The sequence below is a fragment of the Nuphar pumila genome, chromosome 7, assembly GCF_984573655.1.
Source record: "Nuphar pumila chromosome 7, dmNupPumi1.hap1.1, whole genome shotgun sequence".
Classification (NCBI taxonomy): domain Eukaryota; kingdom Viridiplantae; phylum Streptophyta; class Magnoliopsida; order Nymphaeales; family Nymphaeaceae; genus Nuphar; species Nuphar pumila.
The window spans coordinates 90,313,144-90,385,232 of record NC_143255.1 but is presented as its reverse complement, the minus strand read 5'-3'; the positions used below and the strand labels follow the sequence as shown (position 1 = coordinate 90,385,232).

Below are 72,089 nucleotides of genomic sequence, written 5' to 3'. Positions count from 1 at the left end.
CCTATGAAATGGGCTTTGGAATTTAAAAAAATCTTGGGGGGGGGGGGGGGGGGCTGCCCCCCTATAACCCCCCGCCAGGGGAGGCCCCCCTGGACCCCCGCCCGCGGTCAGCGCAACGGGACCCGTGCCGGGGGGAACTCCTAGACTCCCCTTCTATCTATCTATCTATCTATATATATATATATATATATATATATATATATATATATATATATATTATTTTTTGCCGCACCTCCGCACCCAAGGTTTTTGAAAGTGCCGCACCCCCGCACCCGCACCCATGTGACATAGTTTATATTGCATGTTACACTATGGAATTGACAAAAAGGGGGGTTCCCATTTTTTCCTGAGACCCTATTTTCCTATTCATGGAATCTAAGGACTCTTCTAGAAGAGAACCTGCAAAACTAAGAGAATAATAGTTGATTGTATGGTGATAGCATTTGAAGTGGCAGACAATGATGATGATAGTGAAATTGGGGGTTATTGCTGATGTTAGTGGTGGTTGTGCATGATGATGGTTTTCTTGTCATTTTGAAATCAGAATGACTAAAACACAAATATTTAAGCTGTTAAAACCTGAAGTTATGGCACTTGGGCATAATTGTATGTTGTACCTTTAAAATAGGTTTAGCCGTTTAGGTCTCTCACAAATTAAAAAATAATTTGGAAAATAATGAAGCAAAGATCTAGATGCCTCTTATGATTCGTCATATTATTTAGATTGTTTATTTCTATTGTTTTTATTACAAACAAATTTATGTTGTTGAATTAAAAAATTTCATCTTGATATATTTCCATTATGCTTTATCAATTGTTTATCATTTAAGACTATTTTTGTATACTCTTCATCATTTTAATTTTTCGCTTTCTTAGAACTTAAGCAGTGTCTATTTGCCTTTGTGGTTGTAGATTGTGATGTGGTTGTTCAAAAGGATAGAACAATTTCACGCGTTCATGCAGAGGTGGTAATTGATTGGGATCCTTTACAGAAAAACCTAAATGGTCTCTCAAAAGTCTTTTTGAAAGACCAGTCAAAATTTGGCACATTTGTAAACAAGGAAAGTGGGTCCAAGCCAATTTTTTCATTACCAGACAAGCAGGTACCTTTAAAAGATGGAGACTTGGTCTCTTTTGGAACTGGTAATGCAACATTCAGGTGATTGTCATCTTTTACCTTAACAAAGTTTTGTTGCTTATTGAATGGTGATTAACTCAACATGCATTCCTTGAGCATAATTTCTAATGCTGAAAGTTCTTTTCTTGGTACCCTTTCTTGGAACTTGGAACATTTTTATTTCATTCCACCTTTTTCATAAAGTTGTGCTCACATTATTTTTATATGTTATTCAAAATTTTCTTTCTTTGCAGGTTTTGCTTCATTCCACTCTTGATATTTATTCATCAAACAGAGGCCTCAAAAGCGATGCACACTCTTCAAGATCTTGTCTTATTCATTGGTTAGTGTTGACATCAAGGACTTTGTGCTTTTGCTAACCTGAATGTCAGTGCCTTGTTTAAGCAATTAGTTATGTAAAAAGATTTGAAATTATTTGTTGCTAAAGATGCTATGAATCTTAAGATACTGTGAGTTTGCAAATCCAATCTTAATTTTAAAAGCTATTGATTGTTATGTCATGTAAAGTCATGTTACTGAGCAAAATGTCAGATAGGTTAGATTGATCTTTATGATTCACCTCCTCTCACACAAATGGTTAGTTTAATTTCTCTTATCTGTTTAAAAAGGCATATTGAAGATGCTGCGTTAGTGTTTGTACATTTATCTAAGACCTATGTCTTTCCATGATTCTTTCTTTGCCATATAGTTTTTACGAAGTGAACAAAATCAAGGATGATTAATGAAGTTAGAAGGGAGGGAAGGATATGAAATAGCTTAGCAAATGTATGGAAAAACAAAACATTTGATCCTAATTGTATGCACATAGAAGTATGAAGTTTTTGACAACAAGTGGCGTAATTGGTCTTTTGGAATGATAATATGATTTTAACTACAAAATTAGCTTAATTGGCCTAAGGCTAACAGCAGCATTTTTTTATGAGCTATAAATGAATCAGCTTTTAAGTTGTGTATCTACCAACCTTTTTGTTTACTAATTGACAGTTTGTGTTGTTCTTCGTCTTGTTTCCCTGAATAGTTTCTTTGATTAATTGATAGCCCACAACTGTTTGTGTTTATGTTGGATAGGTGGATGTGCTCTCCACAAATGGAGCCCAGAGTGCACACATGTGGTTGTTGATGAACTTTCACCTGTAACAGAAGATGTTATTGAGGCCGTAGTGGCACAAAAACATGTTGTTCTTAGTGACTGGATTAAGGTACATTTCAAATCCTTGCTTTGCTTGGCATATTTTCATGATTCAACTTTTTGCTAGAGAAGTGCTTCTGAGAACATGATTAATCTTAGAGAGGAAATTTTAATATGTCAATGTAAAGTTCCCTGTTAATCTATGACTTGTAAATTAAGATTTCATGTATCATGTAGGAAACATGCCTTGTAGCATTGTGAAACTGCACCCATATATTTGTCTGATAAAAATTGGACAACATATTGTTAAAATGAGCTGTACATACATAGATACATAGGATCCAATGTCACTATTTGTTGGATGAAGAGGTGCAATATATATATATATATATATATATATATATATATATATATATATATATATATACACACACACACACACACTTATTGTTAGTTCATTGTAGACCATTCCAGTTTTTAACAATTTTTTGAATGTTTTATAGATCAAGCGGGTGGCAATCGGGTCGGGTCGGCGGGTTGGCGGGTCAGAATACCTCAACACAAACACGACCCGTTTATTAAACGGGTCGGATGTGGCAAACACGAACACGACCCATTTATTAAACGGGTAACCCGGCACGAGACGGTTAACCCGTTTAATAAACGGGTCGGGTCGACACGACACAATGACCCGTTTATTAAATGGGTTGACACGATAACCGACCTGAGTAACACGGTAAGTTAATATATATATATATATATATATATATATATATATATATATATATATATATATATATATATATATATATATATATAAACAGGTTGACGGGTTCGTGTAAACGGGTTGGCGGGTTGGCATACCCCTAACACGAACACGACCCGTTTAATAAACGGGTTAGGCGGGTCGACCCGTTTACGACACAAACCCGTTTAAGCCAAACCCTAACCCGGCTAAGAAGCGGGTTGGCGGGTCGGGTCAGATTTTGCCACCCCTATGTTGGATCATGTAATTGTGATGCGTAAACAAGTTTCTCAAGAGCTCCAAAAAAACTAAGATGCACGAAAACTTTGTCTTGAAACATGAGGACTTTATGTTTAAAGGACTTGATCCAAGGTGTGTTTCCTAATAAATGAACCATTGGATCAGACTGAGCAGATGAAGCTCAGAACTGTGATTTCCCACCAGATAATATGATACTAAAGATGGTAGCATATCTGTGTGTGCATGCACACACACACATACACACTTAGGATATCCAGTGAAAGAATTGCATTCTGTTTGTGAAACCTACGGAAAGTAATGGACCAAAAGTTTAAGACTTCCTTGTACTTGGGGGTGGAGTTGGCTGAACTGAGCTGATATCTGTTAGAACCTGATGGCCCAGGGACAGCCTCTGACCTGATCTTTATCGGGCTGAGGCTGGGCTGGGTCTTATAGGACTTGGATTCATACTCCCATTTACATGTATCCCAGCTGTTCTCAGGTCAAGTCAATCTGGGTTCACTGTCCACAAGTTTCTGGATTTACTTGTTGATGCCAATTAAATGACCACTCTACATAGTTCATCTATGCATATGACGAGTAGAGCTGCTCACAGTTAGATATGGATGAACTTGGTCTTGGTTGTGCCATCTTTTCTATTTTGAGCCTTCAATATTCTTATGTAATTTAAACATAAATTTAATTGTAGAATGAAAGGCCTTTAGATGATGATTTTATATGTTACATCTAAATTCTAACATTTGGGTGCAAAATTGTCAGCTGCTCAAAGACAACTGCTGAACATGCACTTTATATTATGGATTTTGATTCTGATTCATCTTGTATCCAACTTCATGTTTGTCCCTGAGATACTTGTACCTATTGCGGTACATTTGAGGCCTCATATAATTGTTCTTTGCCCAGCATGCTGTTTCTTAGTCCTTTGTGGCTTTTATTCCATCACATGAGTTGCACTAGGTATCTAATTTTTTTTTTTTGTGATTTGTAACTTAATGGATTCTAGGATATCAAGCTATGCCTTATATATTATTCCTTGCTTCATGCCTGTTCTTAGTCCTATGTGGCTTAGCCCATCACATCTGCATTTGTTTCAATTTTTGTGATTTTGTAACTTCATGGATTCTAGCATCTCAAGATATTTATCGTTCTTTTTTTTGGGATTTTCTGGTTGTTTTGTTGATCTATGTTTATCAATATTTAGAAATGGTCTACAAATATCGTCATCAAATGCAAAAAATCTATCTTCCTCTGACTCATGCGTATTGTATTGTATGTGCATGATTGATGCTATACTGTTTTCAGGCTATTGCAGTGGAAAAAGTTTCAACAGAAATCCCAAGATGCTCTTTGTAAGTGTTGCTTTTGGTTCTATCTCAACCACCTGAAGCATCTTTATTGCTGTTCTTTTTTCTGGAATCATATTCTTTTTTGAAGCTAACCAACCAAGTTTTCTTCTTTGCTCAGCTATTCTCCTACCCTAACATTGGGAGAAGGAGAATTTTCTGCACGAGTCAAAATTGTGGTCCCAAAAGTCCGAGAAAACTGTTTAGCAGAACATATTTTTTTATTGGGATCTCCACATATGGTAACTTCTTCTTTCATTTTGATCTTGTAGTAAGTCATGTTGGTTTTTCTAATGAAATTATGTTTATGCAGTATACATTTGGTAAAAAGTTAAAGTTGTTGCTCGAAGGTTCTGGTGCCAAGGTTTCCTCAATTGATACCTTCAGTTCAAGTAACCCAGTAAGTCAGTCTTCCTGAATCTCCTTCTTCCTTGATTTCATGGTTGTTAAGTATGTGGTTGTTAAAGGTTCATTTTTCTAGCACGTACCAAATTTAGTGCAATTTGGTGTCATGTTGACTATATCTTTATTGAATACAATTGGCCTTAATGCTTACATTGTCAGTAGTGCAAACATTTTTTTTAATTAAAAAATTTCACCGATGCTCTAATAGCACATGCACATTGATCTTTGTTCCTAAGTGCTTATAGTATTGTTGATATGTGGTGTCATCTGCTTTTACAGGTCAAGAATTCTGAATGTTGTGGCATGTCTGTGGCTATATTTTTTTAAATTATTTGATTGAATACTAAAATGAGTGGGTTTTACATAGTCTTTAATTTTCCAAATGATCTGAAAATTTTAGTATGTTTTCTGTTGCCTATAATTTCCTATGGCTCAAATTCTAAAAACAGGTAGATTTTATGTTATTTTAATTTTCATTTTTAATTGCTTGTTTCAATAAAGTTCTAGGAAAACCCTGATGAGTCTGACTGGTTGATATATTTTTCTTTTACTTTTGGATGCCAGGTTCCTGCAGATGGAAGAAACAAAGTTATTCTTGTTATCCCTGTTGAGTCTACTAATGCATTTGACAAACGCTGTTCCGTCAATTCATTGCCTAGAATCAATGATATTAATTTGATTCGTGCAGTTTTATCTGGACACCTGGACGAGGCTCTTGTTGAATTGCCCTCTAGTAAGCGTTTTAGTCACTTTCTAGGGAAATGTCTGTTTTTAGTTCCATCATAGTTGCCCATGATGAATTGATGAAATTATCTATGCTATGTTGTCTGAGGTTTCCAGCGTGTGTGTACAAGAATGTTCTGTTTCTTGAAAAGCTGTTATTGCCGTTGCTTTTAATCATAGGGTGCATCTGTGTTGACCCGAATTCTGAACTCCATGCATGGAACCTGAAGCTTGAATGATTCAGTTTTCTTTCTAATTCCATGGTGGTGGTTGCATTTGAGATCAACAAAAGCAGCTCTCTCTGCAACATAATGCAGCCATAAAATGCTTGTTGGCTTTTCGGAAAACTGCAAATTGGTTTCTAATTTTTCTTGTTAATCAACCCATTTCCTAAATAACTCTTTTTTTTACTATATTTGAAAATAGTGCACCTTTCTTAGATGCTTTGGGATTTGCATCAAATTGATGATTTGATTCCTCTTTTGGGATGGCATACATGTGGGATTGGCTCAACCTGGTCAATAGGAAATTCTTCAAAGAGAATTGGGTTCAGGCTGAATTGCCTGTGGATCAGTTGAGCCAACTGAAGCTGCCTTTTCAATTTATGGTTCCAAGTAACTTGAAATCCATTTAGCTTTGGCATGGACTGAGTCCTGAGTTCGGATCACTGTTTCAAGCTGGAGTACTTGGTCATTTCAACTTGTTTCTCTTGTCTGTGGTCTGGAACTTATGTGCACACCTTGTTGGCTTTGTAGTTACTATCTCTTCGTCACACTCCACTGATGAGACTATTGTAGAGGATTCTGATGTTGAGGTGGATAGTGTGGTCTCTCATGGAAATGCTGGTGTAGCTCAATCAGAAGTCCGAAAATATGAGAACAAAGTGATCCCACAATACAATGTCACGTCCCAGAATGAAAAATTGCAGCACTTTACTAAAGGTGGTCGTGCCATAGAGAGGAATGGTAGAGGGGCAGATGCAGAGGAGCCAGAATATCAGAATTCTGAGATCATATATAGCCAAGACCTTATTGTGAGAAATGATGCTAGACCAAAATTAGACCATTCATCAACCCCAAAGGTGGTTAACTTTAAATGCTTTAATAAGGTAACTTTTATTTCATTGACAAGAGATAAAAACATGTATGCTTGTCTGCAATTATATTTTCCTAGTTAGATGCATCCACCAGCAACTTTTATAATTATACTCTAATTCTGTTGCAACTGCTGCTTGTGCTGGGATTTTCTTGTAAATTCAGAGAGTGTGTGTATCTGGTAACAGCTTCAAGGATCTGATTCCATTCTCGAAGGATCCATACATGTAAATGTTGGACCTCTTTACCTTGTCTCTTTTGAAAAATTTTACTCAAGTAAATAGTTCTCACCTTCCATTCATCATGTGTTTCTGCTCTTTCTAGTGAATCAGAAGGTCAATCAGAACGAGAAAAGTTTGTGAGAGAAGAGAAGAAGCGGAAGCAAGCCGAAGCCATTGCAGAAGACTTATTCAATGCTGAAAGGGTGTGGCTAACATTCTTTACCTGATTCAACTAATCTAATAGCCTGGTGAATGTTGAAAATAGTGTTTGTTAAACTACTGCAGATCATTCAGGGTGATTTGAATTGGTTACATTGTTTTTTGTTTATTTACGTGCCACTGGATTGAGCGTGAGCCATATTTGATCTGTCTCCATTCACAACTTGTCTTAACATGGGCTACTATGAGTATTGAGATGAAATTCTAGTTTCAAACCTTTGGTAGAATGGCGAAGGTTCTAATTGAAATTTCTGTTACTGGTATTTGGTTCAGGTTAAGAGACAAAAAGGAATAGCCGGTTCTTCATTGCAAGGCCTTCTTGTTCATCGCCGATGAGTGGTAAATCGTTTCAGTTGCAAAGTTGGTTGAACCTGCATTATCATAACTAGAGAAACTGCATTTGTCCAAGATTTGATCACATGGATGGATTTGATTGCTTCAGATGGCTGCAGGTCCAAATCTATTTGGATCTTGTATGTTTGTCTGCAAATCAGTCTCCAGGCTTCACTCCACAGAGTTTTCGCCCAACTAAAGGGCAGAATTGTGATTAAAAAAATTATGTTGACTACATGTTGCACGATCTGGATGAGATATGCTTTGCCTGTTTTTTTTTTTCAGGATTTAGCCAGATCCAGTTGAGGAGACCCTAGATCTGGGTCCATAGGACCAGCCAATATTGGTGTAATGTTGGTGGTCTGTTTTCATAGTGCACCGGGATAACACCCTGAGCTGAGATCCTGTGCTGTACTTTTTACTAGTGTTATTTCATCACATATCGATATCATCCTGTTTCTATAACGAGATTTCCATTTACTTGATTTTTACATGACTGTAAAATAAGGGGAGAGATGTTTATTATTATTTTTAATGGTTAGAAGCATGTGCAACTTAGAAAAGCTGACTGACAGTGTATTGTTCTATAATGCATTAAAGTTTTTGTTCTTGTGGTGTTTGTCCAATGACAGCCTATTTGAAGGACAAGCATTATGGAAATTAGTCTTAAAGAACACGAGATCATGAAGCCTTTTTCTACTTGAAAGTGTTGGATTCAGCCCAGTAGGAAGAAACCGGGGATTGACACAAAGTGGGGGTGCATTTGCAATGAGAGGAATTTGACACTGATGGGAAATAATTGGTCCTTATTTCACCCAGTTAATGATGATGATTATGCAATCTAGCAATTTGTGTGATGTCAAAGAAAAGTGGCCAGCAGAAGCCCTTCCTGGATTAATGAAAGCTGAATCAGTATGGGACAAGCTTCTACATTATGGCAGGAACTGTAAGGTGTTGGCTGGTTTCTGTTTTTTGCCGTCTTTGTTCCCAGTCTTTTGTTGCTTTGGAACATCCTTTTGTAAATGAGAGAGAGAGAGATCTGAATGCCTTTCGTAGTCCCTAGTGTCCAAGTACTGCACCAGTTACACTTTATCGCCACTTTTGTACTCTATCTCGTTCTTGTTTTTGTCTTGTCTCTTAGATGGTCAGAGAATGGAAATTGTTAGTATTGATCTTTGGTAAGATTAGTTTTGTTTCTTAATTAAAAACTTGAATAAAATTTAGTCGATGATGGCGTATATTCATTTGGTTTTCTAGTTTCTTTCAACTGACTACCTTGTTTGACGAGTTTGATAGTTCAATTTTCAATACATCAATTTGCATCTTTTGCTGCCGTTTTTTTTTTTTGGATAATACAAGGGAAAGCCATATTAAAATCTTATTAACGCCCCAATATGATTGCAATACTTGAAAAAAAATGATAACCCGATTTTTTTTTAGAATTTTGTTGTGATTTTGCCTTTTATGACTTGATCGTGATAAAATTGTTGTATAGATTGGGGCCACATTGTGAACGTCCCCAAGTGGGGAGGGTTGTAGTCTAAAACTCGTAATCATATAGGCATATTTTTTGTTCACTCTTGAATTTATCTCGATAGAAACTACCAACGGGGATCCGACCATCTGGTAGGAGCAGTTTCTGCAAGTCACCGTGTAATGGGATGTTGCAAGTTCGAACCCCACTGGCATATGGGTGGTTGAATAACCTGGTAATATTAACAGGCACTGGCCCGTCTGGGTTGGCTAAAGGTTTTTTTGTAAAAGAGATTTTTTCAAATACCCCTCCAAACGTTTGAGAGTTTGTAAATGCTTACCAAAGTTTTTTTATTGTTTAATGAAATTACCCCAATCATAAACTAACATTGGATTTGGGTTAACACTGACTCATGTTTTGAAGTTATCATTTTACCCTTATAACTGGTAAAATAAATTTAATAATTTGCCCCTATTCAAGAAGCATAAAAAGTAAGTTGGGCGGTAGGACTAAAAATGAAATATAATTAATGTACAAAATTTACTCTTGACCTCCCCAGTAAAAAACCATAAATTAACCACTACACCACCCATCTTTTTATGATTTTAACTCTGAGAAACCACTCCAGGATCATTGACCTAGTCCGCTGTCTGCCATACTTATGGTCACTGTCCTGGCAGCATAAAACTCCAAGGGAGTCACCACGCTTTGTGTCTTGCGCAGGGGGTGACGCTCATTGGATTTGAACCTAGACCACCGGCCTAGCGACCTAAGCTCCATCCCATTACACCAAACCCCTTGGGGATACTATACCTAATTTGTTGTTGACAAATTTTAGAAAATTTTTATATAATTAAGTTTAAATTGCAAAAACCCAATCAACCAAACAATGACCCAACCCACTAATAGCACAACTGGGCATAGTATCTATACTCGTCTTCAGCATTTACTTGAAAAAACATGATTAATTAGATAGAAAATTGGACAATTGTGATCGTTGCAAAAAAATTCTTTTTCTTTTTAGGGAAAGTGAAAACTCTTGCAAAGTCCATTTGACCTTTTGAAAAGATTTTGAAATATTACTCGCTTCCGTTTTTAGAAAATGCGAGAAAATGGAGAGACAGGGCTCGTTCGTCGGTACAAGGTTCAACCGCTCTTGGCGCCTTTACCAGGGATAATTGAACCAAAGATCGAATTTATGCATTTAACTTGTCTAAATTTGTCTAAGAAATTATTCTAAGTCCTAAATTCATAGATAATCATGCTTGTCCTGTGATTTTGAACTTGAAAAATATGTATGTTTTGAAAAGGTTTTAGAGATCTATTTTTTCTAAGTGATTTTGAAATGGTTTTGAAAATATTCTTTAGGAAATGGAAGAATTTTGAACTTGAATTGGAAAATCAAAATTGAGTTTGAATTGAAAATTTGAAGTTGGATTTGATTTGAATTGAAAACTTGAAGTTGAATTGAATTTGAGTTTGAAACTTGAATTCGATTTTGAAATGGAATTCTAAGTTGAATTGAAAATGACAAAATAAAATTGAAAGTTATAAAATTGAATTCAGAGTCAAGTTTCGAAATTTGAAATCTGAATTGATTGAAAATTGAATTTCGAGTTTATTTTTTAATTGAGAATTGAATTTAGAATTTAAAATTGAAATTGAAAATCAGAATTTAGAATTGAAATTGAAAATTAAAATCGAACTTTGAATTTAAAATTGAGGAATTTGAAATTTGAAATTGAAAATGTAATTGAATTTAAAAATTAAAAATTGAAATTTTGGAAATGAAATTGGAATTTAGAATTGGAAATTTAAATGGAATTCAAATTTTAATTTGGAATAAAAATTGAGAATTGAAATGAAATTCAAAATTAAGAATTGAAGTTTGAAAATGGAGAATTTTGAAAATGATATTTGAATTTGGAATGAAAATAAAACTCGAAATTTGGAATTTGAATAAAATAGAAAATTGATATTTGAAATTGAAATGAAATTCAAAGTTGAAATTTGAAATTCGAAAATAGAAAGTTTGAAATTAAAATAAAAATCGAAATTTTGAAATAGAAAATTGAATTTAATACTTGAGATTGAAATGAAATTCAAAGTTGAAATTTGAAAATGGAAAGTTAGAATCAAAAATAAAAATCGAAAATTGGAATTCAAAAATAAATATTTAAAATTGAATGAAATCGAAAATGACTTTGAAAAATTGCCTTTAAAATCTTGGAAATTTAAAAATGACTTGAAAAAATTTGATGCAAATTCTATCTTGAAAAAATGAAAATGTTATTTTCTTGAAAAAGCATTTGAATTTTAGGGAGAATTTTATACTTTATAGAATGAAAACAAGATTAATTTCTATATATTCATGACTAGGGCCACAAATATACTTTAAATAAATCTTTATTTAAAATTCTAATAAAAAGAAAGAAAGAAAAGATTTTGTACCTTTATAGAATTAAAACAAGATTAATTTTTAATATATTCATAACTAGGGCCACAAATATATTTTGAATTAATATTTATTCTAATTCAAATAAAGGAAGAAAAGAGAATTACTTATGAAAGAGATGATTTTCTAAAATGACCTAAAAGTACAGGTCAAATTTTTATTTAATAAAGAATAAATACTTTAAGTATTATTCGTATTCGAACTAAGGCCAAAAATATAAATTTTACTTAGTTTTATTTATCCTTTATTAAATGTTGCATATGCCATTCGTGTTTTCTATAGTGTGTTTAAAAATAAAGAAAAAAAAAGAAAATATAATAAAATTATGGAATTAATCTATATGTTCATTCATTTTAAACTAAGCATAAAATAAAAATTCTCATTAATGGAATTATTATAACCTTTGAATTAATTATAATAATTAAAAAAATAAAGAAAAAATAGAGAAAGAAATTCCTGAAAAATGAGTAAGCATGTTAAAAATGTGAGTATTTATGGATTTTCTTTAATTATTGAGAAATTAAAGAAAATCCAAAGTTAGCCTTTTATGCCTCCTAAAAATAAGGAAAAATAAAAAAAATGCAAATGATGCATGAAATTTGCAAAAGCATTTTGAAAATATGTTTTTGGAGCTTTGAATTTTTGAAAATGGAGTTTAAAACATATAAATCCATTTTAAAACTTGAATTCAAAATGAATTTAACCTTGAAATTGAGGTTTTAATGAAAATACATTGAAAATGATTAAAATAAAAAGCAAATAAACTCTAAAATTTGTTCAAAATGAAGTTAAGGCATTCTAAGTTGATAAAAGATCTTTTCAATTCATGAAATACACAAATTATATTTGAGAATTGAATTTAAAATTGTTAAAATGCCTAATTTAACTTTTTTTAACAAAATAATGCCTTTACAAATATGGTTTTGGAAAATGCAATGGAAGAAGAGTCAAATACCATAGAAATTTATAAAATTTTATATGGATAAACTAGGCTTAAAATAAAAGAAAACCTTTTTTATATATTTTAAATTGGGTTTTAATTAAAGAGGACACATCTAAACAAGTTGATATGAAATTTAAGAAATGCTTAATGAGGCAAAATGATAGGGTTTCGATTTTTTATCCAAATCAGATATGAAAACTTCATAAAAGTTGCTGAAAATTTACAAAGATAAACTATACATTATAAGAAAAAAAATCTAATTTACAGATTTAAAAAATGATCTCCCATTGGGGAGATTCAATTTAAACCATTTAGGTTAAAACCTGTGAAAGAAAATCGATAGGGTTTTGATTTTTTATCTAAATGACAGATGAAAAGTAAATAAAAGTTTATGAAAATTGGCATGCATAAACCCGATATTCTAAGAAAGAAACTCCTTTATACAGATTTGTAAAATAATCTCCCATTAAGGAGATATGATTGCAACAAGTTGGTTTTGGGTCTGAGCAACGCCTAAGATTGCAAAGAGACAGGGTCTTAACTTAAAATTCAAAATAAATAAAAATACTTCATATAAATTTATAGAAATGAAATAAACATTTAGATAAAGAATGACATATTTATAGATCTAAAAAATGATCTTTCATTAGAAAGATATGACTCTAACAAAATGGGCTAAAAACCAGACCATAAAAGTGACATAGTATAACAGGGTTGTAGTTTTTAACCAAAATCAGGTATTAAAACATCATGGAAATCAATGAAAATTGGCATGAAGAAACTAGATTCAATGTTGAAGACATCCCGTTTTACATATTTGAAAAATGATCTTTTGTTAGGGAGAAATCACTCCAACAAGTTGATCTAATTTTAGAAAAAATCCGAACGACCTAAAATGATAGGGTCTGAATCCTGATTTTTTTGAGGGACAAACCAACTCAAAATTTTTGGTGGAGATCTTGAAAACATTTGCATGAAGATGCAGTAAAAAATTTAGATCAAAATAACATCTAATTATATGAGAATTAATGAGATAAAAAATAGACTAGAATTAAAAATATCATCTAAACATGATTGAGTAGAGTAGCATCTCATTAATGAAGTGATCCAAGGATCAAACATGAGATCTATCATTTCAAATAATGAAAGATGATGCAAAAATAAAATTAAAATATCTAAAAATAAAATTAAAAGTATTGGGGCATAAATTGATTTATCCAATTGAATATGAAATTTGATCTATTGAAGATCAAATCTCAATTCTAAATAGTTAGAATGAAAATGCACAAAGTAAATATCAAATTGAATGAATCAAAAGCATAAAATAGAAATTAGCATGAAATTAAGATAGATCTACATTGTTATCTTTTGAAATTAGCAAGAAAGTGTGAAAAGATCTAATTTACAAAAAGTAAAAATTAAAAAAAAAAAAAAAAGAAAAAAATCAAAAGAGGGAAGAAGAAGGCCTACCTTGGGCTGAAGAGGACTTGAATCTTCTCCAAAAATGGCATCAACTTCAAGAAGGAAAGAAGGAGAGAGAGGAGAAAAGAATAGAAAGAAAAAATTCTTTGATTCTCACAATTTCTCAAATTTTCAACTTATGAAAGGAGAGACCCCAAGGGGTCTATTTATAGCTTGAAATAGGGGAATTTTTGGTATCAAATTTTAAAATATTTTCTCAAAGTTTATGCCACCCCCATGTGGGTATTTTCTCTTTTTGTAAATGGGCAAAAGAGTAATTTTGGCAAAAAAATGCACATGTGACACCCTTTTTGCAAGTGGGTGCCCATGTGGGTCTTTTTGAAAATTCTCAAATGGGTAAAAGGGGTAGTTTCGCAAAATTTTGACACATGGCATTACCTTTCAAGTGATGCCCAGGTGTGTTTTTAAAAGTAAAAGGGTTTTTAAAAGTGGATTTTAAAAGCAACTTTGGTTTGTTTTTTTTAAATGCCAAGTGACGCCCTTATTTGAAAATGCATTTTTTATTTTTTTGATTATAAAATCAAAATGAAAAGTAAAATAAAATATGAGAAATAAAAAGGAGAATTTGAAAATAATTGGATTCAAAAATCCAATTTTGATTTTCAAAAATCCAATTTTGATTTTCAAAAATCCAAATTGGGTTAAAACCTGATCAAGATTGAATTTTTAAAATTTTTGCAAAAATATTGAATTTGAGTTTGAAATTCAAAGATTATTTTGAAATTGGGATAAAAATTGGATTTTGAATTTGAATTTAAAATCCCCAAATTGATTTTGAATAAAAAATGGATTTTGACTTTGAATTTTAAATCCCCAAATTGATTAAAAATTGGATTTTGACTTTGAATTTGAAATCCCCAAATTGATTTTAAATAAAAATTAGATTTTAAAATTGGATGTGGATCCATTTTGATATTTCAAAATCCAAATTGAATTATGATCTGAATCGAGGGTATTTTTCAAAGGATTTTTGCAAAAAGATGGATTTTGAATTTGAAATTCAAGAATTGATTTTGAAATTAGAATAAAAATTGAATTTTGAAAAAGGACCTAGATCCGAGGTTTTGAAAAAGATTGGATCTGGATCTTGATTTGAAGGATATTGGTTCAAAATGGGAATCGAACCCTGAGTATGGATTTTTGAAGAATTGAAAATGGAAAAACCTTAAATTCTTTAATGAAAATTAGGATTTTTATTTTGGATCTAGGATCTAGTTCAGTGAATGGAATTGAATCTTGAATCTGGATCATAATCTAAGAGGTGAAATTGGATCTCAGATGTTAGATGAATCTGAGTTCAGAAATTAATTTGATTAACCTTTTAAACAGATCAGAAGGTGGATCCAGACTAAAATGGATTCAAAATTTTAATTGAATCCTGGATATCTGATGGGATAGTCTAGGTTCAAAGAATGAATTGGACTCTAGATATGGATTTTTAAATGAATCAGATGAAAAATCTAGGGCCAGAATGAAATTTGAACACCAGATCCAGCATTGGATCCGCTATCCGAATTGAAATGGATTGGATCTTGGATATTGATGAAATATCTGATGAAAGAATTGATCTGAGTCTAAATTTGGGACTTGTCTCAGTTCAAAACTTGTTAGAAATGTTGTTTTAAAGGAATTTGTATTTTTTTTTGTTTTCACCCTACAGGGGCAGAAACACGGTATAGAACTGGTTTGAACTAATTTGAACTAGACTGGGTTAGAATGGACTAAATTTGAAGCCAGTTATACTTAGATGAACTAAATTCAGAGTTAGAACACTAGCTCAACCAAGCTGAGGTTAGCTAAATTTGGACTGAATTTGAGCTCGAATGAGTTAAAATGAGCTGAAATGAGTTAAAACGAAGGTCCGAGCATGTAAAAAGTGATTTTGAACTGAAACTGGACCATTCAAACTCTTGATGCACTTATGTTAGACTTCTGGAGATAGGATCTACCGGATTTGGCTGACTTGTGGACAACCTTGCTAAAATTTGAGCTAAAATGAGCTCATTTTGCCTGAGATGAGCTAAATTTAGCCAGAATGGGCTGACACTGCTCATCATGAACTCAAAGAAGCAAAAAATGACTGACATTCTAACTCTTCTGAACTTAGCATGAGCTTGGTTAAGTCTGACACATGAAGGGCTAAGGGTGACTCGAGGGTAAGATGATAATTTTATTAATAAAATGAGATAAACTGACCTCTAAACTGGGGTAAACCTAGGGGTGAGACTCGATACCGCCCTGCAGGGGTTTGGCATCTGCGAAGAAAATGTCCAGAGTGTTCTTGAAAATTTTAGGGTGTTTACAACCTTTTGACAACTCATGACTAATTGGAAAATCAAGATAACTCGTAATAAATGGTTTTGTCATATTTTAGATTTTTATGTTAAATTTTTATATTTGTTTTCATGCTTAATTTTAAAAATGTCAACAAATAGTGATTCAATTCAAATAAATTCTTATAATTTTAAAAAGCATCTAATTTTTAATTTTGCAATACACAATAAAGAACAATTTCCAACTACTTGTAAATGCTTGTGAAGATTTTATATATATATATATATATATATATATATATATATATATATATATATATATATATATATATATATATATATATATATATATATATATGAGGGGAGGAGGCAGTCGGATAAAGCATTTTTGTATTTTACATGGTATTAAATGAAATTGTACTGGTAGTAATACGTTGCAGGAAATTTTTTATGAGGCGCATCATCTATAAAACAATATATCATTAATTGGATGGCAATATCTCTCTCACCGAAGTGCAGAGAGAGAGGTATGGGAAAGGCATATGGGTAGATGGTCATTTAAATAAATTTATAACAGAAGTTATTAGAGGTAACTAAACTTGGGGGTCAATTGATTAACCCAAGTAAAAACTTTGGTGGGCTCTCAAATGTTTGGTGTGCTCATGAATTAGACTGAAACGTTTAGGGGTATTTGAAAATTTCCCTTTGTAGAAGGGGCCCTAATTCCCTGTCATGGAAAAAAAATCTCGATAGAAGCTAAAATGAGTGGCACTAAGATCCCGAAATGGATTGTAGGTGGGGTCTAACAATTAACACCGTAGTAAGTATTATATAATATATGCCCATAAAACACTGGATTAGATGGGTCTATGTAAGAGTTCAAGTTTAGGATGTATCAGGTCAGATGAACAGCAACCCAAACACCGCCAACTTTTTTGTTTTTCAGCCGTTCATTTTTTGTGCTTTAGATGCTGTTCCTCTACAAGATGAATAGCTATGAAAATTTGAGACACATCTGAGAGGTAAACTATCCAATCATGGTGCTTGGGTCACCGTTCATCACAAGGATGAAGAGCATCCAACGCACCTCTGACGGTGATCAGTCAAAGGAGCCTCTAACCTTATCCTGCAGGGAAAAGCACAAAGTTTTTACATCCCGTGCACCAAAAGAGCCGCCGTCATCATAACTCTTGGTCCGTAACAAGCTGTCCAAGCTAAAGCAAAACAAAACAAAACAAAACCAGAGTGAATCCACTAAGTGGGTCTGGTATGGGTTTCTCGTAATCGAGTTCACATTCAAGTCAGTGTTCGTTAAAAACTGATCCTGAAGTAGGATCTGGATTACTATCATCTGTGAAATATAGTTCGATAGGGGGCAATAAAATATATTGGCTCACATTTAGTTAGAGGTCTCAAGTCTTAGCCAAAGTCACACACCACTTAAGGGTAGCTCTGATTAGCCATCTACTACTGAGCCAACCCTGACATTTTTTTTTTGCTTTGGATAAACAGATCATCAAACTTGGGCTACAATGAAGAATCCCCAATAGCATTTTAACACCACCACCCAAGTACTATGAAGAAACTACAACACAGTGATCAAGTGCTGTGGGATTGCTCATCATCGTCAATTATCCCAAGGTATAGAAGCCAGGATTTCAAACCTCTGAAAGATCACCGACCAAGTCACTCTGTGCAATGGCAACGTGATCAGACATCTCCACAACAATGCAATTAGCCTGGCAGAACTGATAACATCATTCTTGATTTCCTCATTGGTCCACGAGGCACTCGATAAATTCACACTACCTCCACTTGTCCCTAAATGTGGTACTGGATTGCATGCATGCACATGCACATCCCAATGCGGACATGCACATGACCTAGCTAGGATTCCAATTTTTCATCAGCATTCAACCACTTCTCAATCAAAAAATAAATACAGTTTTAGTTGAAATAGGGAGAAAAGAGTATACATCTTGACAAGAGTGTGGGGTTACATACTCGTACAAGCCCCCGACTTTGCTCTAGCAAACCAACTAAAATGGAAAACAGCTGCTCAGAAGGAATGCAGAAGTAATAGATTCACCTGCAAGTCGACAGTCTCCAGAAATTCTTGCATGGTGGACCTGACATTCATTCTGGACGAATCTAGACGTTCTGCAACTGTGAGAATGAAATTCGAATAATGCATCTGTCCAAGGTGCTGGCATGCTTACAAACGAGTGCCTCAGTGGCCTGTTCCTCTGTTTCAAACACCACGAGAGCCTGTTTCTTGCCATTCACATCAAATAACTTGGTGTTCAGTATAGTGCCATGTTCCTCTAGATGGGCAATGATATCCTCCTCTGTGATGTCTTGAGGGAGGGTGGATATATGAATAGTCTTGGTAGGTGCACAACAGTAACGATAATTCTTCACTGCATTTCGGTGGTACCGATTCAGATTTGACCCAGAGTAATCATGGGTATCTTGGGCTGGTGTGATGTTTGGATGCTTGGAAAAGTTCACCTCAAGGCGTTTATCAAAGAGCATGGCTCCCTGAAACCATTAAACAATGTCAGTAGATGAACTTGCATAAACGTACCACAAAGTTTTCTAACTTAGAACTAAATTACATTAATATTTCAGCCAATACTGTCCTTTGTTTATCTTAATGATGGCGTGGTGGTACCTGCATGTGCAGATCCTACCATATACACTGCCACTGGGCCACCACTTACCATGTTGAGAACAGAGAATCAACAAGGTTATATGCAATTAGCTGCTTTACCAAAAAAATTCACAGAAAATTTTCTATAATAGAAAGATGGCATCACCATGTGCAGTGATTTATTGGCAGCCCCTCCATGCATCTGTTTGGAGCATCTTCATGAAATTCATGAAGTTGTGTGACTCCAAATGATCGGCTGAGGTAGAATGACAACCATATTATCAAGACTCGAGCCATTTGGTTGGTTGTGCAAAATAAATAAAAAAAACAGAGCTAGATTCAAACAAGTAACCCACAGAACCTTCAAAAAATGAACAGCCATCTCAGCCTGGAACCCATCTGCCATTTGTATCAGTGCATGATCTGGTTTGTTCCGTAGCAGTTTAATTCGGATGATGTTACCATAGATGGAAAATAGATTGAAAAGCTTATCTTCATCAACTTTCTAAAACACAGGAAAAAAAGAGCAAGTCAAGATTCTCAACTGGTTCCCTACTTTGTGTGTGTGTGCGTGCGTGTGCATGTGCAAGTGGCAATGACATTTCAGGAGTTTTTTTCCAGTGGTAACACAACTCGAAGCATTGCCAAATCCTGCCAAAAGCTATGCAAATAATTACAAATACAATCTGGATGGTTTCACTGCAGTCAGAGTCCTGCAGACAACTTTCAACCTGGGGCCCAGAGAAAAAAATTGGGAACATATTCCTTGGAGTCATTCATGCTGGATGGTTTTATAGAGCACGAGGCATCCCAGAGGTCCTTTCTGGCCAGAAGTGACTCTTGTCCGAGACAAACAACTGGAATATCGCCATTTGGAAATTACTTTCTGTTGTTTTTCATCCTATAATTTTGGCCAGCTTGCATCTAATTTGTGTATAGAGCATGAAAAAATAGACTAGAATACATACATCAGAATTTAGATTGGATATCAAAATTGTGCATCGATCATTGGTGCCCGTTATGCCAGGAGGCAGACCTCCACCAAAGGCAGCTGCAACAGCAGCAGAAGTACCAATCTACGAAGGAAACATGCAGTTAAATGTGCTAAGCAGTCTTAATTTTGGCATTTAAGAACAGATGAAAAAAAAAGTCACAATGTCAAGAATCATCATGATTACATGGAACCTGGAAAAGCTTCTGATCAAAACTCCAGCAAACTCACCTGTGGGAATGCTACTGGAGAAGAAATTAAGCACAGTTAGTTACAGAAAGACGGGAAATGAAAAGACAAAAAGTTGAAACAGGCAGAGAAGAAGATGATACCAGCAGGCTGAAGTCCGTACAGACCTCCAGCATCACCATATCCACTCTGTTTCACCAAATGAAAGTAAGAAATGCAGATTAGCAATATAAATCTCCAGGTAACCCCGTAAGGGCTTCACGTTTTGGAATACAATAGTCCAGCTACCAGTGTCATAATAGACTTCTGTGACCAAGTCAACTGATAAGATACTAACAGCTGGCATCCGCACCAGACATACCAAGGCCAAATCCTACAGGACCTGGAGCCACAAAAATGCTCAACCCAGAAAAAGAGAACTAAGAAACAGCAAATGCATGACCGACCAGGACTAGAATCAAATGTATACTTAAATAAGCAGTCATTGCATTTAGGCAGCCTGGTCAGTGGCATAAGAATCTAGACAAGCTGACCGGCTCAAATTAGACATGACAACCAGACTTTTAAAACCTGGTGAGCCGAGCTAGCGATTTTCCCTAGTTAACCCTCAGCACCTAACCTGGTTGATGCAGTAGCAACCAGGTTTCTCCCAAGACTCGACTTAAAATCATTCAATTCAGCTGATACAGGGTCAAAGCATAGGGTAGTTGAGCCCCAAGTCTTTGGGTGTTTGAACCTTGATGGCAACAAATGTCAGATCTAGATCAAAAAACCTTTTAAAATGTAATTCACCAAGTTTCACTAAATCAATCCCATTTAACTAATTTGCCCATTTGACTGACATGGTAGAAACCTTGGACCATTCCAAAAATATTTGAACAGGATCATCTCCAATCTAAGTAACCAAACCAGTTGTATAAAGTGGCCCGATTTATTATAAAATAAAGCCCAATACATTCATACTTTCCAAAAGGAACACTAGCACTATAATCAAGGAGGGTCCCATGATTGAAACTTACTTGAGAGGATCTGCCCTTCTGTTCAGTAGGCAAAGATGTATTTGTGAAATCTCTGCAGAATGACGAATGCTTTAGACTTTAGAAACAAATTACAGCTAAATAGAGTAAGTTTGGAAACATTAACATTACAAACAAGGAAAGATCAAAAGTATAAATATATCAATTTACCTAGATCTCTCATTATTGTAGTTCACTTGCAACTCAGGCAGGCTAACCATCAGAAAACAACAAATGGATAAGGAAATAGCTAAAAAGGGACAGAACCAATATAAACTATCAGATAAGAACTATATTATGTTGATAAAGACATACTTGGAGAACTGAATATCAAGCTGACAGCAGCCATCATATACATTCCGCCCCTGGGTAACCAGATGCACATATAGATTATGTTGAACTTGTTGACTTCAAACTATGCATTAGTCTAACCATTGAAAAGAAAAGGAATTTCTTACCTGCAAAGCATTTCTGGCTTGGAGAGCACTTTGGCGACTCTGATACTGTATGAGAGCTTGATAACCTAAAATCATGAAGAAAAACCATGTGAAAGGTTAGCCAGTGTATGATTCCAACATATCAGGGAAGGTGGCAGAGAAATATCTGATCCAAAATTTCCCATTTCTATTCTATAATTGTGTCAAAAGTACTTTGTCAAAACTTTAAACAAAAGAAAAAAGAGACACAAAATAGAAAAGCTTCAATGAAGTCAGAAGCATTAAGCAAGAAAATACAGTCAATTTCTTTTATTAAAATACAAATAAAGATTTGAAGTTGACCGGCTGTCTTCTGAAATGTGACGATCTTCTCCACAAATCCATGCGGAGAGAAAACCTGATGCAGCACTTCTACAGTTATAGGGTATAGCAGCTGGTGAATTGTAACTAAGAGAATTCGGTTGGGCTGAGAATCCTGGGTGTGGTCAACAACATAACAACAGAAATAAGACAGAGAGAGAGAGAGAGTACCAGAGATACAAACATTCAACAAAAGACTAATAAAAAATATGAAAAGAGGATATAAAAAGAAACAATCAAGTGAAATAACTTCACTGCAATCCATTTATCATAACATGGTCAAAAGATGAAGCATATTGAATGCTACTAACTAAATGGTCAGGTATCACCATTCAACAGAGGAAAGTAACTAAAAATCTTTTAACCTTTAATCATTATCCAAAATTCAAGGATGTCCATGCCCACAAAATTAAGAGCATATCTTACGCATTTCAAAATGTGGAGATAAGGAAAGCAAATTTTTCTGAACAGTAAAACCAGAAGGCCCCAAAAATTTCCAGACAAATTTCCACAAAATTCCATAAAAGAACTTACAACCAAACACTGACCTGGTCACCATTTTTACGTTGAGAATTAGGATCCACTGTTGTCAGTTCTTGATGTGAAGAGAATTGAATGTAGACATTCCTTCCCCTGACAGGAGAGATTCCTTGGAGCATAAGAAAACAGAAACCAGCAACAAAGACTAGCAAGAGATAGTCAACCCAATTTTAACTAATGACCAACTGTTGGGGAAAAAACAAAGAATTAGCTTGTATAAGAAAAGTGTTGAAAACCTAGATTAAAATTAAGAATAATTAGTGAGATTTAACTAAATTTATGGTTTCTCCAAACTCAAAATGGCATAAACATACCTGATGCTTGGCTGAATAGTTGCATAGTATTGTAGTGCACTGATAGCAGAAGCAACATCATGCATTTGAAGTAGAGCCTACATAGAACAGCCATCAATAAGGCCTTGACTTGAAATCCCAAGAAAAGTCAAATACACACTAGAAGGGCCTCATAAAACCTGGTTTTTTGCTCGAAGCATCACAAGCTTAGTGACAACACCAAATGGTTGCACTAGTTGAAGTAGATCATGCTGCAAAGTTCCAAATTATAAGGGTAATGTAACAAAAATGAGTACTAGATTCAGATTGCAATAAAGACATCACATTACTACCTCAGATATTTCATGCCCCACATTTCGGACATGAAGAACTTTTGAAGGTTCAGTCATCCTACAAAACCTTCATCAGATAACAGTGGGCACGTAATGAAATTTGTCAATAAAGAATAAATATATCCTTCAACAAGAGCCCTGGAAATTCTAAATACACAGATTTTGACAATTCTTCTGTAACCAATATGAATAGAAGTTTGATCAAAAAACTCATTAAAGACAGATTACGATGGAAAATGATAAGACACTTGAAAAAAAAATGCATAAAAGTAGGCCAAGCTTCCATTTTTTGTTTGCATTTTCAGTTCATATAGCTCCCTCTATTTCACAGCAGATTTTACAACATAACCCACAAACACTGTTGCTATCAACTTGGATATGCAATGAACGTGAATCAGATTTTCAACAAATTCATCAGAGACAACCAAGTTGAGTAAACTACACTAATCCTCCACTTTGAACATTGAGCCTAAAACATGGTCACTGCTTTATGCCACTATGTTTAAAGTTAGTGGACAGAGACAACCATCTCTCTCTCTCTCTCTCTCTCTCTCTCTCTCTCTCTCTCTCTCTCTCTCTCTCTCTCTCTCTCTCTCTCTCTCTCCTGCGTGTCGCCTCACCTTTCTGAGTTTTTCACAGAAGGGGATGTCACCTCTATGATCTCATCTGATCATGTTTGAGATCGCCTCGCCTCTCGTCTCACCTCATTTTCCCTAATTCATGGAAACCCCTTGTTATCTCTCACTCTGAGGAGGCGATCGATTATGGATCATCTTCTTTGTTGATTGTTCTCTCACTGATCCTTAGCAGCTCGTGTTCTCTCTACAATCGATTCCTCAAAGCAACTAAATGATCCGCACTTTGATCATCCTCAGCTCATGTTGTCTCTGCGATCATCCTCAAGCAAGCTGAACTTCTCATGGCTGATCATCATCAGCTCATACTCTCTCTGCTATCTCTCTATATCAACTATCTCTCTAGATCAACTTTCATAGAGGGGGTTCCGTTAGGTTTTTTGCATTCAAAATCTTTGTGGATTATATTGAAAGTGTGGAAGAAGAGGAGAGAAAATGTCGCTCTGTTTCTGTGCTCCAATCAGATCAACTTGACTTTTCTCGACTATTTGTGTGATGCCCTCCCATTTTTCATTGTTTGCCAGACGTAAGACTCCCATTTTCTCTTCCTCACCATCTCCAACCCAACGTCAGTCTCTTGTTTTCCATCCACATTGCCGCTCTTCCTCTTCCGTCGAGCTTTCTCCTGCTTGTGGTGTTCATTGTCATGACCACACATACACACCAGGCCTCCTCCTAGATGGGTGTTGTTGGAAAACACACTCTATTTCTCTGTTTTCCTTGATTCACCTGACCTCTGATGTTTCCCCTTTTTCCTTCGGTGTTCTGCCTAAGACCGAGACGAGCTCTCATTTCCCCTAATTATGTTTTTTTTTCTGTTTTCTAATGAATTTCTATTTCCCTTCACCGTTGAATTGATATCGGGTTGATCTATGATGCTACATTTTGTCTTTCTGCTACACGATCTTTTCTGGCATGGTTTGCGGTGTTATGAAAGATCCTTTGTGGGTGATAGAAGAAGGCACCCTCCTGTTCAACCAGAAACTCTAGGATTTGAGAAGTATTTCTAGCTTTTACCACTTTCATGTTGCTTTTGTATGGAACATTGTTCAGTGTTACAAATAATGTCTTCGTCGAGTTCGGTGAGTCCCGTATCACTGCCTCGCTACTCCAGACACCTCATATTGGGTGTAGTTATCGTAGAGAGTCCCGTCAGCATGCAAACCGCCCCTGCCAATCCATTGTGTACTTACGATTTTAGAGCTTTTGACATTTTTGACCGCACACCAAGTATTCGGTGCATTGTCAGCGTGAGTGGTCATTGCGAATTTGAAAACCCTTATCTTTTGGGTTTCGATTCGTTGTTCTTCACATTATTAGTGGTAAGTTTCTTTAACTGAACTTGTAGAGAGCATGTTTAGGCACTAATTGCATAAGCATGATGTTGTTGTGCTAAATACTTAACTGAATTGCAAATACAAGTTATGCGTGCACACCACACATAGTTGTAAATATCTAAGGCTATTATGTATGCTTAACTGCATATATTTTGTTTCAACCTCATTATGTGCATACACAAACATAGTTGTACATATCTAGGGGTGCTATGGTTGCCTATATGTTTAACTGATTTGAGAGAATAATATACCAAAAATGCAATACTTATGCTAAGTATCAAAACCACTATAAGTCAGTGTGCATTGAATGCAATGCAATGCGAAATGCAAATCGGGTAAATGCTCGTGGTAAGTATGTGGTGCAAATGCATCACCCAATAAATTTATTATATTGCATGCAACACCTTAATGCTCACACACTTCACTTAGTTGTAGATATCTAAGACTCTTGTGATTGTAGTTCGAAGATCATCTTGTCATGTGTTTGCGGCAGGTACACCTGTGTGTGAGTTTGAATGCCCGTGCACTTATGAATGTATAATATGTATGCAATGTGTGCCATCATACTTTGGTTTGGGTATACTATATTGTTTTGTGTGTTTGTATTAATTTTATACATGATGCATATATAACTACTATGAATACGTGTAATTCATGTTTAATGTATATTGTGAATGTTATATATTGTCTTGTCTTATGATGGACTTGTTCATTTTTGTATGGAAGAATGCATGCAAATGTTATAAATTGTTTTGGACTTATGTCTTGTTTGCTTGAGAAACATGTGCGTATGATGTACAGTGAGATTTTGATGTACCTTTTTTACGAAGTTATTATTGAGAATGAAGTGTACGGGTTTGGTTCTAGACCCAAAATGTTTTCTTTGTATTATATTTATAGGTTGATGTTATCGGATCTGGGCCGACAAACCCGATCCAACTTGTATCAAATATAACACTGAACATGATCTCTTATTGAGAATCGTGCCAATCATTGTCGCCTCTCCTTGCAAATCTCTTTATCCTCTGCAGCGGATGAAGATTTGGTCGAAGGTGCGTGACTTCTAACATGCTATCAGAGTAGGTCGAGATTCTCTTCTTCCTTTCTTCGATTCTAAATCTGATCTCGTCTTATCAGATTTCATTCTTCTTATGTCCTGAAAATCGATTTCATCGTATTGGGTTAAAACTTCTTTCTTTCTTAAATCCTTAGACATCTTCCTTCCTTTCTCAAGATTTCACTCTCAATATTGAATCTGGTCACGTCAAACCAGATTTGTTTCCTTTTAAAACTTAAAACTCGGTTATTATTTTATTCTCTAACGCAGGATCGGATTGTTCTAGATCTAGTGCTTTCATTTCAAGCCAGAATAAATTAAATTTGGTCGTGACAGATTGATTTTTCTCTTCAACAGGGTTAAATCGAATATGATCATCTCATATCAGATTTGTGTTTCCTTTTGAATCTAAATTTCTCGTCTTTCAAGTCAAATCTTTTTCTTCAAAATCTTTTATTTAATTATTCCTTCTTGTTCAGATCATTGAATCTGAATAAGATTTCAATGCCTCAAAGTGAAATCTGACCTGATCTAGTTCTTTGTCCTAACGTGAAATTTCTTTTTTCATCTTCACGTTTGTTACTCCTAAAACCTAATCAAAGTTTCAATCCAACGAAAATTTCAGATCATTACTTCTGACTATTTGCAGCAATATAATTTTTCGAAAAAAAAAAATTTACATTGCTGAAAAATCAAACTGCTGGTCAGGGTGTTCTCTTGTTATCTTTCCACGTGGATTCTCCTTCCCTTCCTTCCAGTTTTCTTGGACAGCTAAAACTACTTGACCTGAAAGCGGCAAATTTTGCCTTTTATTAAGAGTTTGGATCGCTCTAGATATCTTGATGGAACGATTCATGCACCACCAGAATTTGTCCTGCAAGAAGAGAGATGATAAATGAGAGGTTTTCAATAAATTAGTTTGTAATTAAAAGTTTGCAACATGGAGAAGAAAAGATCAGGCAGTTGTGGCTTACATTACCTCTACGCTTTCCCAAGAGGTATTAGTGCCATTCCAGATGAATGTTCAGCCAGAGAGTTGTGGTAGATATTGGCTCAGACTTATTCACAGATTTCAGAAGCCAGGAATTTGCATTTAAAGAGAGAATTTCAGCTTTTGAAGAAAGAGAGTTTATTAGTTACAGGGTACATGAACAAAGTCAAGAGTATTACCGATCAACTAGCCATGGTGGTTTGGAATTTGACTTCCACATGTTAGTCACCTCTCTTCTATGCCTCACTTCATTGGCCAGTTTTGAAGATCTACGGGCTAAGCTACTACAATATGAAGTTACCATTAGAGGTGAGGAGATGGCCCTGAATTCTAACAATTATGAGGTACTTGTCACAGGAATAGTGTCAGGGCAAGGACATGTGGGTTTTTTAGGCGAACGTGGACACGAAAGAGGTAACCAAGGAGGTCGTGGGTTACTTCCCACACCCAACATGTCACCTAACTCGTATTTAGGGAACCAATACTCTAGAAATATACCGACATGTTTCAGTGTAATAAACGACGGCATATTAAAGCAAATTGCTGGCATAATCCATAAAACAAAGGCAAATTTAATGGTGTTGGGCCTTCTACTAGAGGACAAGCAGGAGATGACCCTAAAGGTAGGGGTGGCAATCGGGCCGGGTCGGCGGGTCAGCATACCTCAACACGAACCCGACCCATTTATTAAACGGGTAACCCGACACGACACGGTTAACCCGTTTAATAAACGGGTCGGGTCGGGTCGGGTAAACGGGTTGGCGGGCGGGTTGGCAGGTCGGGTTCGGGTAAACGGGTTGGCGGGCGGGTCGGGGTCGGGTAAATGGGTTGGCGGGTCAGGTTCGGGTAAACGGGTTGACCCGCCCGCCTAACCCATTTATTAAACGGGTTAGCCGGGTTGGCGGGTTGGCATACCCCTAACACGAACTCGACCCGTTTAATAAACTGGTTAGGCGGGTCGACCCGTTTACGACACGAACCCGTTTAAGCCACACTCGAACTCGGCTAAGAAGCGGGTTGGTGGGTCGTGTCAGATTTTGCCACCCCTACCTAAAGGTGATGAAAAGAAAAATGTGAAGAATCTCCTGATTTCTGCTCTTTCAGAGTTGAGCTTCAAACAAACCGAGCAGGAGACTTGGTACATTGACTCCGGAGCTGCTGCACATGTGACAGGTGATGTTGGTAAGATTTCGAAACTCATACCTTATCGTGGTAAATTTAGTATTAAAACTAGAGATAGTGCCCTTCATCCTATCTCTCATGTTGAAAATATTTCCCTTCCACTCGTCGATTCCTCATTACCTTTATCTAATGTTTACCATTCTCCTAGCATTGTTAAAAACATTGTTTCTGTTTCTAAACTTGTCGATGATACTAATTCTTCTGTCAAATTTACTCCTATATGTATCAAGGATCTTCTCACGAATAAGACGCTCGTTGAAGGAGAACGACAAGGAAACATGTATGTCTTCAAGGAGTCTCTTTCAGTTCGTGATGCATCAATAAATTCACAGCCAGTTCATCCAGTGTCATTCAAAAATTGTTTTAATATATCTCAATGTAATAAGCCAGAGATTTTGCATCGTCGTCTTGGTCATTGTAATCATTCATTTATTGAGAAGCTTGTGTCCAGAGGACTTGTTCCACAATCTAGTTAGAATGTTGAGGTTGATTCTCATCTTTGTTCCAATTGTCAATTATGTAAGAGTCATGTTTTTTCATTTCATTCAATAAATCAAAGAGCTTATATGCCTTTTGAAATTGTTTATTTTGATGTCTTGGAACCTGCCCCGCAGCCTTCTTTATCGGGCAGTCGTTATTACGTTACTTTCATTGATAGTTACTCTAAATACACCTGGATTTATTTTATAAAACATAAATCTGAAGTTTTCAAGCTTTTCTGCTCGTTCTGTGCTTTAGTTGGTAATCAATTTTCAACTAAAATTCAATATTTTCATTATGACGGTGGAGGAGAGTACTTATCAAAGGAATTTACTGAATTTCTCCAAGATAATAGAATGAGTCATCGAATACATTGTCCACACACACTACAACAAAATGGTGTGGCGGAAAGAAAACACCATCACATTGTAGAAAGTGCGTTGAATATGTTACATGACACTCGCATTCCTTTAAATTTGTGGATGGAAGCTTTTTATTCAATTGTCTATGTCATAAATCAACTCTCAATGAAATTGCTAGCAGATCAATCCCCTTATTTTACACTCTTTGGGGTTCATCCTAACTATAATGAGTTGTGAGTGTTTGGCTGCATATTCTATGCTCACATTGACAGTTCTCAACGTGATAAGTTTCAGAACAAGGCATGCAGGTCTGTTGGATATTCTGATCAGTATAGAGGATATCGATGCTATGACCCTACTACCAGTCGCATCAGAGTTTCACGAAAATTCGTGTTTGACGAGACTCATACTGATGATTTAGGAAGTACAGAGGGACATAATAAGGATGCTGAAAGTTATCAGCCATGGCTTGTTGCTGAGGTGCTTGATCAAATGGTGACGCATGACGTACCCTCATGTCACACACTATCTGCAGAACGACATAGTACAAATGTACACCCAAAAAATGAAAGGTCGACAAACACACAAGATATTACTATGTCAGTCATTTCAAATGTTACAAAGTTTTAAGAGATTACCTATATGCGGTGAAATAAAGACAATGTTCAACGACCTATTGTGCAACCCAGGAGGCCTAAGAGGATTCGTCATCCTATTAAAAGATGGGTAAGTTATGACAACTTCTTTTTAGACTTACACCTGTTTATCTCCCAGATTGAAAAGCATGATGAACCTATCAATTTCTCACAAGCATCTATGTCAATCAAATGGGTTGAGGAAATGAAAATTTTACATGAGTGTGAGACTTAGGAGATTGTTCCTAGACCATCGAACAAGAATGTTGTAGGGTCTATAAAATCAAATATAAACCCGATGGATCCATTGAACGCTATAAGGTGAGGCTAGTAGCGAAAGGGTTCACTCAAGAATACGGGCAAGATTATGACGAAACTTTTAGTCTTGTGATTAAGATAGGAACTATTCGATTAGTTCTGTCCTTATCAGTTCAATTTGGATGGACTTTAAGCCAACTTGATGTCAAAAATGCATTTTTGCATGAGAGTCTCAAAGAAGAGGTGTATATGAAACAACCCTATGGTTATACAAAATATAGCCCCAACACACATGTTTACAAGCTACGAAGAGCCATCTATGGGCTAAAACAGGCCTCCTGCTCATGGTTTGATAGTTTCTCTGTTAAAGTTCAGAGACATGGAGTCGTTCAATCTTATCTTGATCATTCGCTTTTTATTTTTCGAGATCGACAGGTACGCACCTTGATTCTTATATATGTGGACGATATTATTATTACTGGGAACTCTGATGAACACATAGAAGCTACGAAAATTTTACTGAGTCACCAGTTTAAAATGAAAGATTTGAGGGTTTTGCGTTATTTCTTGGGGGTTGAGGTAGATCGACAGGATGAAACCCTTTCACTAACCCAACACAAATATACTTTAGACTTATTGGAGGCAGGCATGAAGGATTGTAAACCACTATCCACTCCTAGTGTCCTTAATCATAAACTCGGTTGCCAGGATGGGGAAGCATACGAAGATTCCAAGCAATATCAGAGTTTTGTGGGTATGCTTCAATATCTCACCTTCACTAGACCAGACATTGTATATGCAGTGAATCAAGTCTCACAATTCATGCAAGACCCACGAATAGAACATATGAATGTTGTTAAAAGAATCCTTCGATACTTAAAAGGAACTCTTGGAGATGGTCTAGTTTATCATCAGTCCAAGTCCAAAGGGGAACAACATCGACCGGTTGTATACACAAATGCAGATTGGGCTGGAGATCCAGATGACTGGCGGTCGATTTCTGAATATTGTGCCTTTCTCGATGGGAACTTGATAGCGTAGAGTAGCAAGAAACAATGTGCAATTGCACGATCTAGTACTGAAGCTGAGTATCAATCTATGGTGGTTGCTACAATAGAGGTCACATGGTTGAGACATCTTTTGACTGAAGTCAAAGAATCTATTCTACCCACCACTCTCTTGTGTGATAATTAGAGTGTCATACAGATTGTTGTTAATCCTATTCATCAACACTTCATTCGACAAAAGATAGAAGATAGAGAAGTCTATCATGCTTATGTTCCTACGGCTCATCAAGTGGCAGATTTGTTCACTAAGGGCCTTACCAGTATGCGCTTTTTGTTCTTAAAGAATAAGTTGTCCATGGTGCAAAACCATGCATAACTTTAGTGAGTAATGAGAATGAAGCGTACGGGTCTGGTTCTAGACCCAAAATGTTTTCTTTGTATTATATTTACAGGTTGATGTTATCGGATCTGGGCTGACAAACTCGATCCAACTTGTATCATATATAACACTGAATATGCGGCACGATCTCCTATTGAGAATTGTGCCAATCATTGCCGCCTCTCCTTCTTGCAAATCTTTTTCTCTTCTGCAGCAGATGAAGATCTGGTCGAAGGTGCATGACTTCTAACAGTTATATCTAAGGTGATATATCGATTCATGTGGTGAAAAATGTATATATATGACTTGAATACTATGTGTATAACTCGAACTAAGTAGCTACATATGTTGAGATTTAGTAGCTTCGTATTATGAAATATGCATGTTCACATATGCATGCATCAAACTCATGTTTTGTTAAAGCATGATTCAAAGTTCAATTTATAAAATACAATGTTCCTTGTAGTAATGATATGATGCGTAGGATAATATTCCTTTGTATGATATGATTTAAATGCCACGTGATGTAATGCTTATTGACTGTATATATGCTTAGTGGTTTTCGACCCTGAAAGTAGTCAATTGTATTGATGCATGTATGATAATAGTTTTCACTGGATATGGTACCCGTTGAGGAATGGTTCCCAAAGGATTCTTTGTGAGGGTGTGCATGATCAAATCAGGTAATCCGGCTGGAATAGTAAATCTTTGTACGAAAGTACATTATCCAAGAGCAGGTAGCTCGTGAAGATGGTAAATTTCTGTAAGAAAGTACATTATCCAAAACCAGGCAGACCATCTATCGATGGCGATAACTCCTTATACGGTTGTACATTTTCCAGACTAGGTGATTTGACGTAGATCTTGTGAATGTTTATATGATAAATGAATTGTTGTGATGAATTGTGATAATCATCTAAGTTGATTGAGATAACCAATTATGAATCTATAGATTTGACTTTTCTGATGTAGCATGATTATATACTGAACTCAGATGTGAGAATCAGACATTTGTCAATTTTAGATCTTGATATGAGGTTATGATTGTGATGTTTATGTTAGCGTATAGGTAAATGACACATCACGTCTACAAATGACTAGTTTTGATTTATTAGATATATCATGCCTACATAGTTTCATTGCAAATGATTGTATTATAATTGTTTGATTTAAATATATCACACCTATATATTATGAATATCTAGCTTATTTACTTAGGAAGTATGCGTATGTGTTTCACGCTAGAATGTTCAAATACGATTTGACCTATTATTTATAAGAATTATGAATGCATATGAAAATAAGGCAATGACCTGAATGTCTTAGATGCATATATATATATATATATATATATATATATATATATATATATATATATATATATATTCAAGAGATGACTTGTATGTCTTGAATGCATATGGATTATGCTTTATGACATGAATTAAGGTTGAATAGAATATTAAGTGATGAAATGTTTTTAAATGTTTTATGATCGAACTTTTGAAATGAATAACTTACGAGATGTTCTCTTGTCTATCACTTAATGATTAATGAATAATATATCATGTCTTAAACTTTGAATGCTTAATATTTTTCTTTAAGTTTGAGTTTTGGTTGCTCTACCAGACTTTAACGAGTCTGAACCCGTTTTATTGAGAACAGGTAATGCAGGTAAAGTATGATGAGTAGTTGAAGCGAAAGACTGGTCGAGCTGCATCCTCGAGGGTCCACTCTTACCTTACGATCTTGGTAGACATGATCTTTTTGTTTTAAGTACTTGCTCATGTATTGTAATGTCATCCATTTTCATACTTAGTTAATTTGAAATTTCTAAAAAAATTATTTGTGTATGAAAAAAAATTCTGAACCTCCAATATTAGGAATACGTTAATTAAGTCTAAGCTTGGCCCAGATCTCATCGACAAGGTCAATATGAGCCAACAAAAAGGTACGAAAGAGCTTTATTTTTTACCTTTAAATTCAAGTGAATATCGAAAGCAGAATTCAAAGTATATGTCGTTGGATACGCCTCAAAATTCTGAGTCCAACGATATTTTACTTTTCCCAATCTGAGCTACGGTTGGTCCGAAATTCATTTTTTCTTTCAAAAAGGGACCGCCTCGACGGGTCGGTCCGGATTTGGATCAAACTAGATCCAAATCCATGTGATCCAAATTAATATGGATCTGAACTCAATCCAAGACCTATATTAATTAGGAATTGATCCAGTTAGGATCCAAATGGATTTTTGGGTATAGATTTGGATCTTAAAGCTGAATCCAGATCAATTTATAATACAGCTTTAAATTCGAATTATAGGGTAAAATAAAGTAAATTTTAAAGTTAAAAAGACTTCCAAAGGGATAAGGCACCCTCTAGAAGGTTCTTAATATTTAATTAATAATAAATAATAAATAATTAATAATTAATTAAATAAATATTAAAAGGTAATTAATTCCGAATTTCGATAGTTACCTAATGATAAGCCTCTAGAAGAATCTACCTTAACCTTAAGATAAAGAGAGAAAAGATAAAAAGGTAAGTAAAAGTAAAATAAGATAAGTGAAAAAAAGGAAATTTGAAAAAAGTTAGCAAAAAAAGGAGGGAGAGTTGAGGGAAAATAGGAAAAGTAAAAATGTGGCTCCAGCCCCAAATGAGAAACCCTAGAGGGGCATCACCTCTAGGGCCTCTTACTACTTAAAATAAGAAAAAAAAGGGGGGGGTGAACTAGAGAGAGGAAAAGAGAGGAGAGAGTGAAAGAAAGGAAAAGAGGAAAAGAAGGGGAAGAAGAAGAAGGAAGTAATCGTCCTCTCCAAAGATTTGAAGCTCTTCTGATCCTTTCTTTCAAGCTTCAAAAAGGTACCGGTGTTCTCTCTTGTCTCGAACGAGAAAAAAAGCCTAAATAGGCTTTAAGCAGTATTTTTTTAGGTAGACATGGATTCTATCTTGATTTTCTATTATTTAATCCATGGAAATCAAGGTAGGTAGATCTAGAATATGTGAGATTTGATTTCCTATGTTATTTCTGCATGTTTTTGTGTTTTCTCAATATATATATATATATATATATATATATATATATATATATATATATATATATATGTGTGTGTGTGTATGTGTCCATGGACACTTTGTACAGATCTGGACAGATCTGTCCCATGTGTTTAGCAGACAAATCTGACCATTGTGATGATAGGCAGATCTAGATAGATTTGAGTCTCTGTCCTTTCTGGACAGATCTATTCGCTAGACAGGTGTGTATATTCGGACAGATGAACACGGGATTGTGGTTCTTGAAAATGAACCTAATCCAGGAAAGAAGAAATATATGCATAGTCAGTTAAAAAGAGAAATTTGGATTTTTTTTTGTGCTTTTGGTCCAGGACTGGACGGACAGTTGTCCAGGCCCAGCCTGGACAGTCAGCTGGGATAGGACAGCCTGTTGTTCAGTCCCAAACTGGACTGATGTTCATGAAAAAAACATTTAATTCATATATATATATATAGTGAGATCCAGCAGATAACTGGGACAGCTCAGTCCCAGCCGACTGATTCGGCTGGACTGAGTCACTGTTAAAAGACGAGTTTTGGATTTGTGATGGGTTGGCTGGGAGCTGGTTGGCTAGGCAGGTGCAGACCTGCCAGGCCCAACCGACAGACCTTCTCAAAAAGCAAAAAGAAATATATATGTATATATGTTTACATATACATATTACAAGATATATATATTCTGGGCAGGCACGTAGTCTGCCAGGCCAGTCGGCTGGGCAAGCACAGGGCCTGAGCTCCAGCAGACTGGGTCGGTTGGGCTCAGCCTGGTTAGTTCAAAAACCAAAAAAAAATGTTTGTTATATGTAATATTGGGCCTAGCCCATTCGTTGGATCGGCTGGGCAGTTGGCTAAGTCAGCCCCCAGTTGACTGGGTCGGCTGGGCAGGAGGTCTGACCCAACTGACTGAGTCGGCTAGGTGGTTTTAGCAGGGTACCAGACAGGTGCCTGCAGACTTTACAAAAAAATAAAACAATGTTGGCAAAGTAAAGAAAAACTTGGTGGTGGGTGAATTAGAAAATCTGAAAATTTTCTCACAAGTGTTGCATGTAAATTCATGACTGTTATGTTTTAAAAATGCTGATATGGATTATGTATCGGATTATGTGGACTTGATATTAGAACTTGTGCATATTGGATGCGTTGTCTTATGATATTGAAAATTCAGTTTAGTGTATTAATTTTCTAGATTTTGCCTATTATGAATGATTAGGCTATACTCATGGTAAAAATTAGCTATGCATGCTTTTGGTTGATTAAGTATACATGCTCAATGTTTCTAATGCAATGTTACTTATATGGGCATTGTGTGGGCAGGTGCAAATCCTGAATTTTTGATTAATTTGCATATGCATTTTTGCACGACAATTCACATGTGAGCATGAATTGACTCAAGAAAGGAATTATGTATTTGGCATGATCATGTAAACACATGCATGGAAAAATTGTTGTCCATGCATATCCTTGTTGAGCATGTGCGAATGTACATTTAAAAGCATGTGAAAAGAATGCATAAGTAGCATCTTTATTATGATTTTTGCATGGGATGCATCGGTGGTCAAAAGTGGATCATCGTAGGTCGGGTAGGCCTTGAGCAGGTGATGCTCCATGTTTAGTTTTCTTATGTATCGCAAAAATCAACTTAAATGTTATTAAACTAATTGCATTGTTTCATGTGATAACGGGTCATGGTCCCGTGATGAGTTTTACATGTTGAATTACGAAATGAATGTTTGGGTTTTCGCATGTTGAATTGCAAAACAAAGAATTTAAAATGAATCATTATTTGAAATGAAAAGATAAAGAAAAAACAGTGTAATTAATGTATTCCTAGATGTCCCTTCTTTAATGTGGGAATCCTGGACTACGGTTTTGGAGAATCGTGAGAATACTAAAACACTGTGTACGTTTGTGCCCCTAAACCTAATTAGGTGGTTCACCTCTCAGCTACGGTTTTAAGAAAATTTTGTCACTTTGCTTGGGGTGGTGTGTAAACACAATTGTTGTTATTGGTATACCAAAAAAGTGACATTAGTGGATGCTGAATTCTCTAATGTCCCTATATTAGATGTTGAATTCTAATGTTCTGATTGATGGTGTTGAATCCTGAAGTCGGCCGAGGTCTAAGTAAGAAACTCAATATTAAAATATCATTTTATGTATTAAGCTACAACTAGAGACCCAATTTGAACTCGAAAATTGTTTACCCATTTTGAGTATCGACAAGTTATGGTAATAAAAAAAAGAGCAAAAATTGTGTGCATTAAATAAGAATATGCATAAAAAAAAACTCTGATAAAAGATAATAATATATTCATGCGTGTGAATTAAAATTATGCATATTTTTGTTATGCATTAAATCAAGCATATTTACTTGTTCCCTTATTTGTACTAAATTAATGATTGCATGATATTTGCTCTCTAATGCATGATAAATATTCTTTATTGCTTAATAGTGGTCTCTATTGTGTAATCATTGTTCCCTCTTGCTTAATAATTGTTCCTTATTGCATGAATGATTAATTGAATTATAAATTTGTTGTAATTGTAGCCCTCTAAAATGTTGCATGAATCTTATTTATATTCTTTTTTTTTATTTGATTCATTAGAAGGACTCGTATGTAAGATCTTTGATTCTGATGCCCTACATTTCGTGTTTTTCACAACCTCTGAGACCTAGTGATGGGACCAACTGCTTCAGGGAGCTACGATGGCTATATATATGACTTCTTGACATCTTTACTTAGGGATAGAGTGGTTCCACCTTTCTTGACTATTTATATTTACTTGCATATGTTCTCAGACTTTATTTTTTAATTAATAAAATTGGTTTAGTTTGGATGATGGTAGTGTAAGATCTCTTGTGGTTGTGGATTGGTTATGACTGTAAAAGCCCCGGGTTTCAAGAAATGTGTTCGCAAATGTAAAAAAAAACATTTATCACTTTTTAGCGGGTATGAGTTGGGGTCGTTACATGTAGAGACTGAAGTATTATTTTTATACTCTGATTTGAAATGAAATTAAAAATCTTCATATTCAAGTCTTATATTGTGCGTAATTCAAAATGTATATATCCCATACATTTTGATATGATTGTCTTCTTTAGTGTAACCCCGCTTAAAGTCTTAACCGTTTTTTGAAAATCGTTTGTGCATTATAAGATCTGATTTGCTTATACTTATAAAAAAACATTGATCTCAAAATTATAATATTTGAAAAATAACTAAGGTAAAATTTTTGGGGGTGTTACACCAGCTACTAGTACATAAAACAATTGAAAATTTAGATGAATTTTACTTGAGAATCATACTGGTATGATTCCTAAAGAGTTAGAACCAATCTCAAAGAAACAAAAATATAGGTTCTAGAATCATTTGTACATGTTTTCAACATGATAACCAAATGATTGTTCCTAAGAAGCTCTCAAAGAGTTGGCGCAGCTGGTCAGCAAACTACACACACGTGTGCACACACACACCCCTTTCACAAAATTTCCTTATGCTTAAGTCCACTATTGATAAACTCAACACAAAGTAAAAACATTCCTATGAAAAGGAGTTAGTTTGGGAAAATGTGCATATCCAACCAAATGGAACCTAGCCACTCCCTCCACCTGTATGGGTGGCTTTGTTATTCACAGCAATGACCTTTTGAACCATGCTATTATCACTGAAGGATGGTGAAGGTGAAAGAGGACGGTGGCTAAGATATCATGGACAATAAAACATAACTAGATTACCCATGTGGTAGGGGTATAACACAAACATTAGGTTTTCAAATGATCAAACTGAAGATGGAGAATACATAAGGATTAGCTTTAGGAACAACCATGGCTACAAAATAAACTACTCAAAGAGTAATTTCCCAGGATAGTTGCATTTATGCACAAACCAAATCAATACCACTTTGTGGAAGGATTTTGGTGGATAAACAAGAACTTGAAAAGAAGAAGCACATGGAATGGAGAGACTTCGGATTACTTGAAAAAGTGAAAGAACTGGCATTATGTCATTGGCAAAACCTTCAGATTCACTTCTTTAGCAAAGGCAATTCAAAGACTGGGATATGGCCAAGAGCAACAGTTACTGCTTGGCTTGTTTCACACCACAAGCTTCTCACTCTGACAACCATCAAGCTTGAATTTCTTGACTAATGGGTAGATTCCCTGTTTGTGCTAATAGCATGAAATTGTTATTCATGTTTTTGCTTATCAGCATTACCTTTTTCACCTCTTTAATTTGCCATGGCCAAAAGATGAGTACATCTTGAGACCAATTAGGAAGTTCATCTTAGTAGATGGGCAAGGTTAGGAGAATTAGCACGAGAATTGAAGGAAGTGGCTGTTCACCACTTGATAGAAAATATGAAGGAGCACTACAGCCAGTATTTTTAGAATGTTACACAACATTATGCATCAATACAACCTTACCCAATGCAGGACTAGAGTTTGGGTCACCTAAATGTCATGAAGTATTCTCCAGTTATACAAGTTTGTGCTGAGTGGGAAGAGATCTGGGTTCATGGATGACTTGCATGCTATAGCTATTTCTGTTAAAAATATTTCCCTTCAGCATATACACACAGGTGCACATCTATGTCACATGGATACAACTTTAGATATGCAACACAACCACTTTATGGAGTTTCCCAATATTACAAGTATATAAATGGAAATGATATATCAGTAAAAATGGAGTATACATGTCACATAGGTGCAAGCATGCATGCACACTTACAAAGGCCAAACTGCCCCTCATAAAGGAGGATTTCCAAATAAAAAAAGGGAAGCGATTAGGGTTCTCTAAACTTTTGGAATTGTTCACAATTTTACTAATATTAGGCGATTAAAGCCGATCTATCAAGTTAACTTGTCTGTTTGAGAGAGAGAGTTCATCTGTCACTATCCTAGTTTTTAGGGGAAACACATATCATCATCAATCAGATATCTCTCTCCCTCTCATATGCATTAGAAGCTACAGAAGACACCACCGTAAACTAAATAATGCTATTACCATATAACTTCTCATGTCTACCCCCAGAATCGACTTTACTCATTGTGCATGTGTAGAGAGAGAGAGAGAGAGCAAACAAAATAAGAATGGATGTTCCCCTTCAATAGGTATTATTTGGTTGGAGCAAGAGAAAATAAAAATCATGAGTTATTAGAATTAAAGCACGTCTGGCAATTCTTTTGTTCTTAAACTATTTCATTAATTACATGTGATACAACATTATGAAAATCCCAATTATGGACTTGGGCAAATAGAGCCACCCGTGCAACTGCAATCAATATTTCTCTGAACCCAACAACAATAAAACATGTAAAGTTAGATGGAGGAAGGAGATATCCACCTTTAGCATGGGAGGCAAGATACAACAATCTGGTTGGAGGGGGAGGGGGAGGGGGGAGAGAGAGAGAGAGAGGGATGTTTTGAGGATCATGTGGCTCCATTAAACTTGTTGCCGCATTTAGAGAGAGAGAGAGAGTCAGAGTTTCAAGGATCTTGCAAGTTGACTCCAGTAAAGCTGTTGCAGCATGTGTTAGAGATGAATTGAAGCTCAAAAAGGTTGGCCAACCATTTCTGCTTCTAAGTTTGGATCACCCAATGATCATGTAGACCAGCTACAAAAGTAACTTCTTGTCACCCTAAGTAACTTCTTGTCACCCTTATATGCTTTCCTTTTCTGTTCATGGCTCTAAAAACGAAAAAAGGAACATCAAAATCCACATAGAATAGAAAGACTTAAAAGGATCATCATTAAGAAAGAGGTCAAAGATAAAAGGCAATATCCAACAATGGAATCCTCACAAGAATGACACACAAGATGACAAAATACTGATTATTTAATTTTGAATAAAATAATAACCTTAAGGTATAGATATTTCCCAAGTGGTGTTAGGTACTGTTTTATAAAGAAAATAAAACAAGAAATATAACAAAGGAGAGTCAAAATTTAAGAATACTTTTACTTTTTTTTCTCAAATCACATGTTTAAATATTTTAAACTACTGAAACCTAAATGCACTTGTGCTTTTTTGCCTCTACTATAAAGCAGTTAAAGGTTACGAGATCATACAATTTAAAGCAGCTTCAAGGCCACAATGAATCAAAAAGTCAATAAAGGCAATATATGAAAAAGGAGAAAACCATTCCTTGTAAAACAGGAAAGCATGTAAGGATTCACAAAACACAGTCACCCAGCTCGTTAAGCTATCACTTGAAGGAGGTTAAGGTTACAGTCATAGGTAAAGGTCATTTGAATAAACATGAATCCATCAAACCGAGAAAAAGCATGAGCCAAGCATGAATAATGACTTATTTTTCCATCTCTATATCATGTCATCCACTTCCAAAGGCTTTATCACATATCATTCCAGAGTTTTCATGAGGTTTGCCCCAATCCCATGTTCCCTCATCTGTCATCCACTTTTTTTAGTAGTCCACCATTGACTCTCACTGCATAGACAAGCCAAGCTACCAGATGACTCCAAGAGTGAATAGCCTAAAGCAATGGCTGTGGGTAGTTTTTGAAACCAAGGTTGTAAGTAGCGTATCGTTACCCGTATTGGTCAGGCCCAAAGTTAGATACGTATTGTAGTGTATTGTAAAAAATCATAATTTTTTAATATTTTTTTCAAAAATTAAAAAAAAAGATCAGAAAAGATTAGCAAAAATTCTAAAAAAATCATAGCACATGAAACAATGATGAATTGCACAAAATACAACCATAAAATTACATATGAAGCATTTATGTATCTATGAGAGACATAAGACATTATCAAACAACAACTAATACAGATAATATTACATGCATATCTAACAAGAACAATGCAAAATATTAAATATCTTGTAATTAAAAACATGCCACAAGACTTAGACTTTCATATTACATAAACAAAAACAAAACAAAATAACCAAGTTTATGAACACTAAGTGTTAAATACCCAAGTTTTTTGAAAATATAATCTCAATCATCATCATCTTCTTCTTCGACATCCATATTGTCTCAAATATACGTGGTCTCTTCATCATCTACCTTCTGTGCTTATTTCACGTTGATCCATTGAATGTCCTCTTCATTCAACATGATTATCATTTCTTCAACACATGCATCCAATATATCAAATGTTCCAAATTGATGGGATCAAATTGCTCTTTATACCTCCTTTATGATAATTTTTTTATTTATCTAAAAAGATTATATAAAAAATTAAAATTAGTTGAGTTTTGTATGATATAAAAAAAACTTTAAAACAAAAAATTAAAAAGTCAACTTTCAGCCATTTTAAAGTGTATCAGACATGTATCGTACCATATGGTACGATACAAATGATACGAATATGATAGACACTTGTACGCGATACAAGTGTGTACCATATCAAATTAGGTCATAGTTATAATATGTATCGTATCACCATATTGTACGGATACGGTATGATACTTCCAACATTGTTTAAAACAACTCATGAATTCATTGGCTTCACTAAAGAAAAGCAAGAGTGAACATTGAAATAATTGCTTATTGTTCCATCTCCAAATTATGTAATCACCCTTGGGAGCTCTAGCACACATCCTTCCAAAGTTATCATAAGGTTGCCTAGGTCTCACATTACTCCTTTCAATCCCCTTTTTTGGAAGACAGGGCATCGACCTTCTGGAGGCAATCTTTGAACATAATTTACATCCAATGTATCCAGCCAAGCGACTATACAACTCTAGGAAAAAATAGTCTAAGTTACAAATCCTTCCAAAGAAAGAGCATTCAATAGTCTACTTATATTCAAGACGTTTATAGAAAAGTATTAAATACCTCTAACCAATGTTGTAAGTATTGTACCATACATATTGTATATGTATTGATTCTATCGTACGATACAACCCTGCATTGTATTGTATCATACAATACACATACTCTAAAAGAGCCGAAACTCGACTTTTTTTATTTGGGGTTTTAAATTTTTTATATCGTACAAAACCCAACTAATTTTAATTTTTTCATGTCATCTTTTTAGGCAAATAAAAAAATTTATTATAAAAAATGTACAAAGAGTAATTTGATCCCATCAGTTTGAAACATTTTGATGTATTGGTTGCATGAGTTGAAGAAGAAGCAATCACTTTGAGTAAAGAGAACATTCAGTAAATCAACATGGAAGAAGCACATAAGGTAGATGATGAAGAGCTCATGTATATTGGAGACAATGTAGATATTGAAGGAGGAGGAGGAGAAGACATTAATGATGATTGAGGTTATATTTTCAAAAAACTTGGTTTTTTTATGTAATATGAAAGTATTAGTCTTGTAACATATTCTTAATATCAAGAAATTTAATATTTTGCATTGTTCGTGTGAGATATGCATGTAATATTATCTATATTAGTTGATGTTTTATGATGTCTTATGCAGCTCATAGAGACATAAATGCTTCATATATGATTTTATGGTTGTATTTTATGAAATTTATCCTTTTTTCATGTGCTGTGATTTTTTTAAAAAAATTGCTATTTTTTCTTGATTTCTTTGAAATTTTTAGAAAAATTTTATTAAAATTTTAGAATTTTTTAAGATATGTATCTAACTTTGGGCCCGACCAATACGGGTAACGATACACTACATACAACCTTGCCTCTAACCATCCCATACACATTCATTCCATATAGTTCTTCCATCCAAGCCCATAATGATCCTGAAACACCATATCCAGTATGGATTCTTTTCTTCTCACAATTCACTTTTTGTTTGCTGAGCTGTCAAAAAAATCTAGAGACATAGCTTGATTCACAAGGTCAAATCTTCTTACTACCGATCCCCAAGGTTAAAACCTAGCTTGGTTTTGCTTTCTACCACTGTTCAAGTTGAGAAGCTTGTGTGCCCATAAAGATGCACATGCAATGATGGAATTGAGAAACTGAAAAATCTTAGCACTACAAACTTTTTGCTCATTTAAGCAGAAAGAATCAAGGTGCATTTACTCTAATTGTTCACGAATTTAAGCTCCAATAATCTAAGCGTACTCTGCACACTTGTCATGTACAATCATTCCCATTTATCTGAACACCAACTACATAAGGAAGATGAGTAAGAAGGCATATACTAGGTGTAACATAAATTATGTTAACAAGGATAATTTTTTTAATGGTGATCTTCAAGTTCTTCCCACTACTACATATATATATAGAGAGAGAGAGAGAGAAATTTCTAAACTGTTTCATAAAGAAGAAATGGTTTTACGATCAAGAATTACAAAAATCCCCCACCCAAAACCACAATTTCCATGGTTTCCATAGGGAGCATCCTGTAACTAGATGAGTCCAAGACTTCCTAGCTCGACTAAGCTCCTAAGTCAAGGTAGTTGGCAAGGTGCCACCTGTAGCTTGAGTGGACAAAGCAACCACATTAGCCTTTAACAACCATGAAGAGACTTTGTACACCTTTTGATATCCAAAGAGCATTATTGCACTATCATCCACTTCAAACTTGAATTGGCCTTGACGGGTCTGTTTTATTAAGCCTTTAACAAGGAGATTCCACATGAAACTGGTGTGGAGCATTCTTCCACTGAAACCAAGTTCAACCCACCCACCCATCCCCCTCCCCAAGAATTGTTACCATGGAAATAAAAAAGGGGAAGATTCATTTGGGGGTTTGCTTTCTGCAAGGAAAGTGGCCCCCTTGTTTGCATTCATCAGTGGGCGCAAGGGAATGGGCTTTTATGCCTTTCCACAGAAACTGACCCTTTTTTGTTCGAGCCTCGAGGCACACACAACCTTTGGATAAATTCAGATGAAGCTTCCAGTTCAAGTTTGCCAACAGACTGGCAACAATCTTTCAAGTTCTTGGTTCTTGATTTTCCACTTACACATGATGACTTTATTTGTCTTCCTCTTATTTTAGATATGTTTCACACTGAAAACATGCACTGATCTCTCACAATCCGGAATTCTACCCTGGGAACAAAACCTAACCAGTAGTTAAGCTCTCGTCGATCTAAATGTGAAACACAAATACCAACATGTAATTGTTTGGGAGGTTAGTGGAGAATTCCAAGAAAAAGAATCTAACATGATATTTTGCCATTTTAAGACACGATAATAGATGACAAAGGATTGGTCTGCCATGATTAGATAGACCTAACCATGAAATTAAATTTAAATCATACTTGTCAACACGTAATAAGAATCTAATTCAAAACCAAACTTTAAAATAGAATATATTCCTATAAGAATTACCTAATATGGCCATGTTTGCATGTTGCCTTGAGCTAGCCCAACATGTAAGCTATAATCACTGCACATTCAATACTTATGCTGAAAGCTTCATAAGAATATACTTTAAGCACAGGAGCATCTGTTCTCTAAATCTGACTCCAGCTACAGATTGAGAATTATCTATCGATACATTCTCCGAATTCCATACATAAAATTGGCTATTTTCCTTTTTTTCCTGATACCTAGACTCATACCATCACATAATCGTTCACATTTCAGGTGCCCGCCATACTGCTCTATGACCAACATGTCCCGTACCTAATACGATGAATTAGCTACAGTTAGAGCGTGTCGTGCATTCACAAACATGTCTAAGAGCATCTGTCATCAATATAAGAGTCTAAGTCATTCTATTTTTCACACAGATCGTTTTCCAAGACAAATCTAGCATGGGTTCCAACCACCACGGTGATTTATTACTGAAGAACTCACAAAATCTATACTAATTAATATCTTGCGCACAAGTAACTAGTGCTACCAATAATTTCCCACTAAGTTGCCTGCTAAGCATGGTGAGAAGGAAGAATACCCAAAACCACGATTCAAATACAAAACACTATCTGGACCTCGTTACGAGCCAGAAAAAAAAAGCACGCACACGGAGAAAATGGTAAGACCAATGAATAGAACAACAAATAGCAAAGATAAAAACCTCTAAGAAGCCTACAACACAACAACCCATTAAATAAATGATAAAACTCAAGAGAACCAACTTAAGAAAAGGAGGGAAAACCCCCAAAGAAATGTTATTTTCTCTTTCTTCGATCTATACCAAATGACTTCCACCAATTTTTTTTCCTACAGATAATATGAACTCCAAATATCTTCTTGCGCCACCCTAGAGACATATATGATATATGGCAATCCAAAAGGTTTTGATCTTCAACGACCAATGGATCACCTATCAACCCGCCTGTTCAAGAGAGAGAGAGAGAGAGAGAGACGGGGGATACTTGTTTGGAAGATGTCTTCTTCGCGCTGCAGGATCAAAGAAAGTCGATGAGAGTTCTCCAAGAGCCAGAGGGTCGATCTATCGAAGAGAAAGAGAGAGCAGGAAAAAAAACGGGATTAGGGTTTTGGTCTGACGGACCATCCGATTTAGTCTCTCTCTCTCCCTCCCTCCATACGCGCACTGGCGACCCAGTCTTGGATCTAAGATATTTTTATGTTTTACAATGTACAAAACTGGGTTCAACTTCAACCCAACCTAGGTCAATTAAAAAGGAGGCCCGTACGGCCAACCCCACCTACCTAAGTCTACGTCATGTCCAATCAAACCTATATACACCCACCTGAAACCGAGCTGAGGTTGGCTCTACATGACCACAAACATACGCACGCGCGTGCACGCATCTCACCCGATTAGTTTCAACTAAACTATGTGGAACCAATTGACCCTAGATGCGGACAAACCCACACTGATCTGAATTCACGATCTCAATCCAGCAGATCTGCCGGTCATCCTTTTCATTTGCCAAAATCCAGATCTGCCGGAATACCTCATAGCATCTGCCGGAGTTTGCTGTTCCGTCGAAATCCCTTTTGTTTTTGCCGTGAACTCCCTTGCATCGACCGAAAGTCCTCTACAATGGCCGAAACTCCCTTGCATCTGCCGTAAAGGAAGATCAGATTCACCATGAAGGAATCCTCTGCATCAATTTTTCTAGCACCTAATTATGTTCTTCACGACAGCTTGTTTCACTGCACTTCACAGGCAAAATCCCTGTTTTGGCAGCCCTTCATCACCGGCTGCGTGAATTTCACGACACTCTGTGTTGATTTTCATGGCTGATTTTTTTTTGCAATCTCACGGTCCTTCACGGTTACGATTTTCATGGCTGAGCCTTTTTCATGGCCTTTGATTTTCACGCCATTTCATTTCACGGCATCGCATTTTAGGAAATTTCATTTAGATTTTTCCGTTATTTACATTTTAGGCATTTTGATTTTCACATGTAGCATATTTTTTATTTTTTGCATATTTGTCATTTTTAGTATAGTACTAGTTGTTTCATCTTTCTGCCTTGTGTGTTCATATTTTGCAAGATAGCCCATAGTGAAGGCAAGCGAGCGAGACACGTGGTGGCGCACATCCGACATGCGACACTAGGCACGAGCGCAGAAGACATTTTAGTTTTTCTTTTTAGATTAGGAATTTGATTTTCATTTAATTTTTGGGTTTGTAATAAAATCAGTTTAAACCCTCTGCGTAGGGTGATATTTGATGTAATAGTTAAGTAGTTTATTTTCTCATACTTTTATAATTTTGGCAATAAAGCATAGTTAGTTGAGTGTTGAATACAAAGTATTACCTGTTCCTTGAGTTTGACCCGATCTCCACCACTCGTGCAAGCCAGTTTTATATTTGGTGTCTGGCTTTCACGTGCTTTCAATTAAAAATCTTTTCAAAATTGTTTTAAACAAAGCAAAGCCACATCAAACATCATATACTACCAACCCAAATTGGTACTTTCACAAAAATTATAGCATATTTCATGAAATTCTAAAATTTACAGATTTCTTTTCTGAGAAACCCGTTTTTGAGTAAATCATGTTTTCAAAGAAGGTTTTTCTTCGAAAAACCCTTTTTCCCATGGTTTGATAACCCTAAGCCAAACCCACGTATGTGAGGGTTTGTTTAGAGTCTATGTATGTGAAAAACCCATGGAATCCGTACCACGAATTCCGTTTCACAAGTATAGATCACCTGCCTTTTTGTCAAACTTTTCATTCTTTCATGCATCGACGGGTCGTTTCGCACGATCCGTCACTTTCAAACACACCACGACCTAGTGTAGGACCTCCTTGGACCTTCCTCAAACACGTGAAGCCCTTCTCCTTGTTGGAACAAGGGAGAAACACCAATGGTGCTTGAGAAAAGAGAGGAAAAGAGAGAGAGGGTTTTGAGAGGAGAGAGAGAGAGAGCTTACAACAACAACAACTATGCCTTCATCTCAAAATAATTGGGGTCGGCGATATGAACCAAATAAGAAAATCATTCTGGGTCTTCCACATGAATCCTTCTCCTCCAATCATTTCTATCCAAAGTCATGTCGTCGGTGAGGTTCAAAGCATTCATATTATTTCCTATCATTTTCATCCAAGTCTTCTTAGGCCTACCCCGATCTCTTTTAACTAATATATTTTTCCATTTCTCCATCCTTCTAACTGGAGCATCATTAGGCCTTTGCCGAATATGTCCAAACCACCGTAAATGATTCTCTCTCATCTTATTTTAAATGGATGCAACGGCTACGTTCTTACATATCTCCTTGTTTCGAATCTTATCTTTTATTGTATTTCCATACATCCGTCGAAGCATACACATCTCAGCTACACTCATTTTTTGAATATGATGTCTCTTGGCAGCCCAACATTCCATACCATATAGTAAAGCGGGCCTAATTATCGTCCTATAAAACTTTTCCTTCAACCGCAATGGCATTCTACGATCACACAACACTCCAGTTGCACCTTTTCATTTCATTCACTCAACCTTTATCCTATGATTTACATCTTCATCAATTTCTCCATCCTTTTGAATAATAGATCCCAAATATTTGAAACGGTCATCCACCGGTATTTCTTGCTCACCGAGCTTCACTACACTCCCATCACTACTTTGTTGCTTACTAAATCGACATTTCATATATTCTGTCTTAATCTTACAACCTCTTGCTTCCAATGTCTGTCTCCATAATTCTAACTTAGTATTAACCCCAGCTCTAGACTCATCAATCAAAACAATATCATCAGCAAACAACATATACCACGACACATTTTCTTGAATTGTTCACGTGAGCTCATCCATCACTATAGCAAATAGGAAAGGGCTTAATGCATATCCTTGATGTAAACCAACCGTTATAGGAAAATTGGTTGTCACCCCTCCACAAGTGTGGACATTGGTTACTACTCCTTTGTACATATCTTTAATTATACTAATATACTTGAGATAAACACCTTTCTTCATCATTGTCCACCAGAGAACATCCCTAGGTACTCTATCGTATACCTTCTTCAAATCAATAAAAACCATATGCAAATCTTTGTTCCTCTCTCTAAATCTCTCAATAAGTTGTCTAAGAAGATGTATAGCTTCCATAGTTGATCTTTTAGGCATAAAACCAAATTGAGAGAGAGGGAGCTTGAGAGAAGAATTTCAAAATGGCAAAATAAGGGGGCTATGAGCCCATCATCTAGCTTTATAGGATTTGTTTGTAGGGTTTGGGGTCAAGGGTTGGATTAATTTATAGCCCTTGATCTAGATCAAAATAAATTTTTAAATCTCAATGTCATTTTACTTTTCTTTTATTTTTTTTATCTTATTTATTTGTATTTTTTCATAGCTTAGTATACTATATACTTTATACCTTATTAGGTATATTATGTATATACATATATACATACCATATTATATCACATGAAGGGTCTCCATAGGGCTGGTGGACCCCCCTTACCTTTTTGCAAAACATAGCAACTTACTTGCTTGGCAAGCAAGTTGACTAATTCAGTTTTTTTCCTTATTTTTTTTCTTTTCTTTTCTTTCCTTAAGCTTTGTTTTTTTCTTATTTTATTCACGGGTCCAGCCCTTGCTGGACCCTTTTAGAACTCACTCAAAAAGGGCGTCACCCCTTATGGGGCTTATTTTAAAAAATAGAAATTTGACTTTTTCCAGCCTCTATTTTGTAATTTGGAAACTTTGATTTTAAACTTAATTTCAAGTTTATTTTTTGTTTTATTTTTTTTTAATTTAACAACTTTAAGTAGGATGCCACATAGGATGGGAGGGCCCATCTATGAACTCCTACCATTTTATGAATTCCAATTAATTTTTGAAATCCATTCCATGGAATTTAAGTTAAATTCTTTCTAAATTACATTAAAATGCCTTGTAAATTAATTCAAAATTCACATAAATTCTAATGAATATAAATTAAGTAAATTCACACCTAAATAAATTTTATTAATACATTTTCTACATTTTGAGCATATTAACTATTTATTTTAATTAATTCCTCTAGGGTTAGAATCTGAATTCTACCGAATTATGCCTTAAGTTCCCGAGAATTCAAGGCGTGTAGGGTTAAATACATTGTTAGTTATTATTTTTCACTATTAAAAATTCTCAACTACTTCACAAACACCTTTAGTACATTTTTAGCTAAAATTTTGAATTTAAAATTTATCAAAAATATAAAAATTCAAAAATTTTAGAAAATTCCTCAAAAATTACCATTGTTACACAGGTTGTCCCCAAGAAGTGTGGGCTTACCGTGGAGTTGAATGAGAAAGGAGAAAGCATCCCCATGAGGACTACCACGGGATGACGAGTATGCATTAATTATAGAAAGTTGAACATTGCAACTAGGAAGGATCACTTTTCGTTGACGTTCATCAATCAAATCTTGGAGAGACTCGCAGGCCAGTAGTTTTTTTTATTTTCTGGATGGTTATTCAGGATATAATCAGGTGGTTGTTCATCCTGAGGACCAGGAGAAGACGACGTTCACCTGCCCATATGGAACCTTTGCTTATAGGAGATTGTTGTTCGGACTCTGCAATGCCCCAACAACATTTCAGCGGTGCATGATGGTGATCTTCTCGCATATGATGGATGACGTCCTTGAGATTTTCATGGATGATTTTTTGGTCTATGGCTATTCCTTTGATGATTGTCTCCAGAAGCTATCTCGAGTGTTAATCTTTGTAGGGAGACAAATCTTGTGCTTAGTTGGGAGAAGAGTCATTTCATGGTTCAGCAGAGGATTGTTCTTGAACATATCGTGTTTGAGAAAGAGATTGAGGTTGACAAGCTGAAAGTGAAGTCCATTGTCAGATTATCTCCACCGACCTCTGTGTGGTAGGTGCATTAATTCCTAGGGCATGCATGTTTCTATCGACGGTTCATCAAGGATTTCAGTAGGATTTCTAGACCGTCGTGCAACCTGCTGTCGAAAGACCAACCATTTGTTTTTTGTGATGCCTGTCTGAAGGCATTTATGTCTCTAAAGAAGGCCCTGATCACATCTCTTATCCTTCATTCTCCCGATTTGTCAATGCCTTTTGAGATCATGTGTGACGTGTCTGATTACGCGGTTAGAGTCATTCATGGCCAGAAGATAGAACGAAGGTCTCATGTTATTTATTACGCTAGTAGGATCCTCTCTGATGCGCAAATGCATTATACCACCACGGAGAAGGAACTTTTAGATATAGTCTTTGCCCTTAAGAAGTTTTGTTCTTATTTATTGGGCTCCAAGGTCATCATTTACTCGGATCATGCCGCTTTGCGATATCTGAAGAGTAAAAAGGATGCTAAACTGTGTCTCATTCGGTGGATCCTATTGCTACAAGAATTTGATCTCGAGATTCAAGATAAGAGTGGATGTGAGAATCTTGTAGCAGATCATCTCTCTAAACTGACTATGGAGACACCCACTGATCAAAGACAGATTGATGATTCATTCCGGGATGAGCAGTGCTTTCATGTCAAGCGTCTGCCTTGGTTCGCGTATATCATCAACTTCCTAGTGACCAGAGAGTTCCCTGCGCATTGGAACTGTAATGAGAGAGATCATTTTTTCACGCAAGTAAAATATTATTTCTCGGAGGACCCAAAGTTGTTTTGATTATGCTCGGATCAGATGATTCAGAGGTGTGTTCTTGAGGAGGAGTATGACTCCATCTTATCTTTTTGTCATTCCTTGGCTTGTGGAGGCCATTTTTCTATCCGAAAGACCACCATAAAGGTCCTCCAGTCTAGATTTTGGTGGCCGACACTGTATAGAGATGCTCACAATTTTTATAGAAGGTGTCAAGCGCGATATGATGTCCCTTCTTCCCATTCTTATTGTCGAGATTTTTGACGTGCGGGGCATTGATTTTATGGGCCCTTTCCCGCCTTCGTTTGGGTTTGTGTATATTTTAGTGGCGGTTGATTATGTCTCCAATTAGGTCGAGGTCGTGGCCACCCAGACCAATGATCATAAAGAGGTGCTTTGATTTATTAAGAACAATATCTTTAGTAGGTTCGAAGTTTCAAGAGCGATGATTAGCGATGGAGGTGCACACTTCCAAAATGTGCAAGTAGCTTCCTTACTTAGGAAATACTCGGTACATCATCAGATTGTCACACCATACCATCCGCAGGCCAATGGCCAGGTCGAGGTCTCCAACATGGAGATCAAGCAGGTTCTTGAAAAGACTGTCTGACCAGACCGCAAGGACTGGTCCCAATACCTTGATGATGCCCTTTGGGCCTATAGGACTGCTTTCAAGATTCCAATTGTCATGTCCTCATACTAACTGTTTTTTGGGAAACCATGTCATCTCCTTGTTGAGTTGGAGCATAGGGCATATTGGGCTATCAAAAAGTTCAATTTTGATATGGCCCAAGCTGGCGTAAAGAGAAATTTGCAGATGAGTGAGCTTGAGGAGTTGCGAAATGAGGCTTACGAGAGTGCCAAGATCTAGAAAGCTCGAACCAAGCAGTTTCATGATCAACATATCTTAAGGAAGCAGTTCGAGCCTGGCCAGAAGGTCTGACTTTATAATTTGTGTATCCATCTTTTTCTAGGGAAGTTGAAGTCTAGATGGGATGGCCCATTTATTGTCCATAGAGTTTTTCCACATGGCGCTATTGATATCTTGGACCCTCAAATGGGTAGCATCTTCATGGTCAATGGGCAATGACTGAATCCCTACATTTTTGATGCCATGGTTAGTCAGGACATCGATGTCATTAACCTCATTGATGAGTAAGGCAATACACAATGTTTGTATGTTGTATTCTTAGGATTAGATTTTTGGTTCTTTAGTAGTTTTTGTAGGATGTGTTTTTCTTCTTTCATGAATTTGATGTTTAGAGCATGTATGCATTTCCATTTTTTGTACATTTTTATGAGTTGCATAACATTGAGACATGTGGAACCTTTGTAGACCCATTCACATGTCATATCAGGTAAGGTTTCACAGTGTGGATCAGGTGACTTCTACTCCTTTCCTCCCATTTCTTTTGTTCTCATGTGTATTCATATAGTTTCATGCAAGCATGGAGGAGTGCCACTGAGGAGAATATCAGTCAAGCATGAGGGAGGGTGTAGTTTGCACACTCAAACTTTTTATGTCTTCATACTTGCATTTTTGTAAAAACTCATTTAATTCATTCAATTCATCTAGGTTTGTAATAAGACACTTTAATTATTTGTTCAAGCCCTCTGTAGGTGCAACACTTTCTTGTTTATTTAGTTAATTAACTCTTTTATTTCTCAAGGTAATAAAGAGTAGTTTAGATTATGTGACTGAATACAAAGTATTTTTTGTTCCCTGAGATCGACCTGGACTCCACCACTCGTGCGAGCCAATTTTTATTATTTGGTGTCTGACTTTCACACTTGTTTTCATTAAAAATATTGTTTTAAAATTTGTTTTCATAAAACTCACACCATGAGTCAACAGACTCACGTGAGTCAACAAACTGGGTAAAATGCATGGACGAGAAAATTGAGTCTATTGAGAAAAATCAGGTCTAAAAATTGACTGATTTACCTGAAAAAAGAAAAGCCATTAAATGTAAATGGATATTAAAAAAGAAATTCAAGTTCGATGGTAGCATTGATAAATTTAAAGCAAGATTAATTGCTAAGATTTTTTCTCAGAAAGAAGGATTAGATTATGTTAACACATATTCACCTAATATAAAATTCACCTCGATAAAGATAATTCTTGTGATAATAGCTCACTACGACGTATATCTACATCAAAAGGATGTTAAAACCACTTTTCTTAATGATGAACCTAAGAAAACCATTTTTATGGAGCAACCTGAAGGATATATAATAAAAAACAGAGAAAAAAAAGTATATAGGTTAAAAAAATCCCTATACAGACTCAAGCAATCACCACGTTAGTGGTACTTAAAGTTTCATAAGGCTATTATGTCTTTAGGGTTTGTGGCAAATAAGTTTGACCATTGTATATATGTTTACAAAAATAAGAGTAAATTTGCTATTATCTCACTATATGTAGATGGCATTCTTCTGATTAGAAACGATAATGATATGATTATCAAAACCAAGTCATAGTTAAATTCTCAGTTCGAAATGAAAAACACGGGAGAAACATCCTATGTTCTTGAAATTAAAGTCACTCGAGATAGAAGCTCCAAACTGTTAAGTTTGAGTCAAGAAAGGTATTTCAATCATATACTTAAAAAATTTAAAATGAGTGATTATAAGCCAGTTAGAACACCTGTGGTTAAATGTGTCAAGTTGAGTAAAAATTATAGTGCAGGTGATGGACATGAAAGACTAAATGTCCCTTAAGATCAAGCTATTAAAAGCTTGATATATGCTATGCTTTGCATTAGACTCGATATCAACTTTGCTCTTGGCCTCGTTAATCTTTACCAGAGTAATCCTGGTTGGCCACACTGGCAAGAAGTAAAAAGAATATTTCGACATTTAAAAGGAATTATAAACTTGAAATTATGTTTTCAAGGTGATTCTTTAGAATTAACTGGACATTCTGATGCTTACTTTGCAAGCAGCAAAGATGATAGTAAATCCACCTTTAGATATGTTTTCCTCCTAGGAGGAGGAGCAATTTCCTGGTCTTTTAAAAAATAAGGCTGCACAAGTCAATATACTCAGGAAGCAGAATATATTGCATGCAATGCAACTGTCACATTTGCCGTTTGGATAAGCCATTTTATTAATGATTTGAAACAAGAAATAACCAATGAATCAGTCCAGATTTATTGTGATAATTCGGCTGCCATCTCTCTTATGAAGAGTAGAGCTGATAATTGAAAAAGTAAACATATAATGGTAAAGTACCATTACATTCATGATATGATTGAAAAAAATAAAATCAAAGTCAGTTACTTACCTACACATCTGATATGATTGCTAATCCTTTAACAAAGGGTATATGAGAGAAAATATTCTGAAAACATGTATCGTGTATGGGATTAAGATGTGTCTAATAAAGACATATGTCTAAATGAGAAACTCAAAATATAACTCATTCTAAGAATATTGATACAAAGAAAATACTTCAATAGTGGGAGGCTAAATCCTGTATCTGGTTTTTGTATCACATGGCCAAGTGAGAGATGTCGATCCAATTGAGATCAGCATGGCCATGTTTCACAGAGGATCTCATCCGTTAAAGAGAGAGGAGGACTAACTCTCTCCTTAACAGGTGAAACTGTCCCATTGTGAACCTTATCCAGGGATGAAGCACGCTTGAGTGAAATGATACCATACAGACGTGCACTACAATGTTGGAACCTGCAATCTACCCGACCTGTTTGAGTGAAACGATAGCATGAGTATGACAAGTGTTTTGGTATGTAACAATTTTGGGAGGATGTTAGCATTTCTTGTTGAACTTAATGTAGTGTCTGATATTGTTCTGTTTCATGACAGGCGTTGTTCAATTCAAAAGCGAGCAACGCAACACAAGAATCACGTGTGGATTCTTCAGGTTCAAAATAGTTGTAGTATTTAACTTTCATATCTTACAAATTATTGTAAAGTTTAGCATTTTATAATTCTTTGTTGTAGTTCTATAATTCTTTATTGTAAATCGATAATTCTTTGTTGTAAATCGATAATTCTATGTTGTAATGTTATAATTCTCGGTTGTAATTCTACAATAGAAATCATACTACAAATATCATAAAAATCGACACTAGAAAACACATAATATCTTACACATCGATATACAACAATTGAGCATAGTATATTACAAATCGATATACAGAAATTCAACATAATACCCTACAAATTGATATTAACAAACAAAACCATATCTCACAAATCGATACTCGAAAATACATAATATTTTACCAATCGCAAAAGAGATTAGTGATGTATGCGGTGTACAAAGGCTTCTAATGTTCGCCCTTCCTCAATGAAAATTCAATAAGCGATTAGAGACGTATATTGTTCAGAAATTGTTGTGATGCTCACCCTACGTGAATGCAAATCGCAAAAGGGATTAGCAATGTGTGCGGTATACAAAGGCTTGTAATGTTTGCCCTTCGTAAATGAAAATTCAATAAGTGATTAGAGACATGTACTGTTCAGAAATCGTTGTGATGCTCACCCTACGTGAATGAAAATCACAAAAGGGATTAGCGATATATGCGATGTACAAAGGCTTGTAATGTTTGCCCTTCGTAAATAAAAATCCAATAAGCGATTAGAGACATGTAGTGTTAAGAAATCATTGTTATGCTTACCCTACGTGAATAAAAATCATAAAAGGTATTTACGATGTATGCGGTGTACAAAGGCTTGTAAAGGGATTAGCGATAAAATCGCAAACATGATTAGCGATTTGTATCCTTGAAGTAAAACCCAAAACCTTTAAACTTAAACCCTAAACTCCAATCGCCCGTAAAAGCGATTAGAAATATCGTTGACATAGACATAGCCCGTAAAAGCAAATCGCGATAGCACATAGCCTTCATACGTCATTGTGTAAATCACGATGGTACGTGTCATTCAATTAGACAAAGCTCATTGTCTAAAAGACAGAAGACAAACATCATTGTGAAAATGACAATGGTATAACAATTTACACAATGTCATCTATGTCGGCCACATCTTAATAAAAATCACACTGTGCATGTGTACAAATCATGGTGAAATTGCACGGTCAATGTTTGTGCAAATTTTTTTATACTTTTATCAATCATTATGTAAATCATGATAGGAACACATCTCGTAAAAGCAAATCAGTGGCATTTTCATGCTACATAACGCTAAACGCTTGTTTGACTTTTATTTTCGAACACCTATCACTACAACGATTTGTTTAGTGGCATTTGTGTGCTACACTTAAATCAATGTTAACAAAAATATCATGTCTCACAAAATCAACACTAGAAAACATATATAATCTTACAAATCGATATACGATAATTCAACATAATATAGTACAAATCGGTATACGACATTTCAGCATAGTCTTATAAATTGATATACGACAATTCAATATAATATATTATAAATCGATATTAACAACCAAACAATATCTCACAAATCGACACTAGAAAACACATGATATCTTACAAATCTACATACGACAATTCAACATAATATATTACAAATCGATATTAACAAACAAAACAATATCTCACAAAAATTGATATAATATCTTAAATTGTTGTAGAATTTATATTGTTGCGATTTGGGCGCTTGAGGTGGTGATTTGCGTGTTCAACATACGTGTGCCAGGTTCGTAATTTTGGTTTATGGATCAATGTGAATTTTGTATACAGTCTTACCAAACAAATGTCTATACACAAAAAATTTAGAAATTGCAAGTTGAACCAAAAATTGCTATCTCTCTCTCAGCAGTAGAACGTAACCATCTTCACGTTATCCTTGAGAACAAGAAGATATTTAAAATGGCTTCCTCTTACTCCTAGGAGCCTTGTGTCCTTTGTAGCTTTCTAGGTAATCTTGCAGTCTGGGTTTTTGTATCATCCTTAACTAGAAAATCTTTTAGTTCCTCACATAGTTCTTTGCAGAATTTAGGTATATCATATTAAAAAAAAACCCAAAAATGAGAATAATATAAAAATATAGTAATCAATAATATAGGTTAAAAAATAATATTTAAGTGTACAACATACAATGGTGAATTATGGTGCTCGTCCATAGTATATTGCTTCAATATACTTCATTACAAAGACGCCACAATCGACGCCATTATTTTGTAAAGGAGCATCCTCTACGACGTGAAGCCTCCACGGGCCAATGTGGACACCCAACATGTCTTTAAAAAATCCAACCTATGGTTTATGCAAAATCAAGTAAATTCTGGGCCACGGTACAAGATACGGTAATCTTAAAGATAGAAACTTTTCAAATGCACAATGTCACGATCTACACCAATGTCATAGTCCACAGAGTTGTATAGCCATAATTTTTGTTCTCGTACATCCAACACATATAAGACCCAATGCTTTTTCGATTCTCACAATATAGGAATCAATATCTGCAAATCGATTATAAAATATCTTAAAAAATGGATATGAACATGTGTACTGATACCATAAAAAACAATGTTAAGAATTAACATATAAATCGATATTAAGAATCAAACCAATATCTTAAATCGATATTTGGAATCAACATTGAATCAAAACAACATCTTAAATCGCTATGAAAATTCTTATTGATAGCTTAAAAATAGATATTAAGAATCAACAAAGAAATTAATATTAAGAATCAAAATAATATCTTAAAGCGATATTAAGAATCAACATAGAAATCAATATTAAGATTCAGAGCAATATCTTAAATCGATATTGAGAATCAAAACAATTTCCTAAATTGATATTAAGAATCAACATAGAAATCGATATTAAGAATCTAAACAATATCTTAAAAATTGATATTTAGAATCAACATAGAAATTGATATTAAGAATCAAAACAATATCTTAAATCGATATGTAAATTCCTATTGATAGCTTAAAATCGATATTAAGAATTAAAACATGATCTTAAATAGATTTAACATCTTACAAATCGATATGGTCATAAACCTTTTCTCTTGAAAAAAAGTATGCCATTTGGTCATCGTCACCTCAGTATTGTATTCCGTCTAGAAATCCAGTCACGTATGGCATTTGACGGACAATACTCTGTTGAACGGAACAATAATAATAGTAAGTATAAAACATGAAGGTACATTAGTAAATAAAATGACAAAATAAATATATCAGATAACCGATATACCATAAAATAAGGGGTGACGACGCGGACCGACATGGTTCTTCCCTTGCTTTGAATATACATGACGAAATCGTGTATAGTCTGTTTAGAACAAATATGCATTTGTTAATATACATACCCATGACATACGTTAATGTATAACTGAGGGTGGTTTCATACATACAAAATTACTGATAGTGTGTCCTTCTGCAAATTCATCTTGCATCCGATCGATGTTCTCTTCGAGTACTGTGTTGAGTTTTCTGGCACATTGTTTTGTAGATACTGCACTGAAATTAGCTGAATATTCAGTAAAATAACTGTAGCATTATATTCAGTAAATGAACTGTAAACGGCATAAAAAAGATGAAGCAGGTTATAGAAATTGAAGGTACCCTTTTTTACGGACGTTCGACTGAATCGTAGCATCCTTCTTCGACATCGATACAGCTTGCACTTAGAAGGAGGTTAGAGAAAATGTTAGTTTTTCTGTTCGTTGCTCACTAAGCAGGTTATAGGAAAGGCTCCCTTTCTTCTTTAAATGAAACGCCGCCTGTTCCATGCTATTAAAGGAAACATATTGTGTGCCTTGTGGAACACAATGATTCATTCATTCATTGTTCACATCGTTTCACAACCGGCCAGTTTTCAAAAATCACGCAATGAAAGTTTAATAACAAATAAATAAATTACATTGCATATTAATTAAAAGACATCGTTTCATTTGCTAGTATCATCGACACGATGTTAGTATGTGTAAATGAATGACACGTAGCATAACATCAGTAGCGTGTCAGATCCTAAACCTTATACTAAAGTTATGTGACGTTTCTTGCAACTAAATGAATCGCTATACATAATAAACTCAAAACTAGTAATCGCTATCACAGGAAGTACAAATCATGGTAACTGCATAATCACTATACCTATTAATCGCTAAACTAAGTAATCGCTATCACAAGAAACACTATAAATAATAAACTCTAAACCAGTAATCGCTATACGATTTAGCAAACATAAGTACAAATAATGGAATCTTCATAATCGCTATACTGAGTAATCGACATATTAAGTAATTGCTATCACAAGAAAAACTAAAAGTAATAAACTTTAAGCTAGTAATCGCTATACGATTTAGCAAATGTAAGTATAAATCATTGTAACTTCCTAAACACTATACATATAAAGCTCTATACAGAGTAATCGCTACCACAGGAATCAGGATACATAATAAACCCTAAGCCAGTAATCGCTATACGTAAGTACAAATCATGAAAGAGTTAGTGGCACTTATGTGTTACACTTATTAAGGAAAGAATTACATAATTACAACAAAGAATGTCAGAATTACAACATAGAATTGTCAGGATACACAAATCACATATGTTTATTCACTTACGCTTGATGACTTAGATAGACATATAACTCATCTCTTGCTTGCACTTGGTGGAGTCTCTTTATTCGGTGGCCTCTTCGTTCCCTTGATCTTATATAACCCACTGGTAATCATCTCAACCAACGACCCAATTTGTTTACTAAAATTCTGCATGTCCTTCCGTAACTCCTTATTTTCACTCTCCAGCATCGCAAACTTTTAGTTGGACAATACCTTCTCTTTTGGGAGTTGTATTTTCTCCTTATCGTGTATTGCAATAAATAGAATCGTAGTATCTGCCAAATGGACATGATGGAAGTTACGTCTATGCTGAAGGACGACATGCTTGGGGACAAGAGTGACCTCACTTTCAGGTTGCTTCTCCTCAATTTGTCGATTTCCATGCATGGGTTGCCAATATTGTTTGAAATAGTTGGGGTCATATTGTCGTTCTTTATAATCATATGATATGGCACAAGCACCTCCTTTGTTCCAGTTATCTAATTGTTTCCTGAAGCATTCGTGTCAATTCACGTTTGTGGCCCCACCACTATTCATCTTCCTTTTCAATGTCACAAGCAATTTTGGTATCAACTGTCCCAAGCCAGCTTGTAGGAGTACTCGACTACCATGTTGCATCTCGGCTTCACATTTGCTAAAGAGCCAAATATCGCAGACAAACAGTCTTACAACCTTGGCAATAACCTCATCGTCCTTGTCCTCCCCATCTCCATAAGGTTTCCACACAACCTGTACAATCGAGATTGTTGTTTAGATATAGACATAATTATTCATGCAAAATGTTGAACGCGATAACGATTTGTACTAAAGAAGACAAAATACTGAATGCGATTATTAGTTAAGAATGCTAAACATTACAATGATTTACGGTAATGAAAGTTAGATGTAAATACGATAACGATTTGTACTAAGAAAAATAAAATGTCGAATGCGATGATTACTTGAGAATGCTAAACATTACAATGATGTACGATAATAAAAGTTAGATGCAAATGCGATAACAATTTGTACTAAGGAAAACGAAATGCTGAATGCAATGATTACTTGAGAATGCTAAACATTACAATGATTTACGGTAATGAAAATTAGATGCAAAGGCGATGCCAATTTGTACTAAGGAAGACAAAATCCTAAAGCGATGATTACTTAAGAATGTTAAACATTACAATAATTTATACTAATGAAAGTTAGATGCAAATGCGATGATGCTTTTTAATAAGTAAGACAAAATCCTAAAGCGGTGATTACTTAAGAATGCTAAACCATATAACGATTTACGCTAATGAAAGTTAGATGCATAGGAGATAACGATTTGTACTAAGGAAAACAAAATTATAAAGCGATGATTACTTAAGAAAGCTAAATATTATAACGATTTTAAACCATTTACCTCATTTAATTGCAGCCCATCTAAAATGAATTGAGCATTTTCGCACTTGACATTTATTGAAGCCCACACGCCGATCATGGGAAAACCACAAACCGCAAGGCCACATTAAGGATGCAAGGTGACAATATGCTCCCAAGTCCAGGCCTACAAAAACAATATATTAATAAGACTACAACCTTCAATGAGCTTAGTTCACAAACACTAAATATGTAATAAACAAATACCTGAACAAATGGCCAAAACTCCCCGACGGTTTTCATACCCCTACTCGCATGGTAAAGTTGACTGTACAAGTGTGTGAGCATAGCATCACCCCATGCCCAGTTGTCGACTTCATCTAAGTCTTCCAAGAACTGCAGCCACAAGTAACTTATTCTCGATCAAGAACAATAAAAAAATAAAGTCCAAAAAAATAAAGAAGGAAGCCACACAACTCTTGGTTAGCTGCTTCAAATGCACATGCAACAGACCAACCTTCCCATTTATTATGAAAAAAATAAACTTTCGTCGATGAGGAATTGCCTCCACCAGAAATACACTCACGCCATTCCTCTATCGACATTCCTAGAAGCGCCGTGCAATTGCCCTTTGGGTTATAGTTTGAATCCCGTGTTAGGACAACACTGCCATGGCACTTAAGACTCGTAATCCGTGCAACATCTTCTAGGGTCATGGTGATCTCAAAACCACCAAAGTGGAACATGTTCGTCTTATGGTTTCACTTATTGACAAGGTGGGTCATGGTGTTCTAGTAATTTTCAAAATAATGTTGGTCCAGAAGGCCGTCAAAGTACATTTTTCGTAATCGGTCCTTCTGATATTCACTCAGCTTTCTGAACCACGACAGAACTACAGGCCACTGACACCGCCCTTTCAGCTTTTCACCTGCTGCTCTACTTCTCTTCTGACCTGCCTGTAACACAAAAGATCAAATCACAGTTAATGGCTATCACAGTAATCACTATACATAGTAATCTCTATCGCAGTAATAACTATACAGAGTAATCACTATCGAATTAATCGCTATCGTAGTAATCACTATACGTAATAATCGCTGTACATAATAATCACTATACATGGTGATCACTCTTGAACGATTACGTCAAGAATTTTCCCCGCTGACGATGAAGCGTTTCTTCTCTTAGGAATGTAAGCCATTGGAAAACTACACAACATAAAAACTTACCGAGACGACAAAGGGTGCTCCGACGAAAGAAGATGAAGCGTTATAATTTTTATGGAATGTTTAGGGGGAAGTATTATGAAGAACTCCTTTTATAGCTGAGGAGTTTAATGCTTATGGGACCCACCAAAGTTTTTTTGTCAGTTCACATTTTTGGCGGTTCACGTCTTATAATAAATTTTTTAAAATGACATCATTGTCGGCCACAAAGATTTGCCTGTGTTGCAAAAATATTGTCATAGTATAACGCAATCGGATGATCAAATATCATATAAATCGATATGGAAATTACTGTTGATAGCTTATAAATCGATATACCACATCAGGATAGAAATCGATATTTAGAATCAAGTCAATATCTTAAATCGATATTACGAATCAAAAAAACATCTTAAATCGATATAGAAATTCCTATTGATATCTTAAAAATCGATATTTAGAATCAAAACAATGTCTTAAAATGATATTAGGAATCAAAACAATATCTTAAATCGATATTAAGAATCAACATATAAATCGATATTAAGATTCAGAACAATATCTTAAATCGATTTAGAAATTCATGTTGATATCTTTAAAATCGATATTTAGAATCAGAACAATATTGTAAATCGATATTAGGAATCAAAACAACATCTTAAATCGATATGTAAATTCCTATTGTTATCTTAACAGTCGATATTTATAATCAAAATAGTATCTTAAATCGATATTAAGAATAAAACAATATCTTAAATCCTTATTAAGAATCAACACAGAAATCAATATTAAGATTCAGAACAATATCATAAATTGATTTGAAAATTCGTATTAATATCTTAAAAATCAATATTTAGAATCAAAACAATATCTTAAATCGATATTAATAATCAAAACAATATCTTAAATCGATATACAAAATCATGATAGAAATCAATATTATGCTAAATTGCCGTATCGATGATTAATATATTATGCTTTGTCTATTGTGATTTATATATTGAATATCCTATTACGATTTGCCGTTACAAGCTTTGTCTAAGCGATTTGCTTGATACAGATTGTCCTTTCACGAATTAATTTTATGAGCTTTGTATAAGTGAACATGTCCTACCACGATTTATACAATGACTGATTTATAAAAGGCAGAAAGGAAAATACAATAAACAAATCGACATGATGTTTAGGCATAGTAAACTATAAATCGAGTTAACTTTAACGATACATTACAACCACATTCATTTACAAAATATATAAGTGCTGCACATTCTTTGATTCTCATGCAAATATCCTCAGTTGAACATTCTTTGCTTTCAGAGTGTTGCACATTCTTTGTTTTCAGAGATCCTCCAATGTTATCACTCCTGGTACAAAGTTCATATTCTAGCTAGCAAGAGCTCTAGAGAGATATATATGCGATCGATACATAGAATCACTTTGCAACAGGAAATGAGCACACTCTTGAGAATATGCTTTACAAACCAATGCTTAGGCACTCATCGCTAGAAGGAAACGATACTATGTGCATATTTGTCATGAAGTATATCGAAGGTAGGCATATATTTTTTCAACTACGAATTATGGTTTGCGAACAATGGAGGGTCCGACAGTAGAAATAAATCAAATAGATGAACATCAACATCACCCCCTGTCTATCATGCAAAATATTTGTTCTTGCTTCGGTATAACGACAACGATTGAAGATGATTATGGTCATTATATTTTGCGTAAGCTTCAATATACTTCATGACAAATACACCATAGTCATATGTGTCATGAATATATCGATGTATACACAGAAGATAACAACCATAATCATCATCGAAGATTATACAAATCTTTCCTCACGACATAAAACAACTACGTTATCAGTATCAAAACCCATCTATCAAGCACAGATAGAAGAAACACAAAAAAACAAAGAAGAAAGAAAAATACAAGGGAGAAGAATAAGAATGAGAAGAAGAAGAAGAAGAAGAAGAAGGCGGAGGAGAAAAAAGAAGAAGAAGAAGCTGCGCTGCCGCAGAAAAGAGGAAGAGAGGCTAAATAGATTAGGGTTTTAGACATGGACAACAGGTCAGGTAGGGTCGGGTCGGGTTTTACATAGAATAGGGTTTTACACATATCTATATTAGGGTTTTACATATAATAGGGTTTTACGCACATGTACACAAATCAATACGACATTTAGACTTAGTAAAGTACAAATCGATTTACAACTTGATAACTATTAAAAAGTTGTAAATCACTATCACTATTCTATAGAAGAAATGTTCTATCATGATCTGTACAGCAACAAACATTAAGTTAAAGTTGTAAATCGTTATCACTGTTTTATAGAAAAAGTGTTCTATCAAGATTTTTACAACAACGAACCTAAATCGTTAACGATTTGTCCTATCGTGATTTGCATTTACTAGCTTTGTCTATGTGAACGATATCCTATCATGATTTGCTTTTACGAGCGTTTTCTACGTGAATGATATGTCGTATCACGATTTACCTAATGACTGATTCATAAAAGGCAGAAAGGAAATAACTGTTAACAAATCAACACAATGTTTAGACTTACTAAAGAACAAATCGACCCGATGTTTAGGGTTTAGGGTTTATGGTTTCAGGGTTCAGAGTTATCGTCTAGGTTTTAGGGTTTAGGGTTTAAGGTAAAGGGTTTAGTAATTTATTAAGGGTTTAGGGTTTAGTGTTAGGGTTTAGTAAGATATTAAGGGTTTAGGGTTCAGGGTTTATGGTTTAAGGGTTATGGTTTAGGGTCAGGGTTTAGGGGTTATGGTTTAGGGTTATAGTTTAGGGTTAGGGTTTATGATTTAGGGTTTAGGGTAAAGGGTTTAGGGTTCAGGGTTTCAGGTTTAGGGGTTATGGTTTAGGGTTAGTGTTTAGGGTCTAAGGCTTAAGGTTTAGTAATATATTAAGGGTTTAGTGTTTGCCGTTAGGGTTTAGTAAGATATTTAGGGTTTAGGGTTAGGGTTTAGGGTTTAGGTTTATGATTTATGATTTATGGTTTAAGTTTAGGGTTTACGGTTAGGGTTTAGGGTTAGATATTTGTAGTATGTAATTGAAACCTATGCGTGAGAAATAACAATTGTAGCGACATGAGGTGGCCATTTGCGTGTTCAAATCGTTGCTCCTTTAGCGATTTCTATGGAAATTGCTTTAAAGCATTGTACCTATAATTAAATAGCTGTCACGTGAATCGCTATCATCAACAATTATAAATCGCTATTGCATCAAACGTATAAATTGTTCCTAATTAAAATGTACAAATCATTGCTTCAAACTTACAAATCGATATATAAATCGCACCCTTCATAAGTACATATTTGTTGTAACGTTTGGGCTTAAAAAACAAACCTCATTGTATGATTTAGCAAACTTGAGTACAAATCTTGGTAACTTTATATATCATAAATCACTACCGCGTTAAATGTATAAATCGTTGTTGCTTTAAACGTATAAATCATAAATCATAAATCATAAATCATAAATAAAAAATTGTATCAATTTGACTTTGTTACCAAAATATGTGTCATTCATTTATAAAAGAAACATCGTTTCACATCCTGCTCGTTGTCAAAAATCGATATGCCTTGTGAGACATGTATTTCGGTTGACGATTTATGAGATTTACGCAATGACGTCTATGTCGGCCACAACGATTTGACTTTGTATAGAAAATATTGAAATAGTATAACGCAAATCACGGTTGTAGTAATATACACTATCGATTTGAGAGATATTGTTTTGTTTGTTAATATCGATTTGTTAGCTATTATGCTGAATTCTTGTATCAATTTATAATATATTATGCAATATGTATATCCAGTTTTCATTCTCCTTCTTTTTCTTCCTTTACTTTTCCTTCTCTTCATTATCCTTCTTCTTCTTCATCCTTCTTCGTTTGCTTTTCATCTTCAATATCTGATGGATCACGCTTCGCGATTTGTATTTATGATTTATGAAGTTACCATGATTGCTGTTGTCCAGGGTTTGTGAGGCATAACAATACTTACATTTATCGTATCGATTTATAATATGAATAAGCGATTATGCTGAATTATTGTATCAATTTATAGTATATTATGCGATATGTACATCGATGTGTGTGTTCAAATCGTTGCTCTGTTAGCGATTTCTATTAAAATTGTTGTACATTACTTGAAGTATGAATAATTGTAAATAAATATTATGTGTTTGCTAGTGTCAATTATTACGATATTTGTCATATAAGTCATGTCAAAATATGCTAATACTATAAATCGTTACTTTTATTGATATGGTAAATAATAATTCGAAGATCATTACAAATAACTGAATCACCTTTCCTTTGGCAGGGTCAACCCATTCTTTGTAAAGATCTTCAATTATTTCTCTTCGATGAGTATGTACAATCACCAATTGAAACAATATTGAACATAACAAACATCTGAGAAACTGTATCGATTTGAATGGTGCAGTGGGCTGCCATTACGAATGAGCTCGTTTGCTTGCAAAGGATATGTGGGATCTGACTCCTGATACAGAGTTGTTGTCAAAACTTCTGTAGAAGAACATGGAGCTACCAGCTGCAAAGTATACTTTTGAATCTGCTCTTGTTGATTTAATATCTGATAGATCCTCAACTGCAAAGTATACTTTTTAATGTTTAAATGATTTGAATATAAAACTAAAACCACTGTTAAATGTTTAAATAATTTGAATGTTCAAACTGAAAGCACTGTTGAGTAATTTGTATATAACAGCATTGTTTATATGTTTTCAAAACATTTGAATGTTTAAATGATTTGAATGTCTATTTGCTTACATTCACTGTTATTTAGTTTGTTATATGCGAAAATCCACAACAAGTTTGTATATGATTCGAGACATTCATAATTTTTTTTTATATATATTTATCATAATTTTGCAAATATATAAGTACGATATTTATGATATCTAGAGATTCACAAATAACTTTTCAATATATATGAAAAATAAGCTATTTTCAAAATTAGTGGTAGGAGTTTCACAAATATGTTTATGCAAAATATAAAATATGCAAAAAAGTAAGATATTTGCGATTTTTGTGGTTTCAGTTTCACTGAGATTTCACAAATAAATTTATGTGAGTTCATGAGGTCTAAATTCACATAAAAACTCTGAATTTAAGTGGGTGTTGGACATATTCGATGGACGGTATAATTTTTTCGCAAAAATGCCTAAATTTGTAGTTGTGAAGGGTAAAAATATCTTAACGATGCCAAATATTTGTGATTTTGGACATCGGGATAATATAAAAAATTCTATGATTTTTTAAAAAATCCCATCAAATTACTCGTATAGTACGATCATTTTTTGATTAGTAATTTCAATTGCTTGTTTGGGAGTTCCATAAGTGATTCTGAAACATAATTGTCATTTCCTGCCTTAGGTTGTTTGGATGACATATTTGAAAAGTACAAACAACTTCGGTAGTCATTGCTAGCTATGCTAGAAAGCAGTCCAAGATTTGAAAATGGCAACTGGAGTAACAATAATCATGAATGTTGGTAACTACCACCTTCTCTTGAAAGTAGTTGGTTTTAGGAAATGCGGGGTTTGACAATGTTGTCAAGTGTCATGCTAGTTACCATTATTCCCATAGCAACTTTCCTTCAATAGATTTTGGTAGCTATGGAATCTCCATATCCTCTTTGATATTGTTGGCTTCTAAAGGGAGCATATAAAATGACGTTGAAAAGCTTGAGAAGCTAGGACTTCAACACATCTTATCGATCTCAATGAAAACCTCTCACCGTTCTTATCAAAAGACTTTGCAGCAAAAAGAAGATATAAATGTAATGGCATTAGCCAAAATATAAAAAATGAAGGAAGTTACTTTTGCATTATGTGGATGTAGGCATAGAGTCAAACCACATATCTTTGGTATCGTCTCTCTCCCTCTCTCTCATCTTCCTTCTTTCTTGCTTTTGACGAGTTTCAAAACTATTTATGGTATCAGAGTTGTGATCATAATCTGTTCAGTTTTTTCCCCTATGGCTTCCATGACACCAAGTTCTTCCTCCTCCAAATTTCAATACCCAACAACCTTGAATGTTGCAAACTTTGTTTCTCTAAAACTAACCCACACTAACTATTTACTTTGAAGAACTCAAGTCTTAGGCATGATCGAGAGCCAAGACTTATAGGGGTTCATCAGTAATGATGTGATCATCCCAGAACCATCTATTGTTGATAGCAACAATCACACAGAAAACACCGACTACATAGCTTGGAGAAAGTCTGACCAATTGCTAAAAGAGTGGATCACTGACACTTTATCAGAAGACATGCTTGGATTCATGGTCGGGATCAAGACAACGACACGAGTTTGGTCGACTCTCAAAGAAGCTTTTGCTCTCGACTCACAGGAGCGAGAGTGCTATCCTCCAAAAGTTGCAGACTTTTTGAAAGGGTAATCTTTTCCTCACTGAATATATCACTACTTTCAAAAATACATGTGATGAATTAGCTGCCATTGGTATGCCTGTTGATGATAGGGCCAAAGTTTTTTCACTTTCGAATGGCCTTAGCCAAGGCTATGTGACATTTGTTATCTCTATGATGAAACTCCATGTCCCTACCTATAAAAGGTTGGTTTCAAGAGCCAAATAATGGGACTCAGCCAATTAGAACATGGCATTTATGAGTCAACGCCAAGACAAAAATTTTAACAATAAAAGAGGAGGTTATCTAAACCAAAATCAAAATCAAAATCAAAATCAAAATAGGTTCTCTTTAAGGGGACATGGGTTTTCACATATGAGAAACCAATCCTCACGTCAAATTAATCAGAATCCTAGTTAGGGCTTTCAGAACAATCAAAATCACCAAGGAAAGTTTGGCTAAAACAACCAGCAGAAAGGCAAGGGCATTGTTTGTCAGTTTTGCTTAAAACCTAATCATTCTGAATTGAAGTGATAATAGGTTTAATCAGATGTACCAAGCATGTGATATCCCACAGGCTTTGGCAGCTATACATGTGTCAGATAACTAGGATAATGCATGGTTTTCAGATACTGTCGCAAGTTTACATTTTACCACTAATGCAGGTAAGCTATCTAACATTTCTTAATATTTTGGTCATGAGAAAATCATGGTCGATAATGGAGACAAGCTCTAAATTACCCATGTTAGTTCAACTGACTTTATGGTCCAATCAGGCAACCTTAGACTTGACAATGTCTTGGTTGTCTCAGAAATGAAAAAGAATCTTATATCGGTGAGTCAATTGACGTCTGATCAATCTTTATTTTTTCGAATTCTATGATAACCATTTTTCGATAAAGGGCAAGGAGACCAAGAGGGTGATAACCTTGGGGCATAAAAGTGATAATCTTTACATTCTGGATTTGAATAATAAAGAAGTTTTCTTCTCAAATAGGCAACGTGTGGTCAGCAGAGTGGATTGGCATCATCGTTTGGGACACCCAAACATGGACGTGGTTGATTTTTTGCATAATAAAAATTTAATTTCATTTTTCATCTACAAAAGTAAAGAGTTTTGTGATAGTTTCCTTATGGCTAAGTCTTGTCAACTTCCTTTAAGTGTTTCTGAAAATTCATGTAGTGAACCATTTGACACGGTCCACTGTGATCTTTGGAGACCTGCTCTTGAGCTTTTACACCATGGTTTTAAATATTATGCTATTATGATTGATGTTTTCTCTAGATATGTTTGGATATACCCGTTGAAACTTAAGTCTGTTTTTTTTGTGCACTTTTATGGATTTTACAAAATGGTGGTGAACATGTTCAAGCATAATATTACAAATTTTCAATCTAATGGTGGAGGTGAATTCATGAGCCACAGATTTCAAAACTATTTATAGGACCATGACATACATCATAGTATTTCCTATCCACACACACCTGAACAAAATGGTCAGATAGAAAGAAAGCATCCTAGCATTGTTGAGTTTGGCCTTGCCATGATGTTTTAAGCCAATCTCTTAACAAGATATTGGGTTGAGGCTTTCCTTATTGTTGTCTGGCTCCTTAATAGGTTGCCTAGTATGGTTTTGAAAATGTCACCACCATATGAGAGGTTGTTTCATAAAAAACCAAGATATGATTACCTATGAACTTTTGGCTCTCGTTGCTTTTCTCATTTGAGAGATTATGTAAAAAGCAAGTTTTCTCACAGATCCTTACCATGCATATTTTTGGGGTATATCAACAACTATAAAGGATATCGTTACTTGCACATTGAATCAGGACGAGTATATATCAACCAACATGTAATTTTTGATGAGAGTTGTTTTTCATTGAAAGGCAAATGTTGTGGCATTCAGGGCACTGAACTTTCTAAATGGGATTGCAATGATTCCTCCACCCAAATGCATAAGATGCAGGAACTGGCAAGTCATGGACAAATCGTTGATCCCTGCAATCTCACCGATCAATCTGGTTTGGCAGGTTCGATCACCTCTGTTGCAGCGCAGCCTATCATCGATAGTGTTAATGATGTCATTCTTGTATCTTCGATCCATCATCTCTAGATGACTACACCTTATCCAAATCTGATTCAGGGCTCATCGTCATCTTCAGAGGCACTTTCATCACCTACAGTGGCTCACACTGTAGCTGATCACACTACCAATAGTCATGTCATGGTAACTTGAGCTAAACTTGGAATCTTTAGAACAAATCCTAAGTACTTCCTTGCCGAGATTGATGTCCCTCTTGAACCCAAGAGTGTTAAAGTTGCCTTAGTTCATCCTGGTTGGTTACAAGCCATAAAAGAGGAAATGATTGCCTTATCCCAAACCAACACTTGGGACCTTGTTTTCTGGCAATCTAACGTTAATATAGTCGGTTGCAAATGGGTTTTCAAAACCAAATTGAAGGCTGATGGCACTCTGGATAGACTTAAAGCTCGTTTGGTTGCTAAAGTGTTCACCCAACTACCCAATGCTGACTTCATTGAAACATTCTCTCCGGTCATGAAACCTACTATCATCCGTATTGTCGTGTCCATAGCTATAGCTTTTCAATGGCCAATATGACAACTTGACATAAAAAATGCCTTCCTTCATGGATCACTATATAAGTAGGTTTACATGGACCAACCACTAGGGTTTTGGGATCTGTCTAAACCCAGTTATGTGCTTTATGGGTTACGACAATCTTCTCAAACATGATTCAATTGATCTAGGATTTTATTGTAGTGTGGCTGACTTCTCCCTTTTTATTTGTCGTCACACTCAAGGGTGCATCTTCTTTCTACTTTATGTCGATGACATCATCATCACTAGTAATAATCCAACCTTTTTTAATAATATTATATAACAGTTAAGTGGCGAGTTCGCTATGAAAGACCTTGGTGAGTTACTTCATTTTTTGGGTGTTTAGGTAAAAAAATTTGATGGAAGATTATTCCTAGATCAAACAAGGTATGCATTTAATATTCTTGAAAAAGCTCAGATGAAGGATTGTCTTTCAATTTCTACACCTATGATTGGACACTACAACAAAGCAGTAGATTAGCGACGACCACATTCCGTCGCGAATCCGTCGCTAACCATGTTAGCGACGGATTAGCGACAACGAGGCGACAGTATGCTTACGTCGCAAATATTTTGACGCTAACTGGCGACGGAATAATTCAGTCGCCAGGTCCGTCCCTAATTGCGACGGAATAACGAGCGCTATATTTCGTCGCCAATCCGCCGGTACT

At 35.2% G+C, this 72,089-nt stretch overlaps 2 protein-coding genes across 5 annotated transcripts in view; one reads left to right on the top strand and one right to left on the bottom strand.

The window, feature by feature from the left end:
• Nucleotides 1-8,849, top strand: part of NBS1 (nijmegen breakage syndrome 1) — a 13,410-nt gene extending 4,561 nt beyond the window's left edge. Inside the window, exons 3-14 of the mRNA XM_090014486.1 lie at nucleotides 913-1,159; nucleotides 1,372-1,460; nucleotides 2,207-2,337; nucleotides 4,576-4,622; nucleotides 4,738-4,858; nucleotides 4,930-5,016; nucleotides 5,586-5,754; nucleotides 6,500-6,852; nucleotides 7,004-7,065; nucleotides 7,163-7,262; nucleotides 7,552-7,617; nucleotides 8,244-8,849. Of these exons, the coding sequence (XP_089870612.1) occupies nucleotides 913-1,159; nucleotides 1,372-1,460; nucleotides 2,207-2,337; nucleotides 4,576-4,622; nucleotides 4,738-4,858; nucleotides 4,930-5,016; nucleotides 5,586-5,754; nucleotides 6,500-6,852; nucleotides 7,004-7,065; nucleotides 7,163-7,262; nucleotides 7,552-7,614 (1,469 nt within the window). The 3' untranslated portion in view covers nucleotides 7,615-7,617; nucleotides 8,244-8,849. The remainder of the gene's footprint in view (nucleotides 1-912; nucleotides 1,160-1,371; nucleotides 1,461-2,206; nucleotides 2,338-4,575; nucleotides 4,623-4,737; nucleotides 4,859-4,929; nucleotides 5,017-5,585; nucleotides 5,755-6,499; nucleotides 6,853-7,003; nucleotides 7,066-7,162; nucleotides 7,263-7,551; nucleotides 7,618-8,243) is intronic.
• A 9,288-nt stretch (nucleotides 8,850-18,137) lies between these two features.
• On the bottom strand, nucleotides 18,138-45,902 carry LOC149832441 (polypyrimidine tract-binding protein homolog 3-like). Of its 4 annotated transcripts, none has more exons than XM_090014487.1 (15): nucleotides 45,645-45,902; nucleotides 23,050-23,116; nucleotides 22,897-22,968; nucleotides 22,739-22,815; nucleotides 22,433-22,517; nucleotides 21,867-21,999; nucleotides 21,546-21,610; nucleotides 21,403-21,452; nucleotides 21,259-21,300; nucleotides 21,091-21,142; nucleotides 20,215-20,260; nucleotides 20,114-20,127; nucleotides 19,860-19,967; nucleotides 19,253-19,396; nucleotides 18,138-18,779 (listed from the first exon to the last, which is right to left on the bottom strand). In XM_090014487.1, the coding sequence occupies exons 2-15, from the start codon at nucleotides 23,104-23,106 to the stop codon at nucleotides 18,390-18,392; spliced, it is 1,335 nt and encodes a 444-aa protein (XP_089870613.1). In that variant the 5' UTR covers nucleotides 23,107-23,116; nucleotides 45,645-45,902; the 3' UTR covers nucleotides 18,138-18,389. The 4 variants fall into 4 exon arrangements, with proteins under 4 accessions (XP_089870613.1, XP_089870614.1, XP_089870616.1 ...); XM_090014488.1 differs by having other exon boundaries at nucleotides 23,050-23,107; XM_090014490.1 differs by lacking the exons at nucleotides 23,050-23,116; nucleotides 45,645-45,902 and having other exon boundaries at nucleotides 22,433-22,609; nucleotides 22,897-22,943.
• Nucleotides 45,903-72,089: the final 26,187 nt, after the last annotated feature.

What these genes read in the sequence shown, in the direction of transcription:
- LOC149832441 (XM_090014487.1), bottom strand. Translation starts at nt 23,106, where the DNA reads ATGACTGAACCTTCAAAAGTTCTTCATGTCCGAAATGTGGGGCATGAA. An exon ending in CACATTTCAGAAGACAGCCG is followed by an intron (nt 21,611 to 21,866) that starts GTCAACTTCAAA and finishes TCATGATTTTAG; the next exon opens with GTTATCAAGCTCTCATACAG. An exon ending in AGAAGGGCAGATCCTCTCAA is followed by an intron (nt 20,261 to 21,090) that starts GTAAGTTTCAAT and finishes TTGGTGAAACAG; the next exon opens with AGTGGATATGGTGATGCTGG.